The following is a 66,785-nucleotide window of genomic DNA, read 5'->3' as shown; positions in this document are numbered from 1 at the left end:
TGTAAAATGATGTAGCCGCTATGGGAAGAAGCATGAAGTTTCCTAAAAAAATAAAATAAAATAGAACAGGATGCGGTGGCTCATTCCTATAATTGTAGCACTTTGAGAGGATTACTTGAGGCCAGGAGTTTGAGACCAGCCTGAGTAACAAAGTGAGAACTTATGTCTATTTAAACTTTTAAAATGCAAAAACAAACAAAAAACAAAAATTAAAATAGAGCTACCATGTGATTCAGTAACACCACTTTTGCGTATATATACAAAAGAACCGGAAACAAGGGCTCGAAGAGATGTTTGTACACCCATGTCGATAGCAGCATTATTCACAAGAGCCCAAAGGTGTCCACAGATGGATGAATGGATTTTTTAAATGTGGTATATACAATACATACAATGAAATATTTTTCAGCCTTTAATAGGAAGGATGTTCTGACACATGCTACAACATGGGTGAACCTTGAAGACCTTACGCTAAGTGAAAGAAGCCAGTCACAAAAAGACACATACTATATGATACACTTACGGGAGGTACTTACAGTAGTCAGTTTCATAGAGACAGAAAGTAAAATAGTGGTTGTCAGGGGCTGGAGAAAGGAGAAATGGAGAGGTGTTTAATGGGTTTCAGCTTTAATGTTTAATGAGTTTCAGCTCTGCAAGATGAAAAAGTTCTAGAGATTGATTGCACAACAGTGTAAATGTGCCTAACATGACTATACACTTGAAAAATGTTTAAGGTTGTAAATTTAATGTTAAGTGTTTATTACCACAATTTTTTAAAAATCTTGGGAAACATTTTTGATGAACACCCCCAGGATCAGGAGATCCATCCTGAAGCAACCAATTGTGGCCAACAAGCAGTAAGCTCAGAACACAGGAGCCCCCATTAGTGTGGAGGGAAGAGCATTGAATGTTCACTACTGCTGACCTTCATATAATTTGAAACTAGTCAGATGTGAGGAAGCTCGAATCCTGTGGCTGAAAAATATCTGTAACAATGCAATTCATAAATGGAAGTGAAGATTCATTGAGATTTCTGCAGAAGTAACAATTCTGTAGTTTCCTAACAAAAGAAAGAGGTGAAATATTTATTATTTTTGAGTTGTCCTAGTCAGAGATATAAAACTAATAAATCTCAGTAGTTCAATCTGAGATGACAGGACAGGGAGTGCAGCAAAGATGGGCTTTTTGCTAAAGCTCTTGGATAGATAAAGAATTCTTGCATGGCAAGTATTTCTCAATGAGGTATGGTCTTCTGAGTTCAGTCATTTGAGGTCGTGTGCAATTCAGAGCAATAAGGATTCAGTGATTTTAAAATAAAAACTTCTTGCTTTTGTAATATTACCTGGCACTTTGGTTTGGGATAAAATGTTAACTATTGATTTTTCTGTTGAAACTCAGATTTCTGCTGGGCTCGTAACTCATTCTAAGTAGTCTACTTGTGTGGATGATGAACTGGACTCTCTGGGAGACAGCATACATCAGCAAAACACCTTAGGATTCAGATCATTGATGAAAATTGAGATGGAGTCACTGGGCAGAGCTGTGTAAAGGAGGAGGGAAGGGGAGGTGCATATAGCGTTTGCCTTCCCAGCCATCTGTGGTTCTTCTGCCAAGAGCATCCCCTTTTAGGGTTGAACTGTTTCCACCTCACTTCAGTATTGTGGTTCAGTGGGTGCCAATCTGATTGCTCTGCTTTCTTGGGTACAGGATGGGTGTGTGACTCAAAGGCATTGAAGTCCTTGAGAGATGATGTTTAACCTGGAAACAAGGGAAGAGAGTTCCTTCTTCTCTCACAGCAAAGATGATACAATCACTGGCCATGGTTATAGGCTTGAGGAGAATGCCAGTTTGAGTGGATAAAATGATGTGAAGAGAGAAGCACAGTTAGAAAGGAAAGACATAGGCTGGGTGCGGTGGCTTAAGCCTATAATCCCAGCACTCTGGGAGGCCGAGGCAGGCAGATCACCTGAGGTCAGGAGTTCAAGACTAGCCTGGCCAACATAGTGAAACCCTGTCTCTACTAAAAATACAAAAATTAGCCTGGCACAGTGATGGGCGCCTGTAATCCCAGCTACTAGGGAGGATGTGGCAGAAGAATTGCTTGAACCCAGGAGACAGAGGTTGCATTGAGCTGAGATCATGCCACTCTGTACTCCACTCCAGCCTGAGCAACAGAGTAAGACCCTATTTCAAAAAAAAAAAAAAAAAGAGAGAGAAAATCAAACCAAACCAAAGAAAGACATACACAGATGGTCAGGTGCGGTGGCATGTGCCTGTAATCTTTGCCACTTGGAAGGCTGAGGTGGGAGGATCGCTTGAGTCCAGTAGTTCAAGGTTTCATTGAGCTGTGGTGATGCTACTGGACTCCAGCCTGAGCAACAGAGCAATAGCCTGTCTCTAAACAAACAAACAAAACAGAAATAAAGCATACAGAGATGCATACCTCACAGCATTTTGGTTTTCTGTTTGGATTGACCCAGAAGTGCAGCCTTACCCTTGTCTGCTCACCCTGAGGTTTGGTTTCAGGTTCCATGCATGGATACATTTCTCTTCTGCCTAGGCTGGTTGGAGTTGGATATCTGTCACTTTCAATTAAAAGAGTCCAGGGATACAGCTCAGGGCATTAGACATAGGCCACCCAGCATTCCTATAGGGTGGAGGAGACTTTCCTCTGAAGATGGACTAGGCTATTGCCTGCCTTTCATGAGAAAACAAGGAGTAGCAGGAAAAGTATCTTGAACCCTAGACTAAGAGCAAAGGAAAAAGATCTGCTTTCTACTCCCACCATTAATGTGTGGTTAATCTTGGGTGAATTACTTTCTGGTTCTTCCCTTTCTACACTCCAACTTTCTGTAGTATTTGAACATTTAAAAGTGATCATGTGGCCAGACGTGGTGGCTCTTGCCTGTAATCCCAGCATTTTGAGAGGCAGAGGTGGGTGGATTACGAGATCAGTAGTTTGAGACCAGCCTGGCCAAGACGGTGAAACCCTGTCTCTACTAAAAATACAAAAATTAGCCAGGCGTGGTGGCACGCGCCTGTAATCACAGCTACTCGGGAGGCTGAGGCAGGAGAATCGTTTGAGCCTGGGAGGCGGAGCTTGCAGTGAGCCGAGATGGCGCCACTGCACTCCAGCCTGGGTGACAGAGCAAGACTCTGTCTCAAAAAAAAAAAAAAAAAGTGATCATGTGTCACAGTTGCCTCAGGAAACCTTAAAAGGGATAAAACCGTTATGGAACAACAAATGCTATTAACATTTTTCCTACAGAAGGAGATCTAGAAAAACAAAGGCAAAGTATCAGATGTTTCTTCAGGTACTAAACAGTATATAAACATGTCAAGTTCAACCAGTAGAGAAGGAGAGAGACTCTTCTGTTCACTGGGTCTTCTACATAAACACATCTCAAGATTTTTATTGCAAACCAATAGCTTCTCCTCTGAGCCATATCCCTAGGATGGTTAGACATTTCCCTATGGCACTCAGCAGTCACAGAAACATCGAAGTCCAGGACAATGGCCACAACTAACTTGATATTAAACAGACAATGAGAGGTAAGAATTAGCTGAGTATGAAAAGAGGAAATGTACAGAGAAAAATGGAAAACCGTAACCCAGGCTGCTTAAGAGACTCTGGATAAAATCTGGGGGTGGCAGGATAGGGGGGCATCACGAATAAAAAGCCACAGGAGCACTCTTTGAGGCCCTTGTCTCCCATTTGGAAAGGATGCAGCATTTTATTGAGGGAGCGGCAGCATCCCCAGGCAGCAGGGCAAGGCAGGACATGTCATACACTTATGCAACAGCTTCCTTGGCTCACACCCTTGACTTCTTAGATCCCATCTGATTGCTCAGGTTCAGTTTGTATTACTCAGAGCTTGCTCTCTTCTGGGACAATTTCAATGACTTTACTGACAACTTTAAGTGATTTTTTTTTTTTTTTTTTTTTGAGACGGAGTCTCGCTCTGTCGCCCAGCCCAGGCTGGAGTGCAGTGGCGCGATCTCGGCTCACTGCAAGCTCCGCCTCCCGGGTTCACGCCATTCTCCTGCCTCAGCCTCCCGAGTAGCTGGGACTACAGGCGCCCACAACCGCGCCCGGCTAATTTTTTATATTTTTAGTAGAGACGGGGTTTCACCGTGGTCTCGATCTCCTGACCTTGTGATCCGCCCGCCTCGGCCTCCCAAAGTGCTGGGATTACAGGCGTGAGCCACCGCGCCCGGCCACTTTAAGTGATTTTTAAAACAGGGCAGTGTGCCTAACAAAAAGGGTTGTATTCTTTGGAATAGAAATGCAGTGATTTGATGTTCTCTCCATGGTTCAAAGCCCAGAACAGACTCCTGGTGATCCTGGACAAATCCTTGATTTGAGTTTCAGCTTTTCCTTCTATGAAATGGAAAAATATGTTGTCAGTAGGTTCCAGGACGTCCATGTGTGAAGCCACAGGTGGAAGAATTGGCCCAGCCTCGCAGCATCACTTTACCTCCTTGCATCATTTTTCTTACCAGAAATTGAAGGAGTTGGCCTAAATTCCTGAGATTTGTGAGTCAAATTGGATAATTCAATAACAAACACCCCAAAATATATGTAAGACACACTGGAAATACTTTATATTTTGATACATGAAAATGACCCTGTGTTGTCTGAAAGAGAGTAGGTGCTCTTGACATTATTTGTCGTAAGCACACTTGGTGAATTTCTTCCATCTCTAACCTTACAGTTGAGAGTGCTTGCAGAGTTCCTTTTGGTTCCTAAATTCTACATGGTCAGTATACCTGATTAGGATTCATTAATCATCTTCAGCTGTCCAAGGAGGTTTATGCATGTTTAGTGACTGGAGACATTGGAGCCAGCCTGGGGACACCAAGTCATTCTATGTTACCTAAGAGTTCCATTTTGTTGATGAAAGTTAAAGTATGCTGGGATATACAGAATCAACATAAATGTTATTACTTTAAAAATTCTTTCATCTCACTCCTCAGTTCTGCAAGCCTCCACCCAAATCCTTGGGCAGTCGTCTGGGAATGGCTTTGTACTGATTTACAGGGCAATGTAATTTTTCCTCCCCACTGCCTCTGGACAATGCTGGGAGACACTGGCTCTCAGAATGCATGGGTAGATGATTCTAGATGACACTCCAAGATTCCTTCCAGTTCTGTGAGTTTGAGAAACAAACATATGCTACCCTGTGGGCCTGGATCTCTAATTAACTCTTCTCCCTCCACAAAATACATCCCTTCAACAACCTGCAACTTGCCACGGTTTGCCATGAACTTTGAGTTGCTGTGCAAATTCAGGCAAGTGTGACTGGATCCAGTGCAAGCTGAATGGAGGTGAATTATATGGTGTATTCATCCATTCTCGCACTGCTGAGAACTACCTGAGACTGGGTAATTTATAAAGAAAAGAGTTTTAGTGGATGCACAGTTCCATCGGCTGTACAGGAAGCACGGCTGGGAGGCCTCAGGAAACTTATAATCATGGCAGAAGGCAAGGGGAAAACAAGCACGTCTTAATATGGCAAAGTGTTGGGTGTTGGGGGGAAGTGCCACACACTTTTAAACCATCGATCTCATGAGAACTTACTCACTAGCATGAGAACAGCATGGGGGAAATCTGCCCCCATGATCCAATCACCTCCCACCAGGCCCCTCGCCCAATATTGGGAATTACAAATCAGCATGAGATTTAAGTGGGGACACAGAGCCAAACCATAAAGCTCCCACATGCAGCTTCACTCAGCATTGAAGACACTGACCTAGAATCCTAATTGCACGGCGACATGTTAGGACTCGATGAGGCCTTCAGCCTCAGCAGAACTGACTTGTGGGAGGATGGGCCTGGGGAACCATAGGCTCTCAAAGGGTGCAGAGTGGCATCCCAGGATCTTCAGGGGTTTTTGGTGGTCTTATGCCTATCCTCACCTCACTCTTTTAGAATTAACCCAGCAACAGACTGTTATCATTTTCATTAATTTCCTTCTTCCTGCCCTGTACATTCACTCGAGAAATATTTATCAAGCACCTAATATGCTTGATGCTGGGGATACAGCAGTGAAAAGGGCAGGTGCAGTCTCAGCTTCTCTGGGAAGTTACGTTCTAGTGTGGAAATGGACAACAAACAAGTACTATTGCAGAGGCTGGTGAGTTTCCAGAGAAATAAGCAAGGGCTGAGCCAAGAGAAGACCAAGAACCAGGCTAAGTAGGGTCTTGTGGGCCCATTAGGAGTCTGACGGTTGTTCTAAATGTAACGGGAAGTTGTTAGAGGGCTTTGAGCAGAGGAGCTACATGATCTACCTAATGTATGTTTTCAAAAGTTGACTGTGGTTGCAGTTTGGAGAATGGATTCTAAGGTGGTGATGTCAATGCAAGGAGTCCAGGCCCAAGAGTCTGGAAGAGATCCTGGGAGCTTGGACGAGGCAGGCAGCATGGAGATAGAAGTTGATGGAGCGGAGAAAAGTGGGGAAGCAGAACAGATTGAATTTGAGGATGAGGAAGGATGAAATCTCCTTTGAAACCTTGCTGAAAGGGGTGCATGATAATTCATAACAGTAAGCAGTTTTCTGTCTCTGGGGTGAAGACATCAACTTTGGAACAGACCTCTCTTTGTTTTAGCAGAATTATCACAACAGGTATAGTATATGTAACCTCATTCTTTCATTCAGTAAATCTTCACTGTATTCAGTACAGTAACATGCTGTATAGGCTTGTAGTCTAGGAGCAATAGGCTGTATCATATAGCCTAGGTGTGTGCAGGCTGTGCCATCTAGGTTTGTGTAAGTGCACTCTATGATGTTCACACAACGATGAAATCGCCCAAGGATGCATTTCTCAAAACATATCCCTGTTGTTAAGCGACGCATGACAGTATTTGTTGAATGAATGAATCTGAATGCATTTGTTGATGTTCTCACTTGGGACCATAATTTATTGTCTAAGTTTGAGTAGAATTTGTGACTCCAAGGATGGGGGCTTAAAAAAATTGTTTTTGGAGATAGTTAATTGTTGTGCTGATGAGAAGCAGCTTTTTCTTTCATTTCGATATTTCATACGAAGTGTATTCCTACGTCATTAAAAAGTCTTCACACACACACCTGCTTGGATGTGCCTCAGATGCACACACCACAACATGCTGAGCCAGTCTTCCCTCCCCTCCAGCTCCCTCCCCTCTGGCCAGCTGCTCCCCTTGCCCCTGCCCAGTTCGTTTTGATGGTTACAGAGATGCCTTTCACCCCTAGCAGTTTTGAATTCTTGTTATTTTTAATTAATCTTTGCTGCCTTTCTGTACAAAACATAAGCCAAACAATACAATTAAGTGACAGGTCCCTGCTTATCTCAGAGGGTGTGTGTGTGGTTCTTTGGAGTTGGCACTCAGTTTGAAGCATGAGAAAAACAAGAGGAAGAAGCAAGACTTTTCACATCCTGAACTGGCTTCCGCTCCCGTCATCCCTGGATTTTCTCTCTCTCTCTGTTTTGCCTTAGTATTTCCTCTGTCCTCATAAAGAAAAGGAAAGAACAAAACAACCCACAGATTATCAACTCTACAAAAGTCGTTCTCAAACAGCCTGGATGGTTGTCTGAAATAGGCACGTATTGACTTTGCACAGGTGGTGAAACGAGTGATCTGTGGCTTGTTTTCAGGCTTCCACGTGGAACCCTTCTGTGAGGCAGCCCTCATGAAGAGTGCTGATCCCAAAAATGCACTCGCGTACGAGCAGAGCCAGCGGGGCTAAGAGTGGAGAATACCAGTGTGTAAACACATTACAGGGATGGTGCCAGGAGTTGTGCTCCTTTCTCTTAAAAAAAAAAAAAAAAAAAAAAAAAAGTAAAATAAATTCTGATGCTTTTTCCACTTTGGAATCTTTTTAGGATGTAAGAAGTAGAAGCAGTGTGCATCCCCCGTATAATTCTGCCCACTAGTCCACAGACAGCATGCCTCTTAAGTAACCTCTTTAGGGATTTCACTTGTGCAAAGCTTGCAGATCTTTTAAAGATCTATAATAATCTTTAAAAATAAAGCAAAATGCGGCGAGAGGCGATGGCTCATGCCTGTAATCCCAGGACTTTGTTGGACCAAGATGGGAGGATCACTTGAGGGCAGGAATTCGAGACCATCCTGGGCAACATAGTGAGACCCCTATCTCTACCAAAAAAAATGTGAAGCACGATGGATAAACCTTGAAGACATTATGCTAAGTGAAATAAACCAGTCACACATGATTCCGCTTACAGGTGGTACTTAGAGTGGTCAATTTCATAGAGGCAGGAAGTAGAAGGGTAGTTGCTGGAGCTGGGGAGTGGAGGGAGTTATAGCTTAATGTGTACAGAGTTTCAGTGTGGGAGGATGAAAAGGTTCTGGTGGTGGATGGTGGTGACGATTGCACAAAAATGTAACTGTACTTACTGCCCCTTAACTGTAGACTTGAAAATGGTAAATTTTATGTTATGCATGTTTTATCACAATAAAAAAATGAAGCAAAGTAGGTAAGGAAATAAATTGAGGTAAAGAGAGTAGGATGGATATCTTCTCCTATCTGTTGGGGTCAGAATAAAGAAAGTAATAGGATTTTGGATTTTGGTTTCTTTTTGCTACATAAACTATGATTACTGCCTCTCTCCCACTTTTTAAAATTGTTGTTTGTTTTTGAGACAGGGTCTCACTCTGTCACCCAGGCTGGAGTGCAGTGGTGCAATCTCGGCTCATTGCAACCTCCGCCTCCCAGGATCAATCATTCTGTATGATTCCGCATACAAGAGGTACTTAGAGTGGTCAGATTCATAGAGACAGGAAGTAGAATGGTGGTTGCTGGAACTGGGGGCAGCGATTCTCCTCCCTTAGCCTCTTGAGTGCTGGTACTACGGGTGCGAGACACCATGCAAGGCTAATTTTTAATTTTTTTTTTTTAATAGACATGTGGTTTCACCATGTTGGCCAGGCTGGTCTCAAACTCCGGACCTCAAGTGACCCGCCTGCCTAGGCTTCCCAAAGTGCTGGGATTATAGGCGTCAGCCACCGTGCCCAGCTTTCCTTCCTCATGTTCTCTGGAAATAATGATAAGGGAAAAGGATCTTTAGTTCCAACTACAAAAAGGGCGGCAGGAATAATCTTGTCTCATTCCAAATAGATTTTCTCCCCTGCGCAACAATGTTGCCTGCTTCTCTTCTCACTCCCCTCTAAACAGGATGGCTGGATCTGACTGGGAGTCGCAGCAGAGCCCAGCATCTTTCACATATAGAAGTACTCAATGAATAATACTTGTGAAAATTGAATTTCTGCCTTTTTACAAAATATGTATTTCATAAAGAAGCTTCTTTGTACCTGCTAAATGAGAATCTTCTAAGAGGGGAGGATCCCTCCTGCAATGCAGGGGTTCCTCTGGACTGTCTTTACAGATCAGTGCAAAATAGGCAAGAAGGACAAAATAATATTTTGAGATTAAATTATGTTTCCTCCTTTGCTGCTGCTTTATTCAAGCACTTAGCTGAGAGTGTTCCTTGTTGAACCAGAGGAAATTTGGGGGCAGAACACTATAAACAGTCCTTTGGAGAACTTGTTACCTGTAAGCTAAAGAAGGCCTCAGATAAGCTGGAGTTTGCCCCTGAAAATATTGATTTGTACAGTGTTTTGCTGAAATTTACATTTGTAGATGTTTAAAAATGAGATGTCACATAAAAATCTGGGTTCCTGGGTTTTATTTCAAAATGTGAAGATAGCTCAAGCAACTTCATTTGCCTACTTGGCAACAACCAGCTGGATCTGAACTTCAGCTGTTGCATTTAGGATGGCATATTAATTAGGATAAAATGAGTGCCATAACAAATCGCCTCTCATATTTCAGTGACATAGCACAAAAGAAGTCGATTTCTCACTTACATATGACAAGTCTGGTGCAGGTGATTCAGGGACCTGGGGCTCCCTCTTTGCTGTGTCTCCACTGTCCTTAGGGGCCAGGGAGTTTTTTGTTTTCAGCCTGTGGAATGGGAAAAAGGAAGTGGAGAAGCAGAAGCACACCCATTTCTTAACCGCACTGGTCTGAAAGTGACACACATCCACTTGGCCCACATTCCACTGGGGGGACCCAGTCATGTGGCTCACCTAGATGCAAGGGGAGCTGGGAAACATGAAGCCGGTCTGAGCAGCCACTTCCTGCCACCAACCCTATCCCACGGATGGGGGAATCACAAATGTGCAGTGGCCGCGTGCACCTGTGCTGCAAATGGACAAATGAACTCAATTTGCCACAGTTCCCACTACTTGTTTCACATCCCTGAGTGGCCCCTGAAGGCATTTGAGTTTGTGGCTCTGGTTTAATTTGTGTTTGGGGGCACAGTGTGAGGAAAAAACATGGAAAAGACAGATTTTCCCTAGACTGAAAAGGAGATTGCCCCCGGGGCAGGAGGAAGACAAACAGAGATCAGTGGGTCCTGAGGCTGAGGGTATGTTTGACTTGTGTCCCTGAAATACCATCTTGGAAACTGCAGGACCCCTGGGAGGAACAGCTGCAGGGACTGTCTTAGCACATGAGGCAATAGCCACAGCCACCCCACCCCAAATTCCTGTGCCCCTAGTGGGATACAGAAGTAGCAGGGAGCCCATCAGCCCAAGCAGCCACATGAGCCTGGGCAGTGGAAACAACTCAGCCATATTTTTTGGGAACAGAGGACCAAATGGATGTGCCATCCCTTCTCCCAACCCACTACATGGGACTGTGTAAATCCCTGGTGTTAGGAACTAACTCCAGGAAGGATGAAGGCTGACTCCCTTACTCCCCAGTAGATTAGCTGCTAGGGGCAGCTACTAATATATAATGTAAAAATATTTTCTAATATATAATGTAAAAATAACTGAGTTATTTACATAAAAGAATGGATATGTGACGCTTCTTGCATGCCTGAGTTTCTGGGCCGAGACTTATTCTCCCTTCACTGTTGCAGTTTTCTTAATGAAGTTGCTGAGAAACGCAGGGGCCTTGTTCATTTTGCCTTTTTCTGGAAACTTTGTGCTCCAATTCCAGATCCAGAGCAGTGCCTCTGCTCTCAGCCCCATACTGCCCACATTCTCATCAGGAAAAGCAAACAAAAGCCAAAGCCCTGACCAATTACAAGGCTTCTCTAAACGGGGCAGTTGCACTGTGTATATTCCTGGCGCATCAATTTTACTCAGACTGGGAAAATATTTTTACATTAGAAGAAACTAGGTTAAATTATGGCACAGAATGCAAAATTCGTAGTTTAAAAATGATGAAATTCCAGACTTCAAAGGAACTTCTCTCTTGCAGGGTAGGGGGAGGGTTTTGTGTTTCTGAACCCCATGGGGTCTCCACTGGAGTTCTTTTGAGAAGGTCACTTCTGTGGAAAAGTTTGAGCAGCTCTGGCCGTGCGCCTGGCCTGGCTAGGGGCCACCTTCCTCTGGTTTGGGCTGCAGCGCCCTAGGGGTATCGCGTTCTTGTTGTTATCTCCTCACGTTTCTCAACTCACAGCTTGTCAGCGCGGGCGCAACCTGAGAGCTGTCGCAGGGTTCCAGCTCACTCGTTTCACAAAGGAGGAAATGGAGAATCAGCGACTTTAAAGGGCTTGCCTGGCAGACATCCACGCTTCCCAGGCTATCGCTCCTCCCTGCGTCCTTGGCCACCTCTGTTCTTTAATCCTGCAGGAACTCGGGACCCACGTGCAAATACAAAGAACCTTATCCACCCACCCCCGGCCCTTCTTCATCCTGCGCTTCCAACCTTGGGGGGTCCTCTCTCTTCACTAGGGTATCTGACGCCCGTGGGGGTGCTTAGAAAAGTTCGGTAGATTAGTGACTTCTGGTTCTGGAACAAATACATCACAGCCCAAACTGGGGGCTGGTGGTGGAGAGGTGGGTGGATGGGGGCGACAAATCTGCTCGGCCAAGAGAGAGGAGCTGGAGTCCTTTGGGGTTGGAGGACTGAACCCTTGAGGCCTGATTGAGGGCTCAAGGGGCGAAGGCAGGTTGGCAGGGGCAGCCTCTTCCCGCCGCCCACAATCCTCGGGCGGGCGCGCAGCCGAGCCGGCTCTGCTGGCTGGCGCAATCTCGCGCGCTCCTTGCATTGATCAAAAATGGGGGTTGAAACAGTAAACGCGAGGAGGAGCAACTGTCGGACTCGGTTCAGAAGCACGACCAATGGGGATGCGAGCTCCTTCGCGCGAACCAATCAGCGCAGGGCCTGCGACAGCGCGGGCCAATGGGGCGCCGACTCGGCCCTGGAACGGGCAGGGGTGCGGAGCCGGCTGCAGACTCTCACCGCGGCGGTCGTGAACGCTAGCCGTTCACGCGTTCGGTCCTCCTTGGCTGACTCGCCGCCCTAGCCGCCGCACCATGGATGCCCCAAGGCAGGTGGTCAACTTTGGGCCTGGTCCCGCCAAGCTGCCGCACTCAGTAAGTCCCCGCGAGCGGGCGCCGTGAGTGAGGTTCAGGCGGGAGCACGCGCGCGGGTGGGTTTGCATCCCTGTGTGTGGCACTCGGATTCTCGCTCCCCGCCTTGAGTCCCCTAGGCGCTTTGCATCAGCATGCACGGCGGGATCAGCAGCTCTGGCAGGCGGGCTTCGGCAAGAATGCAGTTGGTGAGGAAGCTCGGCGAGGCGTGCCGGTGCAGCTGCCCCTGGCCGTGACTGCTGATGCGAGGCAGTGCACGACTCAGCTGGCCGGGGCCTGCTGCCCCGCCGGTGCCGCGCACCTGCAGACTCCCAGGCTGTGCCATCTCCCGGGCAGGGCCGGGCCGGGGGTTGGGGCGGGGCGGAAGAGAAAAGCTCTGATCTCTGCGTTCGCCTCGCGCAGCTGTGCGGCGAGCCCGGGCAGTGTGATGCCCGAGCGGATGCATGAATGGACATAGTGTGAATGAGTGATGAATGGGAATGAACCGATGACAGGTTTTGCGTATTGCAGTGGATCACCTTAGCTGAAAGGGATTGCAAACTTAAAGGTCCGCGTGTGGGTGCCCCCCTACCCCCTACACCAGTGTTTGCTTTAGCCAGCACTTAGGAGCACTGCTTTTCAGAAATGTAAATTTGAAAACCTTCAGTCCAACTTTCCCCTCCTTGTCCCCCATAGAACCTACCCTTTCCTAAAGCCTTTCTCCCCACCCCTCTCCTTTTTTTAACATGCTTGTCCCCTAAAGGCGTTCGAGTATTCGAACTCTGGTGGGCTTTGGGCTGCTTAACCCAATTATCTGTTCATTTGGTTCTGGAGTAAACCGAATGATTGAATTCTCCCCCGGGCCACAATCAGATCTTGCTAGTGGAACTCACTCTCTGCCTTCCCAGGCCCCAGCCTGGCTCCTCCCCTCCCCCGCCAAACCCACCGTCCCCAGCTCCACCCGCAGTGAAGAAGGCAAAGTCTCTGATGTGCCTTGAGCTCATTGTCAGGCGGCTGCCGCTGCTGTTAGATTTTTATTTTGCTAACCAGGGTAGAGCTGATAATATGTTGGAGCAGCATGGGGCATAGCCAAGTATTTTACAATTATCAATTGTTGAGCAGAGTAGAAATCTCCCTGGGACAGAGCCTCCTCTGTGTTGTGGTAAGAACAGAGAATCCAATTTTAAAGGGGAAAGGACGTCTTGCTTTTCTAGGGGCAGCGCTCACAGTAGCTGAGAGGACAGGGCTTATTTTTTCTCAGTGATTACAGTTCATTTTAGGCGAGATTCCCTGCTCCAGCTGTAGAAATGTTTCCTGTAGCCTCCTCCTTCAACCCTCCCCGCCATGCTTTGGAGTGTTCCCAGTATTTGTTCCGTAGGTAATTCGTTATTAATTTATTGCTATAATTGTAATGGCAGTTGTCATCAGTAATACAATTATTTATTATTAATTTTTCTGGGAGGATTTTTGTCCTTGGATTGCATGTAACCTGGGAGGTAGGAGGGCCAAGGGCGGGCAGATGTTGCTTTTTATGTGTTTCCTTGATTTAGTTGAATTGCAAAGATTAGAGAAGCTTTCAAACTTTTTTGACTGTAAACTACAGTGAAAAACGTGCTTACAAAATGACAAAGTATACACAAAACTGAATTGTAACAAAAATAAATGCCTTATGAGATGATGAGTAGCCTAATTACCTGTGACATACACTATTTTGTATTCTATCCTGCTCTAGTCTGTTCTGTTTCATTAAAAAAGTTAGTCGTGAGCTGAGTGTGGTGGCACACGCCTGTAATCCAAGCAACTCAGGAGGCTAAGGTGGGAGGATCTCTTGAGCCCAGGAGTTTGAGGCTGTAGTGAACTGTGATTGTCCCACTGCATTCCAGGCTGGGTGACAGAGCAAAACCCTGTCTCTTAACAACAGCAAAAGAAAAATTGGTTGTGATCCACAAGAGCAATGCATTCTTCAACTGGGAAAAAAAAAACAAAACAAAACAACGATTGGATTAGGAAGGTGTAATTTTTGAGTAGGAGTCTTTAAAACTCTTTGTAATTATTTTGGTTATAAACTTTTATAGAACTATTGTCAACAAATGCTGTCTATAAGAAAGATACAGCCTCAGAGCAAGTTCAGAGATTATTCACAGAAGAATGTTTCTCTTTACTAAGAGAAAAGATTCACTCTGATTTATTTGATCAGCTAGTGTTAACAAGCATCCAGCATTTCAGAAAACAATAACACATTCTTAGACCCAGTCGTCAAGGCAGTCTTTTTTTAAATCTAACTCTTTTTTTTTTTTTTTGGAGACAGAGTCTCGCTGTGTCATGAGGCTGGAGTGCAGTGGCGTGATCTCAGCTCACTGAAACCTCCACCTCCCAGGTTCCAGTGATTCTTCTGCCTCAGTAGTAGCTGGGATTACATGCGCCCACCACCATGCCCAGCTAATTTTTGTATTTTTAGTAGAGACGGGGTTTCACCATGTTGGCCAGGATGGTCTCAATCTCTTGACCTGGTGCCCGCCTTGGCCTCCCAAAGGGCTAGGATTACAGGTGTGAGCCACCACACCCGGCCTTGTCTAATTCTTTATTGTTAAAATACTGTTTTTTGAGTCAAGTTGCAATCCAGTTTAAGTTATAGCTGTGTTTTAATGATGCCCTCTTTAGCAAGCATCTTAAAAAAAAAGTGCCTCGTATTTGTAGACCTTCTCTGTCTGGTTGCTTTTGCACTTATTTTATGTTCATTTTTAAAGCTTTTCTTTTTCTCTTTATTTTTTATTATGGGATTCCTCACATACACAAAGATAAAAGTAGTGTAATGAACCTCCAAGGACTCATCTCTGAGACTCAATGACTATCAACATTGTGCCAGTCTTGTTGCAGCACCCTGGGACAATTCTTATTCACAGCAGGCTCTTCCTTCTTCCTGCCCACCCCACGCTTCCCAGTCTAGCACCTTAGACCAAAAGACATCGGAAAATTGAGTTACCTGTATAATCTGGACATAATTGTTTTTATTGTTGTCCCTTTAACCCAGAACTTTATGCATTCTGTACTTTAGCTTTAGGAGAGTGGTGAATGAGATTTGCGAAGGGGACATTTTCTAGGGGATTGGTAAATTCAGGACTTTGGAAAAAGTGTATCAACATCAGTCACATTGCCTAATTTCATGCTTACCTTGTGTGTAAGTTGCATCATCGCTGGCTTTGTGGACATGGGGAGGAAGGGGACTGGCTGTGGGTGGGGATGGATGCCTGGGGACCTCCCTGTAGACCCTTCCTCGTCCCCTTCTCAAGTTTGTATGTGTGGAGGGAAAGCCGTGTAGAGCATATCGAAATAACCTTATTTTCCTTTTTGTTTTCTAGGTGTTGTTAGAGATGCAAAAGGAGTTATTAGACTACAAAGGAATTGGCATTAGTGTTCTTGGTAAGATTTACTTTTGAATTATGTGAATGTCCAGGTTTCAAAGGAAACTTTTTTTTTTTTTTTTAAGAGGCATAGTCCTCCTCTGTCACCCAGGCTGGAGTACAATGGCGTGATCATAGTTCACTGCAGCCTTCAACTCCTGGGCTCAAGTGACCCTCCTGCCTCAGCTTCCTGAGTAGCTAGGACTATAGGTACATGTCACCATACCGGGCTAATTTTTAAAAAATGTTTAAGATATTTTTTAAAGATCCCATGAGATGGGATCTCACTTTGTGGCCCAGGCTGATCTCAAACTCATGGCCTCAAGCAATTCTCCCACATTGGCCTCCCAAAGTTTTGAAATTACAGGCTTGAGCCACTGAGCCCTGGCCCAAAGGGAACTAATTTAAATGCATCAAATATAGAATTACAGGGCCTATAGAGTCTTCCTATAGGCCTTTATAGATACATTTTTAAACTTTAATAGCTTGGGTTGCATGTTTGATAGAAACCATTTTGAAAATAGCATAAATGCTGGTGAGAGGCTCTGACATCTCAGTTTACCCTGTCATAATTGGTTTTTGCTAAATCATAGGATCTAGGATCAGAAGATACTGTATATTTGCATAATATTGCCTCCAAACATTTATAATATTGCTTTACATTCAATTTACAGTTTTTATTGTACTTAAATACAACCTCATTAAAGTTTAAAAGTACACAAGCCTTTTATGAGGACCTCGCACATTGATAATCTTATTAAGTTTCCCCTATATTTTTGGGGAAGAGGACTTCCGCATTCCAAAACTTATTTTCTTTTATTTTTGGTAGTTCTGAAGACTGCATGGTATTAAGAGACCATAGGGTTAACTGTATTGCTTATTTCTGTTAAATTTTGTTCCTGTTGGTTTGGGACATATACTTAGATTTCTGTGAAGTGAGATCACAGCGTGGAGTTTTGTGCTCTAGACCTAAAGGGCAACTGTTGGACATGGATTCCTGTTTGTGAGAAAGAGATTGTAAGAAGAATCACAGACAGCATCATGGAGTGATGAATTAACAAATAGCTTGCTCAATGAATGTACCACTTGAAAAATCCTTCTGCCATGACGATGAAGCTAAATGTTTGCAATTTGAAAATCAGTGTGGATGGTCCCCTAAACTAAGTGAGCCTTGGCCCACAATTTGAATGCAGAATAACTGAAATTTCCCGGTATTGTTGTTTACTTGCAAATATCATAGGTATTTCTGTTCACTTGGTTTTAAACTGGCATTTTTGTTGTTGTTTATCTTTCCTTTCACAGAAATGAGTCACAGGTCATCAGATTTTGCCAAGATTATTAACAATACAGAGACTCTTGTGCGGGAATTGCTGTAAGTTTAAAAAAGACCAAATTCTGTTACTTTTGTTAGATACTTCCTAAACCCGGATGTCTTCCATTATCTTCTACACTCTATTGTTTGTTCAGAATATTTCACAATTTAAAATAATCCTTTTAAGATTCTCTCCAACTCACTATTAGTACATAATGCTTTTTACTTGTTCCCCATCCTGTGTTTGTATGTTTTTGTTTTTATTTTATGTGATATTTCCAAAGATTTGAAGTCACTGTATCTAGGAAAGATTTTTCAGCACTGTGGCAGTTAAACTGGCATGAAAGAGATAAAAATGACGAAGAAATGGTCATCTTTGTCAGCATAATTGACTATAAACTAGTTCAGTTGTTCTCAAAGTTTGAGTTTCATACCATCTGTCAGAGTCACCTGGTTAGGGTGGAGTATTAAAAAATTCAAGTGGGGCCAGGCACGGTGGCTCACGCCTGTAATCCCAGCACTTTGGGAGGCTGAGGCGGGTGGATCACGAGGTCAGGAGACCAAGACCATCCTGGCTACCACGGTGAAACCCCATCTACTAAAAAAAAAAAAAAAAATTAGCTGGGCATGGTGGCACACACGTGTAATCCCAGCTATTCAGGAGGCTGAGGCAGGAGAATTGCTTGAACCAGGGAGGCGGAGGTTGCAGTGAGCTGAGACCGCGTCACTGCCCTCCAGCTTGGGTGACAAAACGAGACTCCATCTCAAAAATAAATAAATAAATAAATAAATAAATAAATAAATAAAGTGATGGGCACCACTTAGTCCTGCCGAATCAGAATCTCCGGAGAGACTTTCTTTTTAACTTTTATTTTTAACTTTAATTTTAATTGTAAGAGTTCTGAACTCTAGGAACTGCTGCTTAGACGAAATCTCCTGGGTTAGCTGCACTGTCTTTCCTATCAGAGGACACCTTATTCTTAAATAGATTGCTATTTAAAGGAGAGATTTTTATATATTATATAAACATGTTCACATAAACCCACAAATATAGCAAGTTTGAAAGCATACCATTTTTTTTTCCTGTTCACAAAAATAATGAAAGTTTAGGAAAAACATTGTAGCTCACAACTCAACTGGAATAACTTTAACCCCAACTAATCAGGGATAATCACTAATATGTTAGGACCCATTCTTGCATTATTACATTAACAAAATTTGAATTATGCTGATTATTTCAAGTTTTCAAATTGCTTGATAAAGTGATTCAGATAGGGCAGGCTGGGTGGGATTTCTGTGAGGAGGAGCAGACGCTGATTGCAGTGTGAATGTTCAGAGCTGGTAGCCATCTGCTTGGCCTCTCCCATCCGTTGGCCTGCTGAGTATCATGTCACATTCATAGGACAATCCTGTCCTTCATGGAGTGGGTATTTGGAACATTAGCCTGAAGAGAGATGGCATTTGACCACATGGCTACGAACTTCCTCTGACTGGGGTCCCAGTTCAATTTAAGGGCCTATCTTTTCTTCTCCTAACCTGGTTCCTACCTTGGACACCTGTACCTAGACCTCGGCCTGGTTTCCTTCCATCTAATTCTTGGCCTTGTTAACCGCCCTGCATCTGAATAATGTGAACCTGGATCTCTGTCTTGGGTTATCAGTCTTCCCAGCTGCTGAGAACCTCGTGGCTAGACTCTCCTAAGACCTGCTGGTTGCTTGCTATCCTACTAAGCCCTGAATGTAGGTCATGTATCTTTCAGGACAAGATATTTACGCACCTACCACCCCATTCCCCAAGACCCTACCACGTTGCCTTGCCCTTTATTAATTTACCTCTGTATCTTTGCTGGAGCTCTGTTCCCTGGCCATCTGGCTTCTGTACACCTATTCCCAGGCTCTGACCTTACTCAAAGGCTTGGGTCCAGTTTCCATGGCCTTGTCCTTTTGGAGCTGGGCTTGTTTCTACTGCCTGTAGCCATTCTCATCGTTATCTTAATTTTTCATCCTGGAGTCAAAGAATTTTGCTTTTTATTTTGATGTGTAATAGATACATGATTTCATGGCCAGGCCTAAAACATTATCAAAACCTCCTGCCCAACATCTACCTAGTTCATAGCACGGTGCATGGCACAGGATTATTGGTTGTAAGTTATAGGACCCCCAACTCACTGGCTTAAGTAAAAAAGCAATGTATTATCTCACCTAACAGATAAATGCAGGAGGATTTAGGTGCTTCTAAATGATTGCAGGAAGCTGATTTTCCCACATCTTCTGGCTCTGCTTTCTTATGTGTTCTCTTCACTGTGTGGCCACCACTGGTTGCAGGATCAGCTCCTACAAGTTTCTTCTTTCCCTCAGCAGAAACAGCTTTCCTTACCAAGAAGTTTGAGTAAAGGTCTCAGTACCAAATTCCATTGGCCAGCCTGGGGCAGGTGCTCATCCCCTTGAGCCAGGGTTGACCACAGTTGAACCATGTGGACTGAGAGTGGCAGAGGGGTAATTTCCTAAAGGAACATCAGGCTGTTGTCACTAGGAAGAGGAGGAAGACCTGCAGGTCCAACAGTCACCCTAGGCTTTCAACACAGTCTCCAGTAAATAGTTGTTCAAGGATTGCATAAATAAATGAGTGAATTAGGGAAGACACAGTAGTATTGGAACATTACCATATTTCTTGTAGTAAATCCACCCAAGGTAAAGCACTTGGTAGAGCATCACTTGTTCTTAATCTTTGACCACATGAGTTTATGTATTTACTGTTACCTGTGCTTCTGCCCAGAGCCGTTCCAGACAACTATAAGGTGATTTTTTTGCAAGGAGGTGGGTCTGGCCAGTTTGGTGCTGTCCCCTTAAACCTGATTGGCTTGAAAGCAGGAAGATGTGCGGACTATGTGGTGACAGGAGCTTGGTCAGCTAAGGCCGCAGAAGAAGCCAAGAAGTTTGGGACTATAAATATCGTTCACCCTAAACTTGGGAGTTATACAAGTAAGTTCTGGGAGCTGAGCTGGGTGGTGAAATGCTGACTGGTGGGTTACCCCAACCCAGGGCAATCTGTAGTTTTCAGTTCTTTTCTGCCCTTGTCAGTTGTTAGTTCATTCCCATTTAGATTGGGTGGCTGTACTAGCTAAAACTAGAGCCTATGCATACTCTTATTTTATTTTTTTTTCTAGACAGAGTTTTGCTCTGTCACCCAGGCTAGAGTGCAGTGGCATAATCTCAGCTCACTGCAACCTCTGCCTCCCAGGTTCAGGCAATTCTCCTGCCTCAGCCTCCCGAGTAGCTGGAATTACAGGTGCCCGCCACCATGCCTGGCTAATTTTTGTATTTTTAGTATAGACGGAGTTTAACCATGTTGGCCAGGCTGCTCTTGAACTCCTGACCTCAGGTGATCCGCCTGCCTCAGCCTCCCAAAGTGCTGGGATTACAGGCTTGAGCCACTGCGCCTGGCCTATGCATACTCTTATTGCAGAAGCCAGTGAGTAGTTAGTAGTAGCTTTTCAGCTAATTAGCTGAAAAAGTCCAGGGGCTGGTTTGGCTTTAGATGTGGCCTGATCAGGGGCCCCAACAATGTCTCCAGGACCTGGTGGCTCCACAGGCAGAAAAAGCTGTCACTTTCTTGAAAGGTGGCTGCAGCTGCTCCTGACCTTATATTCTCCCAAGTTTCAATGCCTTTGCAGAGCATTGCCAGTAACAGTCTCATGTCTCCTGTGCCCCATTCTGAATCAGTCCCTGTGGCCGTGCCTGAGTTGTATTCTACCTCTGGGCTGTGGGTTTCACTGGCTCCCCTGGAACTACATGGGCTGAGAGCGGGTGAGGGCTGGGGTCCCAATAAGAAGCTACTAGTCCATCAATGGATGTAGGGTAGATGGATACTGGGTGACAAGTAAAAACTCAGATATCTCCCAGGCCTTTTGAAAAAATTTACTTTATTTTGCTGAGACACAGTCTTTGTATGTTGCCCAGGTTGGAGTATAGTGGCTCTTCACAGGCATGGTCATAGCACACTGTAGCCTGCAGCTCCTGGGCTCAAGTGATCCTCCTGCCTTAGCCTCCTAAGTAGCCGGGACTATAGGCACATACTACCATGCCCACCCTTCCATGCCATTTTTGAAGATGATTTGTTCCCAGTAGAAGTCAAAAGGTTGGATCGCTCGTCCTCTCAGGATGCTGGTGACGATGGTAACAAAAGATGAGGCTGGGAGGGTGCTTTCACTTGTGCAGTGCTTTGAAGTCAGTTGATCTTTCCCTGCTAGGGGAGGCCTGTCAGTCTCCCGGTTGACTCCCATCTGTGTAAGAAAAGAGGAGAGTGAAAAGTGCAAAGTCTCAAACTTGTCTTCTATGATAGAAATTCCAGATCCAAGCACCTGGAACCTCAACCCGGATGCCTCCTATGTGTATTATTGCGCAAATGAGACAGTGCATGGTGTGGAGTTTGACTTTATACCCGATGTCAAGGGAGCAGTACTGGTTTGTGACATGTCCTCAAACTTCCTGTCCAAGCCAGTGGATGTTTCCAAGGTAGAGTATAAAAGGCAGGGTCGGGGGAACGCACTGACTCGGTTTCTGCAGGGACATTTTAATATACACAACAGCGGGAAGAACCATGGGTGTTTGGGGCCTGCAGAACCCCTGAGCTAGGGGCAGCTGCCAGTGAGCAGGCTGCCAGGTGTGAATCCCCAGCTGGTGCAGTGCCTGAGGCCTGCTGTTCCCAGCCTCATGATGATGATTGCCTCACAGGATCCCACTTGAGTCCTTGGGGAACTACCTGCTTTTGAGAGTGGTTCTTAGAAACTTGTTTGGTCAACAGACGGGGAGTGACTTGTCTTCAAGAGCAGATGCAGATTATCCCGAGCCCAGGGGACCTGTGTGAGAGAGCTTCCCCTTGCCTGGTACCCACCTCCAGAAGCGTCAACAGGATACCGTTTTCTGAGTGGCTCACCAAGGCAGGGCAGTGGGACCCGTGCTCTAGGTACATGCCCCAGGGGGCGATGCGGGTAAAGAATCTAAGAACAACCGTTGAACTGACTGAGTGGTATTCTGCCTTTTTACTTGGGAAAATATATACTTATAATAAATTTTACCATTTAATATAAAATGTACCATCTTAACCATTTTTAAGTGTACGGTTCAGTGGCAGTAAGAGCATTCACATTGTTGTGCAGACATCACCACCATCCGTCTCCAGAACTTTCATATCTTACCAAATGAAAGTCTGTACGTTAAACACTAACCCCCTCTCTCCCTGCCCTCCAGCCCCTGGCAGCCTCCATTCTAGTTTCTGTCTCTGTAAATTTGACTACTGTAGGTACCTCCTAGAAGTGAATCATGTACTATTTGTCCTTTTGTGTCTGGCTTATTGCACTTAGCAGAATGTCTTCAAGGTTCATCCATGTTGTACTGTGTGTCAGAACTTCCTTTCTTTTTTAAGGCTGAATAATAATTGTTTAGATATACTATATTTGGTTTATGGTCTGCTTTTCATTATCGCCAGGCACTGGCAATTTTAAATAACTATAAATTACTTTCCCCCACCCCCAACTTCCTGCCAACGCTCATTTTTCCTAAAGGTTTCATGGAGAGAGTCATGGGAGTGGGTTTTGTATCTTGCACAACAGAATTACCTAAAGTACCTTTAAACATCTGTTTTCTATAATTTCTTCTCCCTCAGGCAGCTTGTCCCATCCCTTCTCTTTGTCATAGCAGTCCCTTGTCCCTTTCTCAGCACCTTCTGACTGTCCTTTTATACAGATGTAAATAGATTAAAAAATCTGTTTCAGCCAGGCGTGGTGGCTCACGCCTGTAATCCCAACAATTTGAGAGACAGAGGAGGGTGGATCACGAGATCAGGAGTTCAAGACCACCCTGACCAATGTGATAAAACCCCGTCTCTACTAAAAATACAAAAATTCACTGGGCATGGTGGCACATGCTGTAATCCCAGCTACTTGGCAGGATGAGGCAGGAGAATCGCTTGAACCCGGGAGGTGGAGGTTGCAGTGAGCTGAGATCGTGCCACTGCACTCCAGCCTGGGTGCCAGAGCAAGACTCTGTCTCAAAAAAAAAAAAAAAAAATCTGTTTCTTCTCTTGGTTACTAGGGAGGGTTAGAGGCCCCACTTTAAAGACTGATTTGGGGGTAGAAAGGAGGTATGCAGAGCAAATGTGAGTATGTGCCAGGACCTTGCAGTGGTGGGCTTGGGTTAGCCCCATCCAGGGGAGGACCAGACCGACAGATCATCCTCAGGCTTTGGAACCCTGAGTATGGGTTTGCCACCCAGATGGAGATTGCTTTAGAGCATCAACTCCTCCCTACACAGCATACAGTCATTTCCTTAAAGAAATTGTGCTTTGGGAAGAGTTGGGAGGTTTGCATACATGTATGAAAAATGGCCAAATCCTTCTTAAACAGCATGTCTTTCTCTTTTTAAGTTTGGTGTGATTTTTGCTGGTGCCCAGAAGAATGTTGGCTCTGCTGGGGTCACCGTGGTGATTGTCCGTGATGACCTGCTGGGGTTTGCCCTCCGAGAGTGCCCTTCGGTCCTGGAATACAAGGTGCAGGCTGGAAACAGCTCCTTGTACAACACGCCTCCGTGTTTCAGGTAACTCTGGGAGTCAGTCTTGTGGACCCGGGGAGGGTCTCACTATTTTTCATCAAAGCAGAGGTTGTATTTTAAAGTAAAGCATGTAAGGCTGGGCGGGGTGGCTCACGCCTATAATCCTAGCAATTTGGGAGGCCAAGACGGGTGGACCACTTGAGGTCAGGAGCTAGAGACCAGCCTGACCAACATGGTGAAACCCTGTTTCTACCAAAAATACAAAATTATCCAGGCGTGGTAGCACACACCTATAATCCCAGCTACTCAGGAGGCTGAGGCAGGAGAATCGCTTGAGCTGGGGAGGCACAGGTTGCGGTGAGCCGACATGGCACCATTGCACTCCAGCCTGGGTGACAGAGGGAGACTCCATCTCTAAATAAATAAGTAAAATAAAGTAAAGCATGTTTCCAGGAGCCGGTGACCAAATGCCCCAGATGTCTTATCAGATTCTCTGCCCAGCTCACCTCTCCCTCTGTACCCCCTCTTTACTATTTGATCAGCTTTTCCTCTTGCTCTTTTTTGGGGATGTTGGTTTTTGTTTGGTCTTGGTAATCCAGGACCTGGTGGTTCACCGTTAACCCAAAAGCTCTCTATACATGAGGTGCTGTGGCCTGCATCTCAAACAGCCAGTGCAGCTTTGGAGAAGAATTTTCAAAGGCTGTGCCTCCCCTGCTTTCATTTCTTTCTCTGCTGGGCCTGCGGGAAGCTGGCTGCCTGACAGAGAACATACTGGCTTAAATACCTTTCAGGGATTTTTGTTTTTGTTTTTTTTTGAGATGGAGTCTCGCTCTGTCGCCAGGCTGGAGTGCAGTGGCGTGATCTCGGCTCACTGCAACCTCTGCCTCCCAGGTTCAAGCGATTCTCCTGCCTCAGCCTCCCGAGTAGCTGGGATTACAGGTGCATGCCACCACGCCAAGCTAATTTTTGTACTTTTAGTAGAGACGGGGTTTCACCATGTTGGCCAGGCTGCTCTTGAACTCCTGACCTCAGGTGATCTGCTGGCTTTGACCTCCTAAACCATTGGGATTACAGGCGTGCACCACCGTGCCCGGCCAACATCTTTCTATTTTTCAGCCTAATCTGGAGGGATCCTCTTAGCCTGGCTCTCATTCGCTGAGTGGGGGCTGCGTTGCGGCACTTCAGGGAGAGCAAGGTTGCCCTGCCTCAGGATCCTGTAACTCCCAAACTTGGGTATTTTGAGACAATCTTCATGACTCTTAAGATTTACAATTGCCTAAGAGAGTCTAGTATTTACTAGCTGTGTGACCTTAGGCAAGTCACTTAACATGTCTGTGTAGTAGGTTCCAGAAGTAATAATAGTACCCCTTTCATTGGGTTGCTGTGAAGATTAAATGAGTTGGGATATACATATATTTTATTTATATATATACACACATTTATTTATATGCATGTGTGTGTGTATATATATACATATATATATATATGGCCAACTGGGACACAAGAACTGGGCGGGAACTTGAGGTGCAGTTGGGAACCTCAAGTGCTGGCCTCCTGGAGAAGGGGCCGAGGTGCCAGGCTGCACATGGCAGGTGGAGGGAGAGGAGGCCGTCCTTACTTGTTTAGAGATGGGGCCAGGGCCTGCCTTGCAGCTAGAGGAGGCTTTCAGAGGAGCCCAAACCATCACCCATTTCAGAAGTGAGACGGTGGGAGGGGGCAGGGAAAGAGTGCTGTCCCTGAACTGTCCCACAGCCTGTAGGCCAGCAAGTTGTGATCAGGGTACAGCTTGGGGCAGGGCAGACAGTCACCCCGTGGTACCTTCTCCAAGGGTTACCTTGAAGAGCATTTTTTAAAAAAGGAATGAACATGGCTGGGCGCGGTGGCTCACGCCTGTAATCCCAGCACTTTGGGAAACCGAGGCAGGTGGATCATGAGGTCAGGAGATCCAGACCATTCTGGCTAACACGGTAAAACCCCATCTCTACTAAAAGATACAAAAAGTTAGCCAGCTGTGGTGGTGGGCGCCTGTAGTCCCAGCTACTCGGGAGGCTGAGGCAGGAGAATGGCGTGAACCCGGGAGGTGGAGCTTGCAGTGAGCCGAGATCGCGCCACTGCACTCCAGCCTGGGCAACAGAGTGAGACTCCGTCTCAAAAAAAAAAAAAAAAAGAAAGGAATGAGCACATTAGCACATGCTGTTTGTTAATATTAGGGGGAGAAACCATTAGTGGGAACAGTGGGAAAGCAGGCCAGTCTTTCTAATGGGAGTTGAAGATGGCTGGAGTCAGACCTGGAGACACAGAAAGTTGTCCTGGAAGAGAGTTTCTCATATGGTGACTCCCCTACCGCCCCCTGTGCTTGACCAGTGGTTGGGCTCCTCTGGCCCACTGTGGGTGGGGATGCGGGGTAGGGGGAGGGGAGGAACTCCCTTTCCAGAGCTTTCCTGCCGGAGGAAGGACAGAGGCAGAAACAAGGGCAGAAAAGGGGCCGAGTTTCTCCCCTAGACAGATCAGAACAGTGATCATTGAGACCATCTCAGGGCCAGTCAGGATTGTTAATAATATGATGAGAATTTGTAAATAGAGAAGATAAAAGATACTTAAGTAATGGATTCTGACTCCAAGATACTCCCTGGAAGTTGCTTTCTTTCTTTTTACCCCATAAGAAAAAAAAAAAAAAAATTCTGTCTAATTCTGTATGTTTGAAGATTAACCGTAAATCCATGACTTTAAATGGAGTTCATTTGCAGTACTTAAAAATGCAAGGTTAGGCCGGGCACGGTGGCTCATGCCTGTAATCCCAGCACTTTGGGAGGCCGAGGTGGGTGGATCATGAGGTCAGGAGTTCGAGACCAGCTGGAACAACATGGTGAAACCCCGTCTCTACCAAAAATACAAAAATTAGCTGGGCATGGTGACAGGCACCTGTAGTCCCAGCTACTCAGGAGGCTAAGGCAGGAGAATCCCTTGGACCCGGGAGGCAGAGGTTGCAGTGAACCGAGATCATGCCACTGCCCTCCAGCCTGGGTGACAGAGCGAGACTCCATCTCAAAACAACAACAACAAAACAAACAAACAAAAAAACATGCAAGTTAGAAAATCCTAGCTCACCCAATGAGAACAAGCTACAAATGGAGACATCAAGATGTGTGCAAAATGCCCTCCTCAGTCCGTGATGTGAGGCTGATGGGGTACCTGGAACCCTTCAGAACTTTGTATCACATAGTAGAGTTCTTGAAACGGCCTTACTTTTGAAAAGAAGCCATGTTTTTTTTCCCCCCACCCGAGTCTAATGACCATAGGCCCTGGGAACTTTGATTTAATTGTGCTGGATAAAACTGCCTTCAAATCGTTGCTCTGTAGCCCTGAGCGATGAACTGGAGTGGAATAAAGAACACGCTGGTGTTCTCTTTAACCCTTCAGTAGAACACACTAACCCCAATTAGTGGATAGAAGAAAAGATCCCTAAACTTCCCTGCTGACCACACAAAATACTTTTTACTTACCATGACTAATTGAATACACAAGCGTACATTTGTTTTAGCTGCAATATGAGGTGAAGTAACTAATAAAAATACAAAACAAATAGACCATTAATTTTAGGCCACCTCTTAAAAGAATGGGAACAAGCCAGGCGCAGTGGCTCACCTCTGTAATCCCAGCACTTTGGGAAGCCGAGGCAGGTGGATCACCTGAGATCGGGAGTTCAAGATCACCCTGACCAACATGGACAAACCCCGTCTCTACTAAAAATACAAAAATTAGCCAGGCATGGTGGCACATGCCTGTAATCCAAGCTACTCAGGACGCTGAGGCAGGAGAATAGCTTGAATCCAGGAGGCAGAAGTCGCGGTGAGCTGAGATTGTGCCATCGCACTCCAGCCTGGGCAACAAGAGCACAACTCCATCTCAAAAATAATAATAATAAATAAATAAAAGAATGGGAGCATGCAAATTAAGTCTGTGAGCCTGTTTGGAGGACTTCACTGGTCCCAGACTACCTTCTCCCAGTGGGATGGAGACGCCTGGAATCCTGGAATCCACAGTGGGGTGTGTAGTGGAGACAGCTTTGGGAGCTTTCCTCTGGGAAAAGTGCTCAACTCAGTGGTTACATTCACCGAATCCTGAGAAAACTGTGCCATAACATCAACTTCAGAAGCTCATCTGCAGAGCTGGAGTCTTAGAACAGCCAGGGAGAGTTTTCCGGGGGACTTTCTGGTGTCCTTTTCTAAGCCCTGGTGCACAGGGACTATTTCGTATTGCTTAAAAAAATTTATAACAGTAACATACTCTTAGGCTGGGTGCAGTGGCTCATGCCTGTAATCCCAGCACTTTAGGAGGCTGAGGTGGGCAGATTACCTGAGGTCAGGAGTTTGAGACCAGCCTGGCCAACATGGTGAAACCCTGTCTCTACTAAAAATACAAAAATTAGCCAGGGGTGGTGGTGTGCATCTGTAGACCTAGCTATTCTGGAGGCTGAGGCAGGAGAATCGCTTGAACCTGGTAGGCGGAGGTTGTGTGAGCCGAGATCCTGTCACTGCACTCCGGCCCGGGTGACAACAAAACTCCGCCTCAAAAAACAAACAAACAAACAAACAGTAACATACTCTCAGCAAAGAATTGCAAGTGGGCAGAGTCATCAGGGTAGCCACTATTCACTGCTTGCTTTGCATCCTAACAGACCCTTAACTGGGCATATGCAAATATGCAGTCATATATTTAATCATGCAAATGGAACTTGAACTTTACCATACAAATTGTTCTGTGAATTCTATTTTTCCACTCCACAATAGACATTGGCATTCTGCTATGTCAGCTGAAATGCCTATTTTTATTTTTTACTTTAAAATTTTATTTTTGTTAGAGACAGGGCCTTGCTCTGGTGCCCAGGCTGGAGTGCAGCAGTGTGATCATAGCTCTCATAACCGCAAACTCCTGGGCTCAAGTGATCCTCCCACCTCAGCCTCCTGAGTAGCTAGGACTACAGGCAAGTGCCACCATGCCTGGCTACATTAAAAAAAAAACTTATGGTGACGGGGTCTCAATATGTTGTCCAGGCTGGTCTCAAACTCCTGGCCTCAAGCTATTTTCCCACACTGACCTCCCAAAGTGTTGGGATTACAGGCATGAGCCACCACACCTGGCCCTTTTTTTGTTTTAAAATATATATGGTGTCCTGTAGAATGGACATACCTCGATTTATTTAATCATTTAATAGGCAGAGTTAGGAACCCTATCCTGTGTGTTTACAGGTGGCATTTTAGAAATGAAGGCATAAATCTGTTAAATATGTCACACTGGTAGTGAGAAGAATTGAGACCATGCTGTAAGCTGCATAAGCATTTTATTTTATTTTATTTTATTTTATTTTATTTATTTATTTTTTGAGACGGACTCTTGCTCTGTCGCCCAGGCTGGAGTGCAGTGGCCAGATCTGAGCTCACTGCAAGCTCTGCCTCCCGCGTTTACGCCATTCTCCTGCCTCAGCCTCCCAAGTAGCTGGGACTACAGGCGCCCACCACCTTGCCCGGCTAGTTTTTTGTATTTTTTTTTTTAGTAGAGACGGGGTTTCACCATGTTAGCCAGGATGGTCTCGATCTCCTGACCTCGTGATCCACCCGTCTCAGCCTCCCAAAGTGCTGGGATTACAGGCTTGAGCCACCGTGCCTGGCCTGTATAAGCATTTTAGAGCCCTTGTATTTTCAAGATTTTAGATTGTATGGGAGTTGAACATGGGTTAATAAAGAACTGGAAGCCACAAGGGTCTTGTGTTAAGTAGAGTCACAGGGGCTAGACATCAGTGCTGTGCAGAGGACTGGGTGGGAGAAGAGGGCAGGACCTCCTACCCCAGGGATGTCTTCAGTCTTCAGGGCAGCCTGCTTGCTTCTGAATTGTCTGCCTCTTGTTGAGGCTTCATAGAGCCGGGTTACGGGTACTGGCTCCAGGCAGCCCCTAAAAGTGGGTGAGCTTTCTGCTAGACTTGCCTGCTCAGATTCATTAAGAAAGCCAGAGAGCATGGGCGGCGAGTGTGAGCGCAGCAGCCAGCTAGGGGTTCAGGCGTCAGTACTGAGGTCTGGCTAGGACGGTGAACCTGACGTGGGCCCTTGCTGCACTTTGGATTAGAGAAACGAAATCCACAGTGCAGCAAGGGCCCATGTCAGCTCTGAAACCCTGGGATAACACAGAGCTGCAGGCAAAAGCGAAGCTTGGTCACCTGAAAGTATTGTTGGTGACGTGGCACAGGGTGACGCGGCTTGGATTCAGTCACATGGCAGGGTGTGTTTCTGTGCTTCTGTGTGGAGGTAGGGGGTGAGCAGGCTGCAGGTGTGGGAGAGGAGCAGTTGGAAGTGAAGTGGGAATTGTAGAGCATCTGCTGAACAGAGAGGGCTGGGCGGCCTCGTGTCGGGAATGCACACCCACATGCATGTGTGCTGTGTGCTGGACTTGGCCACTGTGACTGGTGCGTGGTGATAGCCCTGCAGTCCCACTTGCAGGGGAGCTAGCGGCTGGGGCCCTGCAGCCCCTGGCAAAGCAGAGGGCCTGGATACTTGTGGAAAGAGCTTGCACTCTTGGAGTCAGACAGCCTGGAGTTGGAGTCCTGGCTTTAAGCTGCTCGCCAGATGAGTTGAGGCCAAGTTAAGCTCTCTGAGCCTCAGTTTCCTCATCTGGAAAATGGGATGATGGTGTCTCTAACTGGAGGATTATTGTGATCAATGAAAATAGGCTGAGGCCACAGTAGACTTCAGGAAGTACTCATTCCCTTCTCTTATTTTCTCTCTTCTTTCTCTTTTGTCCCTCTGACTTCTTGGACGTTTAGCCAGAGAGCTAGCGCTGAGGCTGTGGATTTCTCAGGCGCTGTTTTCTCTTCCTCTCTGCCTTCCCTTTCTGCCAGCAGCCACTCCTGCTCTTTCTTCCCAGGGCTGTGGGGAGGTAGGCTGGGGAAGCTTCAGGAGAGGTTGTTGGATGTTTGTGGATGCTGTCTGCTCCATGCCTAAGGCCCCTCTGGGCAGCCCGGTGTTGGCTTTTGCCAACATGAGCTGGCATGAGCCACCGCACCCAGGCCTTGGGTCCCACTTGAGACAGTGAATGAGCCAGTTGGTATAGGGGGCTTCCCTGTGACAAGCTGCTGGCTGTTAGAGCATTTTCCAGGCCCCATCATCTCCCCTCCTGTTAATAAAGGAGGAAGCAGCTGGGTATCCCCACCCCAGATCTTAGCTGAGCATTGACTCCCAATACATTTTTGCACAATTCCCATAGAGGACCTTTGATTCACACCTCTGGAGAGGGCATGGTTGGCCGCTGACCTCCAGACTCTCTGCTCAAGGGAGATGGTATCTTCCCTGGGCAGCCTCTGCTCCTGTGCCCTCGGCTTTTACTGAGTACACGTGGAGCCTTTAGCACCTTCTCAAGGAGAGGGGCTTTCAGACTGTGGAAAACCACGCACCGCTCCTCAGTGTTTCATATTTTCAGCTTAAGTTTGAAGGGACTACTGACTACCATTTGTGTGGCCCACCTGCCACGTGCCAGGCCCTGTGCTAAGCACTGGTCTGGCAGGAAAAATTTGAAACACTTGGTTCAGAAAGGGACGGTCCTGAGCTGCGGGAAGGGCTGAGGTGCAGCTGGACTTCCTGGAACCAGGGACACGAATCCTCCTCCATCTGCTCTCCACTTCTGATCCTGGTTTCTCTCAGCGGGAATGTTGGTTTCATTTTCAGATGGGTCTTCTTCAGATGTTTCCTAGAAACATGATTCCCTAGGGCTCTCATATCCTGTCTCGCAGTTGCACTAATATTCTGCCTCTTTCTCTGCTCTCCCCACTCTTTCTCCCCACTCCCAATTGAGAAAATCTCAGGGAAGGCCCTGATTGGCCCAGTTAGGTCCCATGCCCAACTCTGAGACCAGGGAGTCAGGGGCCTTGCTGAACCTGCATACTGGCTGGAGGGTGGAGTTGGGAAGAGCAGGGTGGATAAAATGCCACGTGTCCACCACAGGTAGGTGAATCTCCTGGTTCCAGATGGGAAAGCTGAGGTGACTAATCCTGGGTAGTCTGTTAGTGAGTGGCTGCCCTGCGACGGGAGTCAGGACTGGGATGGGGAACCCATCCTTTTAACCACTCTGCCACAGTGGTCTCTGCTGGCTGGAAGGCACTGTGCTAAGGCTGTGGGTAGAAAAGATGAACAGTGTGGGCTTCTAGCCTTCCAAGACCACAGATGCCAAACCACAGGCACACAGAAACTTAAAATAAAGGAGCAAGTGGAAAAACACGATGCAGGAAATATGGGCAAGGTGCTCTGGGAGTTCAGGAAGTGAAGAGCTTGCTCTGGGTCGGGGCAGGATTGGGGTCTGCTGATGCCTTCTGGTGGAGATAAGGAAGTGTGTTCTGGTGTCAAGAAGAGTTTACATTAGGGCTTGAGCTGGACAAGGAGGGATTGATACGACGTTTAGTGAAAAATCTCATTAAACCTTTTTCTGACTGGCCCTCAGGGGTCTAGAATTGGATTGACTCTAGTCCTTGCTTGATGACATGCTCTTGTTCACACAAGCCCTGCTTTTGTCTTGTGTATTTTCTTTATTTTTTTTTTTTGGAGACAGGGTCTCACTCTGTCACCCAGGCTAGAGTGCATTGGTGTGATCATAGCTCACTGCAACCTCGAACCCCTGGGCTCAAGCATTCCTCCCTGCTCTGCCTCCCAAGTAGCTGGGACTATAGGCACATGCTATCACGCCCAAATAATTTTTCATTTTTTACGGAGATGGATCTTGCTATGTTGCCTAGGCCGGTTTCCAACTCCTGGCTTCAAGCGATCCCTCCGCCTCAGTCTTCCAAAGTGCTGGGATTATGGGCGTGAGCCACTGCACCTGACTGTGTTGTCTGTTTCAAATAATGCCTTTAAGTCTGTTTTAATGGAACTTAAACAGCAGTTTGCTTGAATATACTCCTACTTTTGCAAAGATGAGCTAAACGGATTTTTAAAAAATCTTCATTTTAGCATCTACGTCATGGGCTTGGTCCTGGAGTGGATTAAAAACAATGGAGGTGCGGCGGCCATGGAGAAGCTTAGCTCCATCAAATCTCAAATGATTTATGAGATTATTGATAATTCTCAAGGATTCTACGTGTAAGTCAATGGATTTTATCTGCTATTTTACCTCTTGTGAATTTAAAACCATATATATACTGTGTGCCTTTGAAAAGTGGACATATTCACCTTTCTCTGAGACATTAAAATGCTGGTGAGTGTGGGTGGTCCTGGGCTCCATGAACAAGGGAATGGGTGGTGAGTTCTTCCCTCCTGTGCCCCATCCCGGGGCTCTCAGGCTTTGGGACCTGTGTTCCAGTGGGTAGTGATGTTTCTCACACCAAAGACATCACCCTGGGGAAGAATCTCAGTTCACCCCCTGGGGTAGGTCCTGTCTACTCCCTGCTTGCTTCGTACATTTTCCGGGAAAAAACACGTGTACTTTCTGGAATGTGTCAATTGAAGGATTCCCGTTAGAGATCTTTGGGATAAATACTCACTCCTGGCCTCCTCTTCTGCGTTATTTCCCTTTTTAAGAAAGTTCACTCCTTTGCTTATTATAAGACAGATGCTGTTATCCCAGAGTCTGTGAATGGAATTGGCTTTGGCATGGGGTTGACTCCGGTTTAAATATTTCCATGACCAAATGATTAATGAGTATGTCTTACCCACTAGCCCTGCACCTGGGAATTCCGCAGAAAATGTATGGGTCTTGTATTAGTGTCCTGGGGTTGGCGTAATAAAGTGCTACAGACTTAGTGGCTCAAAACATCAGAAGACTTATTCTCACTCTTCAGGGGCCAGAAGTTCAAAATCAAAGTGTCAGCAGAGTTTTGTTCCCTCCAGAGAGCCATGCCTCGCCTCCTTCAGCATCTAGTGGCTCCAGGTGGTCCTTGATTTGTGGCTGCATCACTCCAGCCTCCACATCTGTCTTCACGTGGCCTTCTCCTTTCTGCCGTGTCTTCCCTTCTGTCTCTTAAAAAGAGAGGTCTTTGGATTTAGGGCCTATCCAGATAATCCAGGATCATCTCAACGTCGAGATCCTTCACGTAATGACATCTGCAAAGGCCATTTTTTCCAAATAGGTCATATTCACAGATAGATTCTGGGGGTTCGGACATGGGCATACCTTTTCAGGGTCACCATTCAATCCACAGCATTAGGCCCTTCACCAAAATGCCAGATGGGAAGCACCTGGTGCAGTGCCTTGGATGCAGAGAAGTGTAACAGGTGGTATCTTCATTTGCTTTTCCCTTTCCCTTGAGGTGGGTACAGGTATACAAAGACCAGACTTTCCGCTGTGTGCATGTATGTGCACCTACACATATACATAAATGCTTAAACCCACCAAACTGAGAACCCCCTTCTTAGTGGTCATTGCTCTTTGGGTTCAGTCTATTGTAACAAAAATATCTGCTTGATGGTAAGTTGGAAATTTGTCCTCTCTCAGATAATTCAGTGGCCACATGGGACAGACAAAATGATGCCTCAATCCTAACTTAGAATTGTACTTTTTAGCCGAGATTTAACTAACACATCTCCATAACCACCCATGGGTGGGCAGTGCTGGTGTACTTTTTGGATGGCATGCTGCTGCCACCTTTGTTCTTGCAATGCTTGTTGCCTGCTTTTGTGAGCTCTTGGCATGCAGTGGTCCTCCTCCAGCTGCAAGCCCAGGGGGAGATAGGCTTGGCAGGATGCCTTGGCCTTTGGGCTCCTCTCCCAGGTACCATCTTGGGGAAGGGATACACACTCTGCATTACTGCCTGTTCTCTGGTTCTGTGCAACAGAGAAGCAAGTGCAGGCTGGGGGCTCGGTGCTGGGGAAACTTCCACCCTGTACCTTGATGTGTGAGTCGGGAGGGCCAGGATACCCTGCCTGTGCTCACTGAAGCCATTTAACGTGCACAATTAGCAGTAGGTATCCAAGGATTTCATAGCCAAGGGCTAAAGAATGTGGCGTGAGCCTGGAAAAGGGGATACTGTTTGGTTGGAGGTGAAGAGAGGGCTTTTGCATCAGCTTATTATGAGCCCTGGTCATGAGTAGAATTAGGCAGAGAAGAGGGCAGAAAGGTTTAGAGTTCTAACCTTTAGAGAGGTTAGAATCATCCCTGCAAAGGCACTGAGGGAAGAGTGTACAATGTGTTTGGGGAGCAGAGCATGGGCTGCTTGAAGGGGATGGCTTATGCTGGGATTGGAAGGAAGGTCTGTGGAAGCGTGTGAGGATGTGTTTAGTCCACCTATTTATTCATTCATTCATCTACTCACCCACCCATCCACCTACCTACCCATCTATCCATCCACTCATTCACTCATTCATTCATTCATTTATTCATCCATCTGTCCACTCATTCACCTATACATTCATCCTGTCATCCACTCATCCTTCCACCACTGACCCACCTATCCATCTATTCATCCACCACCCACCTACCTATCCATCCATTCACCCACTCACTCATCCATCTACCATCCATTACCCATCCATCCTTCCACCTACCTATTCACCCATCTCCCCATTCACCCATCCACCCATCTATCCACCTGCCCATTCATTCACCCATCCACTCATCCATACATCCATCTGTCCACCCATTCATCTATCCATTCATTCATCCATCCACTCATCTACCCATTCACTCATCCATCAATCATCCATCCATCCATCCATCCATCCATCCATCCATCCCTCCATCCCTCCATCTGCCCACCCATCCATCCATTCACCTACCCATTCACCCACCCACCTATCCATCCATCTACCTACCCATCCACCCTTCCATCTATCCATCCACCCTTCCACTTATCTACCCGTCTATCTATCTATCTATCCATCCATCCATCCATCCATCCATCCATCCATCTACTCATTCATCCACCCATCTACCCACCCACTCATCTGTCCATTCACCCTTTTACCTATCCATCCGTCTACCCACTTGTCCATCCATCCATCCATCCATCCATCCATCCACTCATCCATTCTCCCACCTACCCACCCATCCATCCGTCCATCCATCCATCCATCCATCCATAAAATGACTCCTGAGCACCCACTCTGTAGACTAGTCTTGTTCTAGGCTCCTGGAAGACCGAGAAGAATAAATCATCTTCCCTGGCTCCCTAAAAAAAAAAAATCCCTGAATGTGAGTAAAAGCACTTGGTGGTTATAGTGGATGGGAGACCAGTTTTTCTATTAGCTTTTAGCTCTACATATTTCTCAGGAGATGTGTAGACATGATATTAGAGGACAGAAAGAACGGTGATACCACTGGGAAAAAAAATTAAGGGCATCAGGAACAAAATAAGAAAGCATAGAAGGAATTCTGGGAAGCTCCTGAATCCCCCCCGCCGCCCCTAGGTCCTTTAACTCCAAGCACTCAACCTGGGCCTCTCCCAGCAGGCAGGCTGCCAAACTAATGTTGCAGGCGGGTCATCTCCTGGGGAATCTGGTCACCCTTCACACCCAGAGCTCTTCACTCATTTATGAACTGCCTTGACCCAGGACTTCCGGTCCTTTTTCAGAATAAACCTCTTTCTGGGAACTCCCAGCACCCCCTCAGCTGCCTGCCTGGAAAGCGTCATCCCAGGCGCTTGGTGTCCTGTGGAACCTTGTTACTGGAGTAGAAAGGAGGCTCTACTCTGTCTCTCCTCTGTTTACAGCTGGAGACTCCCAGGCTGTGCCTGAACTCACTTAGGTTTTCAGGAAAGTCTTCTTTTCTTTGGAACTGTGGAAATAGTGGAGCAACATGGCCCCATGGGAGGCGTGCATTTTAAAGAGGAATACCTAGAATTAGAATTTGCAATTTACCACCACCTTTGCTCCTCATTTTTGTCTCTGAGAAGATGCATCCCTCCCCACTTCCATGCCCCCTGACTCGTAAGCCAGCTCCTTTACTTAACATGGTTCCAGGTTGTTTGCTGGGTGTTTCACCGGCCCTGCTGGTGACCTTGGCAGGGAATTCTGGGACTAGATAAGACAACCTTCAAAGCCTCCGAGTTGATTCCATAGCCCAGTCACCCACACTGTGCTGACTGACTCCATATTGAGCCCACGTGGGCTGTTTAGCATCTTGGGCTTAGAAGCCTCACTTTGCCACTGCAGTGCATGTGACCTCGCGCAAGTGACCTAACTGCTCTAAGCCACAGTTTTCTCATCTGTACCATGGAGGTAATGATACGTACTTCTTAAAATTGTCAAGAGAATGAAAAGGAAATGCTTCTGAATCAAGAGTACATAATATAAGGATTGAGAGCATTTTTACATTAAGGATTGAGGACTCTTGTGCTGGTTAATTTGTATAAAGTGCTAGAAACAGTGCTTGGCACATAGGAAGCATTCCTTGCATGTTAGCTCTTAATAGCATTATTTGTGGTTATTGTTATGTAAAGCAATTATGATATTCCTGACACACAGTGCTTATATAATACAAGCTTTTGTAATATAATTAATTATATAAGTATATAATAGATATTTATTTTATTATGTAAGGATGTGCAAGTGACAGATTCCATGTCTGGATCTGAGGTCACCTTTATCACCTTATGTGGCTACCAGGCCTTAGGAAAGAGAAGGAGGCACGTGATGGGTCTAGTGAAGACCCTAAAATAAAATGAAGCAGGCAGAGTCCTAGGCACCTTACACTTGTGAATGCCTTTTGTTGTCATCACAACCCTGTGAAGTAGACACTGAGCCTATGCAGCAGAAGCACAGATAGGACAAGGATGCAGCTGGGAAGTGGGAGCAGCCAGGCTATGAACATGGGGTTGGAAGGCTCGTTCCAGAACCTCTGCTGCTATCTAAGTCCAGGAGTGCAGAAGGCCTTAAAGAGGCCATACAACTTAAGCCATAAAGTAAAAGAATGACATATTTAATGACATGAACATTTTAAAATTTTATATGGCTTAAGACATCATAAACAGACTTAAAAATGACAGAATGAGAAAGATTTTGCAGTATATAACACATAAAGGTTACTATCCTTAATATAGGCAAGAACCCACAGATGAATGAAAAAGGATAAGGAAATAAAAGTGGGGGCGTGGTGGTTGCTAACAGTATGAGGAAACAACTCAGAAGAAATGCAAGCTGCCTCATAGACAAATGGAAAGATGCCACCTTCATTAGTTCCTTAGGACATGCAGATTAAAACCGTGAGATATGTTTTGCCTTTGATCTGCAGACATTAAAAGGATTGATAACATCTGGTGCCAGTGAGGGGATGCACTTTTGCTGAGAGTATAAATCTGGACAAATTTGGAGTATAAATCTGGACAAATTTGAATTATAATGAGATTGCAGCACTCATTATAATTCAAAACTTACATGCGCTTTGACCAAGGATTTTTATGTCTACACATTTACCCTTCTGGCAGAATTCCTTCTATGCTTTCTTATTTTGTTCCTGATGCCCTTAATTATTTTCCCAGGCACTCTGCCTGGGTACAGTGGTGTGCACAAAATTAGGAACCAGCAAGTCCAATGTAGGATGTAATGGTGAAAATATGGAGACATGCCCATCAGTAGGGGTCTGATGAAATAAATTAGGATCTGTGGGTAATATGGAATAACTGCATTGAGAAGGATGAAGCGAGTCTCTTAACAGACATGGGAAGATGACTGTGTTATGTCATCAGACCAAAAGGAGCAAGAGCAAATATAGAAAAAGACAAATCTATGAGTCTTTAAAAACTACAACAAGGCCAGGTACAGTGGCTGATGCTTGTAATCCTAGCACTTTGGGAGTCCAAGGTGGGAAAATTGTTTGACCTCCAAGGAGTTCGAGACCAGCCTGGGCAACATAGTGAGATCTCGTCTCTACAAATAATAATAATAATAAAAAATCAGCCGGGTGTGGTGGTGCGTGCCTATAGTCCCAGCTACTTGGGAAGCTGAGGCGGGAGGATCGCTTGATCCCAGGAGGTCGAGGCTGCAGGAGGCTGAGATTGGACCACCACACTCCAACCTGGGTGACAGAGTGAGACCCTGTCTCAAACAAAAACAAAAACAAAAAATCTACAACAGTTATATATCAATACGTATATACACATAGACACACATAGATGTATACTCGCATATACACACAGATGTACATGTGTGTATCTAAAACGATCCTGAGGAATGCACAGCAGACCGTTAGGGTAGCCACCTCTGTGGGAAGAAGGGTGGCAGATCTTCATATTTTTATTCTAAATTTTCATAATCGTGTACAAATTTAAAATTAATTTTTTGTTGACAAAACCAGGCAGTAAGGAGAGGCCTACATAGGGTTACATTTGGTGGGCTTCTCTTCACGTACTCTTCTTTCGCATTGCCTGTGTATCTGACACATCCTTTCAGAGGGGCCTGACGGTGGAGTGATGTTTCTTCATCGCCTTCTCATCTCCTGTGACTTTCTTGCGTTCCCTTCTGAGCCTTGCCACCTTTGTGTACCTCCGCCATGGTGTACCTCCGCCATGTTCCCCTCCTCCAGTACCTTGGGAAGTCTTGGTGTGTCTCTGAGCAGCATGTCTCCTTGGGGACTGTCTGGAACTCTCATCCCCGCAATAGGAAGCGTTTTTCAGTCATGGGGGATCACTGCATTCCTGTCTGACCTCCTGGAGGTTCCTCATTTATGTGGTCGCTGAGCCCTTGAGAGGCTTCAGGAAGTCAGGAATGAGGAGGTCTGCCTAGCTCTGTGAATGCAGCTTTCCTAAGTTTCTCTGGCCATGAAACCGCTTTCCCAGAACGCCTGTTGACATCTTCTCTGTGCTCCACCTAGACGTTGGGAAGCGTGGCTCTTTCCTTGGCTCCCACTTGGACTTTCTCCTTAAATCTTTACAGCCCTGGGATTACCAGCTGGTTCCATGCCCATCCATAGCCCACATAGCCTCTCAGTCTACCTTGGCCCCTTCTCCTACCTCACCCCTCAACCCATTCAAACAACAGACTTGGTCACCTCTGAAATTTGGTGTAAACTCCCGGGACTGCTCACTGGGGAGCAGGAGCTAGATCCAGCCCACAGTGGTGCTTGACAGGGGTCACCCGTGTTTAAAAACACAATTGGAGCCAAGATTAGGCTCTTGGAAGATACTTAGAGATCTGGTTTCTTATTCCGTAATCCATGTGCCTCTGAAATGGGGAAAAAGAAACTTTGACAGAGACAGCCATATGTTTCAGGAAAAAAAAAGGGAGAGCCTCTTTTTCAGACTAGTTCTCCACGTTTAAAATGTGCGAGCTCGTTTGCACCTTCCACACCGGCCCGTCCTACTCATTCATGTGAGTAGTGTGGGGACCTGCTGGCTTTGAGTTTGCCGCCCATGCTTGAAGCTCCTCAGTGCTGGCACCTTGGTACAGGCCCTAGCTCTTTTGACCTAGAAAGTTTTTTTTTTTTTTTTTTTCCAGCCATTTCCTTTTTTTAGTTTGCAGTTTGCGTTCAGTGCAAACCCATAACATGAGACATTACTATGAATCAAAGCGTAAATACACAAACACAATATACAATCCAAAATAGACGTGCAGCCTTCAGGAATGAAGCAGAAAACAGGTTCATTCACATGCACAGTAGCATCAGGGCTGTGTGATCTGGTTGTTCCATGTAGCTTCCTAAAGGTGGAAAAAAATGACTTTGGTCATTTTAGACTACTGTGGCCATATTAGATACTGGAACCCTAGAAAGTTCTTCATAAAAGCTTTCCAGCAGCTCTGTGGGTTCCCAGTTTCTTCACCCCCCAGTCTCTCCTCTGTGTGCTATAATTGTTTTTCTAAAACACAGACCACATTTTGTTATACAAACTGGATTACTCCTCATTGCTGAAGGATCCAGTCCAGTTCCCAGCAGGGCACTCCACAGCCCTGGCCCTGTGGGTCTTCCCAGCCACCCCAGCCAGGAAGCCAGTGCTTCAGTTAAGTCAGCGGACTTGCTGGAAGCCTTTGTGCCTTTGCAGATGCAGCTGTCTGCCAGATGCCCTTCCTTCTCATCTGTTGTAACCACGCTGTGTCCCCTCCCCTGAAAGCTGTCAACCTTGCCTCTGCGTAATTCCTTATCTGGCATCTCTGCCTTTGCAGCCCTTGGCTGTTACAGCACTTCTTACATATAATTGTGATTCCCTCCGGAGCTATCTGTCTGTAGATTGGGAGCAGTTAATTTCCTTTCATCTTTTTTTCTACCCCCAGCCCCATACTAGAGACATTCTCCCATGGGTAGTGCATAAATATTTGTTGCATGACAATTTAGTCTTTAATTTCTCGCTTTTATGACATTATTGCTTTGTGATATCTTCTACTTTCATGATAGGATGGGTAAGTTGGAGGGAGAGGAACTGTAAATACAGATGCTTAATTCTTCCTGCTTTCAATTTTTTTTTCTCTTAAGTTAAATGTGCTTTTTGTTGCTCCACCTCTCTGATTGGAGCCTCACATTGGGAGCCTGAGGCAGTGGAATATCAAAAGAGGGTAGCCGCTGAATGTTTAATTTCAACATCAGCCATGAAACCTACCACTTCGAATAGTGGGGCCTGGAATTCAGGCTCAAAATCTTTTCCACATATTTGGTTTCCCCTTTGGCCTCTCTTTTGCTCAAAGGTATGTTCTAGACTCTCATTAACTTTAATAAGAATTACGGATGTGCCCTTAGGGGGCCTCTCACACTGCCTTTATTTGCTGTAATTTTAATGAATTCTACCCGTAGAAGTGTAAGAATAAAATAGGATATACTTGAGCAAAGGGAAAGAGAGAAAGAGAGGATTATTACACATTGTGCCTTTTTTTTTTTTTTAATTGCAGAGTAATGTCAGCTACTCTTCCATTTGTCTCCTTTGGTTGCCAGTGAAAAATAATTTTGGCTGCTTATTTTCCAAAGCAGAAACTGAAGTCAAACACGAACCTTTCCTAGACAAAAATTCACTCATAATTATTTTTGAGAGTTGATATGTACCTTATGCAAGGTGCTGGGAATAAAAAGATGAATTTATTCCCATAAAGACATACACCTACTATGTACCCAGAAAAATTAAAAATAAAAAATTTTTAAAAGATAAATGTATTAACAGGTACTTATATAGCATTTAGTGTGTTGCAGACACAGTTTTAAATTGTGTCAGTTATTTATTTCTGCATCATAGAACACCTTAAAAACTTAAGTGACTGAAAACAACCACCATTCTCTTGCTTGTAGTTTTTTGGGTCAGCAGGTTGGGCTGAGCTCAGCTAGGGGGTTCTTCTGCTGGTCTTGGGATGTCTCATTCTACTGAAGTCATCATCTAGTTATTGGTTTGAGCCAGATGGTCTACAGTGGTTTCACATAATCTGGCAGTTGGTGCTGGCTGTTGGCTGGGACACTTATTTCCAGCACGCTAGCTCAGACATGCTTAAGTGACAGCAATACAGCAATACATATACATATATATATATATTTTTTTTTTTTTGAGACAGAGTCTTGCTCTGTCACCCAGGCTGGAGTACTCTGGCGCAATCTTGGCTCACAGCAATCTCTGCCTCCCGAGTTCAAGCAATTCTCCTGCCTTAGCCTCCTGAGTAGCTGGGATTACAGGCATGCGCCACTATGCCCAGCTAATTTTTTTTATTTTTTTATTTTTTTAGTAGAGACAGGGGTTTCACCATGTTGGTCAGGCTGGTCTCAGACTCCTGACCTCATGATCCACCCGCCTCTGCCTCCCAAAGTGCTGGGATTACAGGTGTGAGCCACCATGACAGTGGGGCAGATTTTTTGTTTTTTGTTTTTAAAAAAATCTTCTGCTTGCATCTAGGAAGTGTTTTTAAAAATCTGTTGATTTGTTTATGACAACCCATACATTTCAGAAAAGTAGCTGGAATAAAGAACATGTTTTTCAGATGTCCAGTGGAGCCCCAAAATAGAAGCAAGATGAATATTCCATTCCGCATTGGCAATGCCAAAGGAGATGATGCTTTAGAAAAAAGATTTCTTGATAAAGCTCTTGAACTCAATATGTTGTCCTTGAAAGGGCATAGGTGAGTACATCTGCAATCCACAAGCTTGGCAAAGAATTAGCTTTGTTTTTCAAATGCAGAATAAAACAAATCTCTAGGAGCCTGCTTAGCTTGGAGTAGCAGTTATGTAGTTTGTTGGGCCAACCCAGCTGTTAATAAGGATGTGCCTTCTTCCTATTGTTTATGGAACCCTTTGTGTAATTCCCCAGCTGAGAGTATAATGGTGCTCCATCTTCCATGGGGGTTTTGGCAAAATTACCTTTGAAAAATCTCTTACACTGCTCGTATAGCACAGAGGTTGCCATTCCATCTCTGATGAGGCCAGCACCACTGTGTTCCGAAGGTAGAGCATCATTATTATTCCAACTGAACATCAAATTAGTAGCTAGTCTTGCATGCTCTATGAGAAATAAATGTCCTCACATGAGAAGAGCAGCAGGGAGATGCCTGGCCCCCATCTTGCTGGCACTGTCACGGCAGGCTCATGAATGGTGAACAGAATCGCTATCTTCTTCCAGCTTATCTTCTCTTCCTCCCATCTTGTTTTCTTTCTTTGCTAAGAGTGAATAGTTCGAATGACTCTCAGTTAGATGTGAGCATGGTGAACCTTCACAGCTTAAGGGAGAATTTTCTGATGACTGAGACGCGTGAAGCTCTGTGCCAGGTGTTGGGAGTTTTTAGGTCGGAGACTGGAAACGATGGTCTCAGGTGCTGCAACTCTCAGGAGACAGTGGCTAGAAAAAGTCGTTTTGGTGCTAAATTAGACGTTTTTGTTCTCAATGCCTGGATCTTTGGTCATTCTAGGTCCGTGGGAGGCATCCGGGCCTCTCTGTATAATGCTGTCACGATTGAAGATGTTCAGAAGCTGGCCGCCTTCATGAAAAATTTTTTGGAGATGCATCAGCTATGAACACATCGTAACCAGGATATACTCTGCTCCTGAACAACATACAAAGTTTAAAGTAACTTGTGGATGGCTACAAAGAGTTAACAAACACAGTATTTTTCTTAAATGAACATGTTTATTGTAGATTCTTCTTTTTTGAAAGAACAGCAAAACATCTACGGCTCTGTAAAGCTGGTGGGACCTAATGTTCACCTTAATTCTGACTTGAACTGGAAACATTTTAAGAAACCTTCTTGTTGCTTTTCTAACAAATTCCTGCTTATTTTGCCTTTGCTGCTACTTTTTCTAGTTAGCTTTCAAACTTGCCTGTGGACTTAATAATGCAAGTTGCAATTAATTATTTCTGGAGTCATGGGAACACACAGCATAGAGGGTAGGTGGGGCCTTCTAGGTGCTGAATCTAGACATCTGTGGGGTCTCCTGGGTTCAGCGGCTGTTGATTCAAGGTCAACATTGACCACTGAAGGAGCGGTTTAAGAGTACCAGGCAAAGGGCAAACTGTAGATCGATCTTTATACTGTTATCACAAGAGAAGTGACATACTTTATATATGTTTCTATTAGCAAGGTCTGTTTCTAATACCATATACTTTATATCTCTATACATTTATATTTCTAATAATATGGTTATCACTGATACATGTAGACACTTTTAGAATTTATTAAATCCTTGACCTTGTGCATTATTCCATTAGCAACAGTTGCACCCCCTCCTCAGCCCTCCCCTTCCTCTTTTTAAGCTGTTTTATGAAAAAGATCTAGAAGTTCTTGATTCATTTTTACTGTTCTTTCCAGAGGTAAAAGAGAAAGTTGATTGGTTAGTTGTTTTTCAATTATGCCATTAAACTAAACATTTCTGTTAAATTACCCTATCCTTTGTTCTCTTGACTGTTTTCTTTGTAATGTTTGATGACAAGAGTGATACTTTGCTGAAAAGTCTTTCCCCTATTGTTTATCTATTGTCAGTATTTTATGTTGAATATGTAAAGAACATTAAAATCCTAAAACATCTAAGCCCTTGTCAATGAATATCTCTACCTGCTTTTTAGACAAATCGTTCTTTTTTAAACTTTATGATGGGAAAGCTTGAGGTCTGAAAATAGCACCTGCTAAGGGTAATTTAGTTCAACCAAAGATCTAAGATTTAACTCTTGCGCATCCATTTAAAAAAATTCAACACAGTGTGGGAGCTTTCCATTTGCTTTTGGAATGGGCGTTATCAGCAAACCACCTTCCATTGCAGCTGAAGGTGTAGAGTTCTATGAGCTCTGTCCCATTTGCCCCAGAAACATGCCACTAGGACTGTTTTGAGCTATCTTCCTGTTTCATTTGATTGTATGGTGAGGACTCCGCCAGGGTCCTGTCCCATCTCTGTTGGCTCCCCTGTTCAGGTCACAGCCTCCAAGGCTTGGTTCTGTTATCTGTAAAAGGAGGGTTGAAATAACTCCCCCACTTACCTTAAGGATGTTTAAAAGTTTAAAACAAGGGCTCGATGCAAGATGTGAATAATAACCACAATGAAGTCTTAAGTAGCAAAAACCAGGCAGTCCATGGATTGCAACTAAGTGTTCACACATAAAATTCACGCTCAGAGTCAGCCTCCCCTCCTTCCTCACCCTTTCCTATGTGGTTGCACATCCCTGTCATCTGTACCAGACCTGTGCTTCTCAAATATCTGCTTATTTTCCTTCCATTGCCACGTTAGCTCTGCTGTGTCAGCCCTCAGTGGATCATTCAGCAGCCTCTTCTCCGCCCCCCTATTCCCGTCCCACCAAAGCCAGTTGGACTATGACTTCCCCTTGTGCTCCTTGTTGATGCATACAAAGTCCAGTTCACCTAGCCTGGCAGTCAGTCAAGACTTTGTAGCATGGGACCTGGCCTCTTGCACCTCTCCTGTGTTTGTGATTGTTGGAAAGTGGCATGCATTTGCCCACACTATGACATAAGCCTGGAGTTTCTGTGCCCACTCGGGAAGACCAGATGACAACCGCCAACCTCTTCCTAAACTCATTTGTGTCCTTTCCATTGGGACTATGTCCTTTTCCTTTGTTCTCACCAGGGGGATCCTTTTCTCTCATCATACCATTTTGTTTTGTTCTTTACTGTGCCGAGGTGGCTGCATATGTGCCTTCCCCCATACAGCAGCATGGAAAGAAGCATGGTTCTCTACCTCCGGCACCTAGTGTCCTGCCTTCCCTTCAAGGTGCTCAGTAAAGCTTACTTACCCAGTGAAGTCTTTTTTTTTTTTTATTTTATTTTATTTTTTTTTGAGACAGGGTCTTGCTTTGTCACCTAGGCTGGAGTGCAGTGGCATGATACTAGCTCACTGCAGCTTCGACCTCCTAGGCTCAAGTGATCCTCCTGCCTCAGCCTCCCCAGTAGCTAGGACTACAGGTTTATGTCACTATGCCCGGCTAACTTTTTAAATTTTTTGTAGGACAGGGTCTCACTATGTTGCCCAGACTGGTCTTGAATTCCTGGCTGCAAGTGATCCTTTAGTCTTGGCCTCCCAAAGTGCTGGGATTACAGGCAAGAGCCACTGCGTCTGGCTGAATGAAAAATCTTAATGTAGGTCACGTTGGTCTTCCTAAGTACTGTAAACTGAACTTGGAGTAAAGGCAGAGAGGTATGATCTTTCACATAACACAGACATTTTTTTTTTTTTTTTTAAAGATGGAGTCTGGCTCTGTTGCCCAGGCTAGAGTATAGTGGTGTGATCTTGGCTCACTGCAACCTCTGCTTCCTGGGCTCAAGTGATTCTCCTGCCTCAGCCTCCAGAGTAGGTAGGAGTACAGGCACTTGCCACCACATCTGGCTAACTTTTATATTTCTAGTAGAGACAGGGTTTTACCATGTTGGCCAGGTTGGTCTCAAACTCCTGACCTCAAGTGATCCACCTGCCTTGTCCTCCCAAAGTGCTGTGATTACAGGCATGAGCCATCACCACATACATGGACTTTTAATATATATATATTTTCAAGAGCTTAGTATCCAATTTCATTTTCTACTAAAGCGGTCAAATATGATTCTGTGGTTGAATGAGGAAATTTAGTATCTTGTGAGTTCCCCCAGAACCATCTTTATAAATCTGAAAGCTTTTGGAAAATGGTTAACTACCACATACGGACAAGGGGTAATCTCTGGTGTCTGACCAAACAGGGAGGTTCTGGAATAGATATTGCTGGAAAATACTCATCAGAGCAAAAAACTTGACCTTTGTATGTCTCGAGGGAATGAACTGATGCCAACCTGCTGACCACGCAGAGAGGGATGAAAAGGGGAGATAAAGATAAAGGCCTCTGGGTCAGCAAGCTGCAGGAGCCAGAACTGGTTGGTCTTTCCTTGAAGATTAAAACGGAAAGCAAAGTAGATTGACAGGTGTCTTTGCAGCCTTGCAGAGGCTGGGAGAGGGGCTGCCTTGTGTTCCTTTGGAGCCTCTAGAGTATACTTCTTCCCCAAATGGAACTTGGAACTTTTTTTTTTCTTTTAAAATTAGTTAAGACTGGGTGCAGTGGCCCACGTCTGTAATCCCAGCACTTTGGGAGGCTGAGGTGGGTGGATCATCTGAGGTCGGGAGTTCGAGGCCAGCCTCACCAACATGTGAAACCCCATCTCTACTAAAAATACAAAATCAGCTGGGCGTGGTGGCACATGCCTATAATCCCAGCTAGTCAGGAGGCTGAGACAGGAGAATTGCTTGAACTTGGGAGGCAGCGGTTGCAGTGAGCCAAGATTGTGCCATTGCACTCTAGCCTGGGCAACAAGAGTGAAACTCTATCTCAAAAAATAAATAAATAAATAAATAAATAAATAAATAAAATAAAATGATTTGCAACTTGTAATCATTCTAATGCCATACAACCAAGAAAAAACAATTTTTTTTCTTGTGTTCCTTGTGTTTACCTCTATGCACTGCTTTGTCTCCAATACTGCAGTTCTGTTCTTTGCACCAGAAACAAAATCGTGTTCTGTCCCTACGGTCTGAATCCCCTGCTAGAGCCTGTTGATTGAAATGCCTAACGCTGTCTCATCATAACTTACCTGAAGCTGGCAGGTTTGGCATGCACTTAAGCGAATTAGGTGAGGTAACAAAGAAGTAGTCCCTCCTCCCTCCTTTTAGAGCTGAAGGGGCTCTACAAGCTGAAGACACATAAAACATTAGATGTTGTCCAATTCTTCCAAAGGCATTACCAGGTCTGGCCTTGCCTTCCATGATTAATGTTTGTTGTATCACGTTCTTTGGAAGGAAAATAAAATGAGGAAGAATTTTTTCACATTTGAGGGGAATGAATATAATTAAAAAGTGAAATGCTACCGAGTCTGCAAAGAAATCAATCATTTTAATTGGAAGGAAGATTCCTGGTTTCTGTCAGTAATTGGACTCTTGGTAATTTAAAGATGGAATCCCTGACAGTTTGTGATAAATTGGTTTCTTTTGGACTAAAGAAGGTAAGAAGTTCTAATTACCCCTGGATTATTATTCCGGAGTGGACAGAATCTTGATCTTGATCCTGATCAAAGAGATTGGAAGAGAGATAGAAAAGCTAGCAATGAGCAAAGGCTTATTGAATTTATTTTAAGCAGCTAAAGAATAAAATTGTTCATTTGATGTGACAGAAATAAGAGCTTGTAGTATCTGAAATCCTAGAGATGTTGATTGGATTTTCTAAGAAAATAGGAAATAGGGCATATTAGAAGAAGTTTATGTTTGTAAAAGTTAGGTTATGCAGAAAGCTCTGCTTATTTGTTAGCACACACAAGAATATTAACAAACTTAGACCTCACTTGGGGACAAGTATGGAATTTGTACTTTGAGTGTTTAAACATATAAGAAATCTGCATTAGGTTTAAGGAGGTGTAAAATGTTTTAGTCTAGTGAAACAATAAATTAATAGGAATATAGATTCCTATTAATGTATCCACTGACCCTGTCTCTGTGGATAGCCTGCCTTTGTTTCTATTGCCTAAGAATACCTGAACCTGGGGGGTGTTTCAAGATGGACTAATAGGAACAGCTCTGGTCTGCAGCTCCCACGTTATTGATGCAGAAGACAGGTGATTTCTGCATTTCCAACTGAGGTACCTGGTTCATCTCACTGGGACTGGTTGGACAGTGGGTGCAGCCCATGGAGGGCAAGCTGAAGCAGGGCGGGACATCGCCTCACTGGGGAAGTGCAAGAGGTTGGGGGATTTCCATTTCCTTAGCCAAGGGAAGCCGTGACAGACTACCTGGGAAAACGAGACACTCTGCACCCAAATACTGCACTTTTCCCAAGGTCTTAGCAACCAGCAGACAAGGCAATTCTCTCCCATGCCTGGCTCGGTGGGTCCCACGCCCACAGAGCCTTGCTCACCACTAGCACAGCAGTCTGAGATCAATCTGCGAGGCAGCAGCCTGGTTAGGGGAGGGGCGTCTGCCATTGCTGAGGCTTGAGTAGGTAAACAAAGTGGCCAGGAACCTCGAACTGGTCAGAGCCCACCACAGCTCAACAAGGCCTACTGCCTCTAGACTCCACCTCTGTGGTCAAAGTATGGCTGAACAAAAGGCAGCAGACAACTTCTGCAGACTTAAACATCCCTGTCTGACAGCTCTGAAGAGAGCAGTGGTTCTCCCAGCATGGCGTTTGAGCTCTGGGAATGGACGGACTGCCTCAAGTGGGTCCCTGACCCCTGTGTAGCCTAACTGGGAGACACTTCCCAGTAAGGGCTGACAGATACCTCACATAGGCGGCTGCCCCTCTGGGACGAAGCTTCCAGAGGAAGGATCAGGCAGCAATATTTGCTGTTCTGCAATATTTGCTGTTCTGCAGCCTCTGCTGGTCCAGGCAAACAGGGTCTGGAGTGGACTCGAGCAAACTCCAACAGACCTGCAGCTGAGGGACCTGACTGTTAGAAGGAAAACTAACAAACAGAAAGGAACAGCATCAACATCAACAAAAAGGTCATCTACACCAAAAACCCATCTGTGGGTTATCAACATCAAAGACCAAAGGTAGATAAAATCACAAAGATGGGGAGAAATAGAGCAGAAAAGCTGAAAATTCTAAAAATCAGAGTGCCTCTTCTCCTCCAAAGGATTACAGCTCCTCGCCAGCAACGGAACGAAGCTGGATGGAGAATGACTTTGACAAGTTGACAGAAGTAGGCTTCAGAAGGTCGGTAATTACAAACTTCTCTGAGCTAAGGGAGGATGTTTGAACCCATCGCAAGGAAGCTAAAGACCTTGAAGAAAGATTAGATGAATGTCTAACTAGAATAAACAGTGTAGAGAAGACCTTAAATGATCTGATGGAGCTGAAAACCATGGCATGAGAACTTTGTGACACAAGCACAATAACTGATTGGATCAGGTGGAAGAAAGGATATCAGTGATTGAAGATCAAATTAATGAAATAAAGCAAGAAGACAAGGTTAGAGAAAAAAGAGTAAAAAGAAATGAACAAAGCCTCCAAGAAATATGGGACTATGTGAAAAGACCAAATCTATGTTTGATTGGTGTACCTGAAATTGATGGGGAGAATGGAACCAAGTTGGAAAACACTCCTCAGGATATTATCCAGGAGAACTTCCCCAACCTAGCAAGGCAGGCCAGCATTCAAATTCAGGAAATACAGAGATCACCACAAAGATACTCCTCAAGAAGAGCAACCCCAAGACACATAATTGTCAGATTCACCAAGGTTGAAATGAAGGAAAAAGTGTCAAGGGCAGCCAGAGAGAAAGGTCGAGTTGAGTTACCCACAAAGGGAAGCCCATCAGACTAACAGCAGATCTCTCAGGAGAAACCCTACCAGCCAGAAGAGAGTGGGTACCAATATTCAGCATTTTTTTTTTTGAGACAGAGTCTCGCTCTGTTGCCCAGGCTGGAGTGTGGTGGCGTGATCTCTGCTCGCTGCAAGCTCTGCCTCCTGGGTTCACACCATTCTCCTGCCTCAGCCTCCCAAGTAGCTGGGACTACAGGCACCTGCTACCATGCCCAGCTAATTTTTTTTTGTGTGTGTATTTTTTAGTAGAGACGGGGTTTCACTGTGTTTGCCAGGATGGTTTCGATCTCCTGACCTTGTGATCTGCCCACCTCGGCCTCCCAAAGTGCTGGGATTACAGGCGTGAGCCACCGTGCCCAGCTCAACATTCTTAAAGAAAATAATTTTCAACCCAGAATTTCATATCCAGCCAAACTAAGCTGGAGAAATAAAACCCTTTATAGACAAGCAAATGTTGAGAGATTCTGTCACCACTAGGCTTGCCTTACAAGAGCTCCTGAAGGAAGCACTAAACATGGAAAGAAACAACCGGTACCAGCCACTGCAAAACCATGCCAAATTGTAAAGACCATCAATGCTAGGAAGAAACCTCATCAATTAATGGGCAAAATAACCAGCGAACATCATAATGACAGGATCAAATTCACAAATAAAAATATTAACTTTAAATGTAAATGGGCTAAATGTCCCAGTTAAAAGACACAGACTGGCAAATTGGATAGAGTCAAGACCCATCAGTGTGCTGTATTCAGGAGACCCATCTCATGTGCAAAGATGCACATAGGCTCAAAATAAAGGGATGGAGGAAGATGTACCAAGCAAATGGAAAGCAAAAAGAAGCAGGGGTTGTAATCCTAGTCTCTGATAAAACAGACTTTAAACCAACAAAGATCAAACGAGGCAAAGAAGGCCATTACATAATGGTAAAGGGATCAATTCAACAAGAAGAGCTAACTATCCTAAATATATATGTAACCAATACAGGAGCACCCAGATTCACAAAGCAAGTCCTTAGAGAACTATACAAAGACTTAGACTCCCACACAATGACAACGGGAGACTTTAACACCCCACTGTCAATATTAGACAAATCAATGAGACAGAAGGTTAACAAAGATATTCAGGACCTGAACTCAGCTCTGCAACAAGGAGACCTGATAGACATCTACAGAGCTCTCCACTCCAAATCAATAGAATATACATTCTTCTCAGCACCACATTGCACTTATTCTAAAATTGACCCCATAATTGTAAGTAAAGCACTCATCAACAAATGTAAAAGAACAGAAATTACAACAAACTGTCTCTCAGACCACAGTGCAATCAAATTAGAACTCAGGATTAAGAAACTCACTCAAAACCACACAACTACATGGAAACTGAACAACTTGCTCCTGAATGACTACTGAGTACATAATGAAATGAAGGCAGAAATAAAGATGTTCTTTGAAACCAGTGAGAACCAAGACACAATGTACCAGAATCTCTGGGACACATTTAAAGCAGTGTGTAGAGGGAAATTTATAGCACTAAATGCCCACAAGAGAAAGCAGGAAAGATCTAAAATCGACACCCTAACATCACAATTAAAAGAACTAGAGAAGCAAGAGCAAATACATTCAAAAGCCAGCAGAAGGCAAGAAATAACTAAGATCAGAGCAGAACTGAAGGAGATAGAGACACAAAAAACCCTTCAAAAAATCAGTGAATCCAGGAGCTGGTTTTTTGAAAAGATCAACAAAATTGATAGACAACTAGCAAGATTAATAAAGAAGAAAAGAAAGAAGAATCAAATGGATGCAATAAAAAAATGATAAAGGGGATATCACCACCGACTCCACAGAAATACAAACCACCATCAGAGAATACTATAAACATCTCTATGCAAATAAACTAGAAAATCTAGAAGAAATGGATAAATTCCTGGACACATATATTCTCCCAAGACTAAACCAGGAAGAAGTTGATCTCTGAATAGATCAATAACAGGCTCTGAAATGGAGGCAATAATTAATAGCCTACCAACCAAAACAAGTCCAAGACCAGATGGATTCACAACCGAATTCTACCAGAGGTACAAGGAGGAGCTGGAACCATTCCTTCTGAAACTATTCCAATCAATAGTAAAAGAGGGAATCCTCCCTAACTAATTTTATGAGGCCAACATCATCCTGATACCAAAGCCTACCTAGAGACATAACCAAAAAAAAAAAAAAAGAGAGAGAGAGAGAATTTTAGACCAATATCCCTGATGAACATCGATGCAAAAATCCTCAATAAAATACTGGTAAACTGCTTCCAGCAGCACATCAAAAAGCTTATCCACCACGATCAAGTCAGCTTCATCCCTGGGATGCAAGGCTGGTTCAACATACGCAAATCAATAAATGTAATCAATCACATAAACAGAACCAATGACAAAAACCACATGATTATCTCACTAGAGTCGAAAAAGGCCTTTGCCAAAATTCAACAGCCTTTCATGCTAAAAACTCTCAATAAACTAGGTATTGATGGAACGTATCTCAAAATAATAAGAGCTGTTTATGACAAGCCCACAGCCAATACCATACTGAATGGGCAAAAACTGGAAGCATTCCCTTTGAAAACTGGCACAAGACAAGTATGCCCTCTCTCACCACTCTTATTCAATATAGTGTTGGAAGTTCTGGCCAGGGCAATCAGGCAAGAGAAAGAAATAAAGAATATTCAATTAGGAAATGAAGAAGTCAAATTGTCCCTGTTTGCAGATGACATGATTGTATATTTAGAAAACCTCATCATCTCAGCCCAAAATCTCCTTAAGCTGATAAGCAACTTCAGCAGTCTCAGGATATAAAATCAATGTGCAAAAATCACAAGCACCTATACACCAGTAACAGACAGAGAGCCAAATCGTGAGTGAACTCCCATTCACAATTACTACAAAGAGAATAAAATACCTAGGAATCTAACTTACAAAGGATGTGAAGGACCTCTTCAAGGAGAACTACAAACCACTGCTCAATGAAATAAAAGAGGACACAAACATATGGAAGAATATTCCATGCTCATGGATAGGAAGAATCAATATCGTGAAAATGGCCATACCGCCCAAAGTAATTTATAGATTCAATGCCATCGCCATCAAGCTGCCAATGACTTTCTTCACAGAATTGGAAAAAACTACTTTAAAGTTCATATGGAATGCAAAAAGAGCTCGCATTGCCAAGACAATCCTAAGCAAAAAGAACAAAGCTGGAGGCATCACACCACCTGACTTCAAACTATACTACAAGGCTACAGTAACCAAAACAGTATGGTACTGGTACCAAAACAGATATATAGACCGATGGAACAGAACAGAGGTCTCAGAAATAATGCCACACATCTACAATCATCTGATCTTTGACAAACCTGACAAAAACAAGAGATGGGGAAAGGATTCCCTATTTAATAAATGGTGCTGGGAAAACTGGCTAGCCATATATAGAAAGCTGAAACTGGATCCCTTCCTTACACCTTATACAAAAATTAATTCAAGATGGATTAAAGACTTAAATGTTAGATCTAAAACCATAAAAACCCTAGAAGAAAACCTAGGAAATACCATTCAGGACATAGGCTTGGGCAAGGACTTCATGACTAAAACACCAAAAGCAATGGTAACAAAAACCAAAATAGACAAATGGGATCTAATTAAACTAAAGAGCTTCTGCACAGCAAAAGAAACTACCATCACAGTGAACAGGCAACCTACAGAATGGGAGAAAATTTTTGCAATATACCCATCTGACAAAAGGCTAATATCCAGAATCTACAAAGAACCCAGACAAATTTACAAGAAAAAAGTGAAACAACCCCATCCAAAATAGGCAAAGGATATGAACAGACAGTTTTCAAAAGAAGACATCTATGCAGCCAACAGACTCATGAAAAAATGCTCATCATCACTGGTCATCAGAGAAATGCAAATTAAAACCACAATGAGATACCATCTCACAACAGTTAGAATGGCAATCATTAAAAAGTCAGGAAACAACAGATGTTGGAGAGGATGGAGAAATAAGAACGCTTTTACACTATTGGTGGGTGTGTAAATTAGTTCAACCATTGTGGAAGACAGTGTGGCAATTCCTCAGGGATCTAGAACTAGAATTACCATTTGACCCAGCCATCCCATTACTGGGTATATACCCAAAGTATTATAAATCATGCTACTATAAAGACACATGCACATGTATCTTTATTGCAGCACTATTCACAATAGCAAAGACTTGGAACCAACCCAAATGTCCATCAATGGTAGACTGGATAAAGAAAATGTGACACTTATACACCATGGAATACTATGCAGCCATAAAAAAGGATGAGTTCATGTCCTTTGCAGGGATGTGGATGAAGCTGGAAACCATCATTCTCAGCAAACTATCACAAGGACAGAAAACCAAACACCACATGTTCTCACTCATAGGTGGGAATTGAACAATGAGATCACTTGGACACAGGGTGGGGAACATCACACACCAGGGCCTGTGGTGGAGTGGGGGGCTGGGGGAGGGAGGGATAGCATTAGGAGAAATACCTAATGGCAATGATGAGTTGATGGGTGCAGCAAACCAACATGGCACATGTGTACCTATGTATCAAACCTGCACGTTGTGCACATGTACCCTAGAACTTAAAGTATAATAATTTAAAAAAAAAATAATAAAAAAAAAAGAATACCTGAACCTGAGGAATAGTTTGGATTTTAGGTTGATGCACTGGATTATCAACTTATTTTGAATGGTGTATATATTATATATTTGCAGCTATCTATCTATATCTCTATATTATATAGATATCGTTTCAAACTTAGAGAAAATTTGCAAGGTTAGTATACATACCTCTTATTCTTTACTTCACCCATATTCACCAATTATTAACATTTAGCTTCATTGCCTTTGGCATTTACCCTTTTCGTATATACATATTATTTTCCTGAACTGTTTAAGGATAAATTGAAGACATTGTGCCCTTTTGTCTGTAAATCATGTTTATTTCCTAAGAACAAGGACATTCTCCTACATAATTACAGCACAATTATCTAAATCAGAAATTTAACAATGATACATTTAACTAATCTATAGTCCATATTCAAAATTTGCCAATTATCCCAGTAACATCTTTTGTACCTATTTTTTTCAGCTCAGTATGCAGTTCACAGTCATGCATTGCACTTACCTCTCATGTCTCTTAGTCTAAATATGAATTAGTTCATCAGCTTCTTCACACTTCATTTAATTGATGATTTTTGAAAAGTATAGGCCAGGCTGGGCACAGTGACTCATGCCTGTAATCCCAGCACTTTGGGGGGCCAAGGTGGGAGGATTCCTAGAGCCCAGGAGTTTGAGACTGGCTTGGGCAACATAATGAGATCCCATCTCTCCAAAAAAAAAAAAAAAAAAAAATTAACTGGGCTTAGGGGTGCCATGTGCCCATAGTCCCAGCTACTTTGGAAGCTGAGGTTGGAGGATCACTTGAACCCAGGAGGTTGGAGCTGCATATTGGTCTGCTGCACTCCAGCCTGGGTGACAGAGTAGGACTCTGTAAAAGAAAAAAAAAGAAAGAAAGAAAGAAAAGGAAAGGAAAGGAGAGGAGAGGAGAGGAGAGGAGAGGAGAGGAGAGGAGAAGAGAGGAGAGGAGAGGAAAGGAAAGGAAGTATAGGCAAGTTTTGGCATCTCTCAGTTTAGTTTTGTTCAAATTTAGTTCTTCATGACTGTTTCAGGGTAAGCATTTTTGGCAAGGTTACCACGGAATCGATACTGTGTCCTCCTCAGTGCATCCTGGCAGGAGGCACCTGATGTTGGTTCATCTTATTGGTGATATAATTGCTGGTGTCTTCGATCATGTGGTGTCCATGAGGTTTCTCCACTGTCAAGCTATTACTTGTCTCTTTGTAATTAATAAGTGACTATAAGGAGATGTTTTAAGACTCTAAATATCCTGATATTCACCAAAGAAATTGTATAAATGTTCCCTAAAAAGGATAATACAAGAGGAATTATTTGACGGGAAAGGTGAAGTGATTTATTACTGCTTTTCTACCAGTATTTTTTGCAACCTATTCTTCCTTCTCCCCCTCCAAGAAAAACCACCCTAAAATATAAGCAAAAGTGTGCAAAAAATACATTGGGAAGTCAAAAATCAGTAGTTGTAGGATATATATTCCAGAATATATATATTCTCAGTTACTCTGAGAGTAACAAATACATTTTGAGAATGTAAGTAGTCTGGGAAAGTGTGCTTTTTGGTGAACCAGGAAAGGAGGAAAAGAATTTCCTGATCAAAATATAGGTACTCAACTTGTAGAATTTTCATTCCCTGTCTGGTCAAGTTTGTTTATCTCTCAGTATTTTCAGAAGTGCAGCCCTTTGGCAACACATTCCTTTAATCGAATAGCCAGATCATGAACCACACAACCTGATTATACTTTGAAAGATACCATATAACAACCTAAAGTTAAAGTTGCCTCTGATGGCCCTAGCTTAGCAGAATAGTCCCCAAGAGAATAATAAAATCTTGGCTTCCATCTAGCTCGGTAAAAAGCCTAAGGCATCTTAAATGCCTGAGAAATGAGACTTGAAGTTGAAATCTAAGAAATTACAGGTCATTTGGGGGGAGAAAAAAAAAAGATTACCTTATCCAGCAGAGTGAATGGCAGCTAGAACTGAATCATTCCTTTCTGCTCCCTTCTCCCAGTTTAAAACCCTGTTTTTTTGAGATTGAAAGTCCAGGGTTGAAGCAGAAATATTCAGGAGTTACTGGGAAATGACAGGTGAGCAGGTTAATAATCTCAGGTAGCAAACATTCTGCTATAAAGTACACAGGGAAACACTTTAGATTTCAGATGCATTTAAATCTAGGGCAATGTTACACATTTTATAAGGAAATAGGTTCAAATTAAGGCTTCAGCTGTCACCTCCTCTATTAAGCCACCCCAAATTCTCCCGGCTGCACATTATACAACAGATATGGTAGTTACTCAGCATCTTCCATGAGCAGGGTTCTTGTGGATACAGGGACAAGCAAAACAATGAAGGTTTTGTAACAATTAGGATTTGATGTTCACAATAAATAGAAAACTTGATCCAAACTACCTAAAGCCAAAAAAAGAAGAAGAAAAATTGTTGATTGACATAATCTGCTCTTGCAGTCAACGATCCAGTCCCACAAGAGCAAGAACGCACTCTCTCTGGAGAGACTGAATTAATCCCTCATGACGGTGGATCCTTCAACACTCAAACACCTCTTTTCCAGTTTGTCCCTGGATCTAAACAAACAAACAAACAAACAAACCAAAAACATCCCACCACCTCTCAACACATTTACACTGGCAATTAAATTTCAACAAGAATTTTGCAAAGACACACCATATCTAAATCAGAACTCAGGGCCAGCTCCAGGTCTGCTTTGCTCCAAAGGGCCCGCCTTTTTAGGGCTCACTGACTTTTCCCTTCTTAATGTCTTGTTTTGTTCTAACCACAGGGCACAGACATTCCTGACATTGCCTCTTCATATGAGGTTGCCCAGGTGATAAAAACGGGTATCTCAGCCTCCCCAATGATGGTGTTGAGGCTCGTTCCAACTGGACCAGCTTAGGTCAAGTTCTCATTCCTAAACCAATGAGGAAGGGCTATGCTAATTGGCAGGAATAAAAATCAGGGCCCACCTTGGAGCTGGGTGTGGAGTCAAGTACACCTAAGCCATGTGGAAGCCTGGGTAGTTTGCCAAGTAAACTCTGCTTCATTTTACCCTCTTGGAGCTTACAGCCTAGTTGGGGAGCCAGACATTAACAAGTAAACAATTGGATGTAAAATATGAAGTAGATAACACAGAGCTGTGAGACTATATGTCAGCGGGGCACCATCCAAACTGGGAGGTGGGAGGTAACATTTGAGCTAAGATCTGAACGGTAGAGCAGGAGTTAATTTTTTTGAAAAATGATTACCGAGAGATGAGCAATTTGGGCATCTTTGAAGGGACATTTTTCATTTGACTTTCTCTTAAGAGAGATCATATGTGATACTCAAAATATACAAGTGATATGGTACCCTCCAGAGGCTGCCATTCTTACAAGTGGCCACAGGAACAAGCACCCTCATATATTGTTGATGGGAATACAAAAAGGTATAACTGATGAAAGGCAATTTGGCCATATATTAACAAATATATGTGTATTTAACATTTGACCTGGCAACCCCATGTCTAGGAATTTATCCTGAAGACATAATTCTAACAATATGAAAATACATATGCACAAAAAGTTATTTGATTGCAGCATTATTTATAGTTGCCACACATTAGAAACTACCCAAAACGCTCGAACAGAGGAAATGGGTTCAACAAGCTATGGTACATTCACAAAATGAGATAACACCATGCAACTGTAAGATGGTCCATTCACGGGGATAGGGGACAAAGGAAGAAGTGGGTATTGTACATCATTCACCTGTTTGACTCAGATGCGCTCCCTGGCTTTCCACTGCTCTGCTCAGTGTCACAGGGAGCTGACCCTGAAAATGCCACCTCCCAGAGCTCTTTGTTAACTCTTCCAGGTAGGTTCCGCCAATGGAAAGCATTGGCAGGAGGCTGGAGCACGGGAGCAAGAGAGAAGCCAGCGTGTTACTTCCTCTCTGTCTACTCAGGCTGTTCCAGCAGCTGCAGCTGTGGCAGGGCTACTGGCTGCTCTGTCTCCGGAGTCCCCACCCTCACCGGGCAGCTCTGTGCTAGGGCTGTGGCCACACCATCTCCTTCATTCCCCGCGAGCCATGGGATGGCTGTGGCTTCCAGCTGTTGTGACTCTTTGGGCTGTCTTAACCTCCCATTTGGCCTTTTGAGTTTTCCATCATCAGATGAAATATGTTTCGTTGAATGACCTTTCATGGGCTGTTTTTCTGACCAAACATCGACTAATATGGGTGAGTTGAGTTTCAAGTGTCCATATGAGACATCTAAAGGGAGATATTTCACAGGACGTCATATATAGAGATCTAAAGCTGTGGAGAGTGTTCTTGGAGCGAGACAGATTTCAGCCAGGGGAGTGGAGGAGATCCTCCAGGGAGACAGCTGAGGAAGAGAGCAGTCAGAGGACCTGACACAGAACCTGAGAAACACCAACAGGAAAGAGAAGCTCAGAAGAAGACTGAGAGGGCATCATGGTGTGAGGGAGAAAACCATCAGGAGGGTGGCAGCACAGAAACCCAGGAAAGAGCTGTTTTCAAGCTAGAGACATCATTTAAGAGGTTCAACTCTGCTTGGAGGTCACAAAAGATAAGGATTGAGACATGGTGCTTTGGATATGTCAACAAACAAATCATCATGGGCTTCAAGGAGAGCAGTTCCTGTAGAATACTGGAGCAGAAACCAGACTGCAGTGGACTGAAGAGGAGGGGAGAGGAGCAACAGGAGGCAGGTGGAGAAACCCAGTGGTGGAGGGAAATACTAGAGGACTGGACAGAGGGACGCCAAAGACAGAGGAGAGGGAGGGCGTTTTCCTCTGGAGAGAGCCTGTGGCTATTTCAACATGGGCGGGAAGGAGTCGGCAGACGAGGAAATTGTAGGATGTAGGAAGAGAAGATGGCCTGCTGAGTCCACAGGACACTGGGCTCATGTCTTCTCTAGGATGTCACTAACTAGATGGTCCCTTTCTGAAGCTTTCCACAGACTCTCTGGAGGGTGCTCCTTGACTCCTTGGGTTGGCAGTCCTTGATTCATTTGCCTTTCTTTCTCTTCTCTTTCAGTACATCTAAGTCATATGCTATGGGAAGATTAGATTCTTTTGCAAAAAATTGATTAGTAGTATTATATTTTTTCAGAAACAGGGTCTTGCTATATTGTCCAAGCTGGTCTTGAACTTGTGAGCTCAAGAGACCCTCTCGCTTTGGCTTCCAGAGTAGCTGGGACTATAGGCACGTGCCACAGTGCCCAGTGATGAATTTTAGTTTTTTAATTGACAAATAATAATTGTACATATTCATGGGGTACATGGTGATATTTTGGTACATATAATGTACAGTGATCAGATCAGGGTAATTAGCATATCCATCATCTCAAACATTTATCATTTCTTTGTGTTGGGACCGTTCAATATTCTTCTGGCTATTTGAAACTATATATCATCGTTAACTATAGTCATCCTACAGTAGTATTGAACATTAGGACTTATGTTTCCCATCTAGCTGTAATTTTTTAGCCTTTAACAAATCTCTCCCTATCCTTCCCTTCCCACTATGGGAAGGTTAGGCTCTTGAATCAGTACATCAGACCAAAAAAAATTCCATTGATGATGGTTAACTATTTTTGAAAAATTCCCTAGGCCTATACCATTTGGGAGATATACATGATTGTTTCTCAAAGAGCCGAAGAAGTCCATTTTTTCTCTAGCATTAGGAGAGATTGCTGTTTCTTTGAGAACTAGACGAAGGGGTTGCTTGCCCTTAGGAATAATTTTGTTTGTGTAGAGCAGGCAAAACTCTACCTGTACCCTCTTAGGGTCATGGCTGGGCTTGAGAACTAAATTGACGTAAGATAGATGAACAGGAGAAAAGCATTTCAGTTTTTTTGTGACATGGGAGCCCTTACAAAGAAATGAGGCCCCAAAGAAGTGGCAAAACCCACATGCTTTTATATTATGTTGAACAAAGGGAGGCAGTTGTGGAAAAGTAACTAAATTATATGGGGAGGCCTAAAGAAGTTAAGAATTATTTGAACAAGGTCTGTGTGTACAGAAATCTCCTGGCCATGGCTCCCCATCGAAGAATGTTTCTTTTCCCCTGGCGAATCTTTCATGTGGGAGTTTTTATCTTCTGCTTTTAGGAAGAAACGGGAAGATTAGGATGTTCTTCTTGCATCTGCTATTTTTAAAGTGCCCTTTGCTCAAAATAATTCTTATACCAAAGTGGCATATTTTGGGATGCATATGCTGTCAACTTTCACTTGAAAAATGCAAAAAGCAAGATGCTTCTGGAATGAGAGGCTTCTGAGGATTGGGACTTCTTGAGTGAACAGCAGATTGACACTTCCCATTTCCCTCTGACTCTAGGCTCTGAGCTCATTGAGCGGATGGGTGAGTGAAATCACGGGCATGGTTTCAATGATCATTTTTTCTCTTTTTAATTCAGAACAAATTTAATTGAGTTTATATAAGATACATAAATTAAATAACAGTATTATGGGGCTTGGCTGTATCCTCATGATCGCCCTTCCCTTGTTCTTTTCCTACATCCGCCTCCTTTGGGCCTTCAGAACTCAACCCCATGTCATCGGTCCACCCAGCTGCTCCACTGAACATGTCTTCCTCCTTCTCATCTGCTTGTTGGTGACAACCTGTGTTTCTCACCGACTTGTGGTGGTCTCATCCCTCACTGGTGGCTGTAAGCCCAGGGAGATGGACTTACTTTGAGCAAGTGGCTATCAACTCCATGGATAGGTGGAAGTGATGAGGCCACCCGAGTGAGCCAACCCTGAGTTATTTATAGTGATGGGCATCACGGAGGATGGAGGAAATAGCAGCCACACAGAGCCTCAGAAGTGTAGAGACACACCTGCTGGGATCCACATGTTACACACCTAGCCTTGCCCTTTGCAGTTCTCTGTTTTGACTCCAGTCAGGTTTCTGTCCTTTTCGTTTCTTCGGAAGGTGAGTACCAGCCCCGGATAGTCCCCTGATTCTTCCTACTGCCAAGTCCTAATTCAGCTTCATATCCACCTCCTTGGGTTGCCTTGTCAATCATTTTAACATGGGGAGTGACTTCCTGCCCTAGGCTACCTTTCTGGCATCCTTCTTTATTGATTATCTTAATGCTTTGTTTTCTTCCCTATATGTACAACTCATACAATGCATTTGTAATCAAAATTATACGAAGAACCAAACATATACTTCCCATTATACCCTAGAGGCACCAGTTGGTGTTAAATTCACTTTTTCTTCCCTGCTCTTATTCTTTGGACTGTTTTTTCATCCAAGTCTGTTTTTCTTCAGATGATTGCCTGAAGAAAATTTATATATATTTATATAAAAACATATATTTATATATATATATATATATATATATATATAAAAAACATTTTGTGAGTTTGGGTAGATGATTATATTTTACCCTCAAATTCGATTTATATCATTTACTCTCTAATAATCATTGAAGTGCTATTTCGATATGTTCACACAGGGATTCATAATAACAAAAATGCTTTTGAAAAATAATATGTTTGCAGAGGAGCTCATACAGCATATTCACATACAAGAGTGAATTCTTAATTCTTTCCCAAAACGTAGCTGGAATTGCTTCTGCACCTGTGGGGTCAGTTAGGGGTTGGCTGTCAGCGCAGCTCATAGGGCTGATGAGCCACATGTCTCTCATCATCCAGCAGGTCGCAGGCGCTGGTGCTTGTGGCTGCAGCAGGGCTCCAGGGGGGAGAGTAGAAGATGCAAGTCTTTCAGAGGCCTGGGCTCCCAAGTGGCCCACCATCATTTCTGCTACATTCTTTTTTTTGAGACAGGATCTCACTATCACCCAGGCTAGAGTGAACTGGTGTGATCTCAGCTCACTGCAGCCTCAACCTCCCTGGCTCAAGTGATCCTTCCACCTCAGCATCCCAAGTAGCTGGGACTACAGGTGTGTGCCACCATGCCCTGTTATTTATTTATTTTTTTTTTGTATTTTTTCTAGATATGGGGTTTTGTCATGTTGCCCAGGCTGGTCTTGGACTCTCGAGCTCAAGCCAGCTGCCCGCCTCAGCCTCCCAAAATGCTGGGACTACAGGTGTAAGCCATTGTGCCTAGCCATTTCTGCTGCATTATATTGGCCAAAGCAAGTCAGAGTCAACCCAGATTCACAGGATGGGGAAACAGACTCCATCTCTTGATGGGAGAAGCTGTGAAGTCACATTGCTAAAGGGGAGGATATAAAGAGGAGACTAGTTGTAACCATTTTTGCAATTTTGGAAGATAACTGCTATCTTATTCAAGGAGGTCACACAACCTCTCACTTTTCAAACATCCCAGATTTCTATAAATCTTCATCTCTGGCTTGGTGGTCCCTAAGAATTCTCAATCCATTTTGGTGAGGGGACATTTAGTGATGAGTGTTGTCTTGTTACATGAGTAGTTCTATTATTGGCATTCCCTTGCTACTCATCCATTATTTATAATGCTTTCCTGTATGTATGTGCAATTATATTTCTGTGTACATTTTGGGAAATTAATTGCACAGGTTGCCTTTCTTTCTTACCCCCTAGCGATGTTATAGAGGCAGTAAAAGTGTCCAAATTTGTGAGAAATTGGAATAATCAAGAGTTACCTGGATGGAATGCTATTAATGATAGCAATTCATGCTAGAGTCCCTTTCATCTGAGACACTCAGGGTCTGTTAACAGATTAAAAGTACTAAAAGACACCGATCTAGAGAATTTTCATTATCTTGTGCTCTGAAAACTCAGAATTTCATTGGTTTGAATGGGCCTGAAAATACATTTTTATTACTAGGGGCATAGAAGCCTCTAGCAGCATTCTTAATAAAGCAAGGTGAGTTATAAGCAATCCTTGGATGAAGGGTAAATGTACCATACTCCATTTTAAGAAAAATACAATATAAAAGCCTTAGCATGGAAGAAAATCTTTATATGATCTTTTAGGAAAACTCAAGAAAAATAAAGACATGACACAATATTAAATTTAAAGCCAGGGACTTAGAAGCAAAGAAAAGCAAAGACAGTCTGATTAAGGTTGTTGCATTGTTCTGGCATTTTTTTTTATGTCTCCCCTGTTTCTCTGGCCTTTTTAGATCATAAGCTTTTAGGGCACATAGAACAACTCCATCTTGATGTAATACTGAGCAAATGCACCAAGAGGTTCTCAATAAATGGGCATTAAATCCTAAGTCCAGAAGGGACCTTGAGATGCCCTCTGTTCACTCCCTACTACACCTGGTGGTACTGTTTTAAGCAACCCAGAAAAACAGATTCCTTTTTCTTTAAGTCTCCAAATTCAGAGACTCCACAATATGAATTTGATTCTCACCTTTGCCTTCTGATCTTTTTCAATGTCAGTGTTTTGTATTGTGTTAAAAAACACATAACAAAATTTACCATCTTAACTATTTTTAAGTGTCTAGAATAGTAGGTTAACCATACACACAGTGCTGTACTACAGATCTCTAGAACTTTTTCATCTTGCTAAACTGAAACTCTATGCCCATTGAACAACCACCATCCTCCTTCCCTTCCCTCCCAATCCCTGGCAACCACCACCTTACTTCCTGTTTCTAAGAGTTTGACTGTGTTAGATATTTGATATGCGGTATTTGTTTTTTTATGATCTGCGTATTTCACTTAGCAAAATGTCCTCAAGGTTCATCCATGTTGTTGCATGTGATAGAATTTTCTTCCTTTTAAAGGCAAAATAATATTCCATTGTATGTATAGACCCCATTTTGTTTATCCATTCATCCATCAATAACATTTGGGCTGCTTCCACCTCTTGGCTATTATGAATAATGCTGCTGTGAACATGGGTGTACAATGTCTCTTCGAAACCCTGTTTTTAACTCTTTTGGATATATTCCAGAAGTGGGATTGTTGGATCATATAGTAATTCTATTTTTAATTTTTTGAAGGAACGTTCATCCTGTTTTCTTTATCAGCTGCACCATTTTACATTCCCACTAATGGTTCACAAGGGTTCCAGTTTTTGTACATCCTCTCCAACACTTGTTATTTTCTGTTTTTTGTTTTTTTTTGTTTTTTCTTGTAGTGGTTTTCCTAATTGGTGTGAAGTTATATCTCATTGTGGTTTAGATTTGCATTTCCTGGATGGTTAGGGATATTTAGCATTTTTTCATATGCTTGCTGTTCATTCGTATATCTTATTTGGAAAAGTATCTATGTAAGTTGTTTGTTCGTTGTTAAATCGGTTTATTTTTATTTTTATTTTTGAGACAGAGTTTCATTCTTGTCACCCAGGCTGGAGTGCGGTGGCATGATCTCAGCTCACTGCAACATCCGCCTCCCAGGTTCAAGCAATTCTCCTGCCTCAGCCTCCCGAGTAGCTGGGATTAGAGGCATGTGCCACCATGCCCGGCTAAGTTTTGTGTTTTTAGTAGACATGGGGTTTCACCGTGTTGGCCAGGCTGGTCTCGAACTCCTGACCTCAGGTGATCTGCCCGCCTTGGCCTCCCAAAGTGTTGGGATTACAGGCGTGAGCCACCACACCCGGCCAGGTTATTTTTGTTGTTGTTGCTCAGTTATAGTTTAAATAATCTGGTTATTAATCCAGTTATTTACCATATTATATCGTTTGCAAATATTTCTTACCATTCTGTACTGCCTTTTTGCTGACTGTTTATTTTGATGAGCAGAAGGTTTAAAGCTTATGTAATCACATTTATCTATTTTGCTTTTGTTGCCTGTGCTTTTGGTGCTATATACAAAAAATTATGCCAAACCAAATCCAATGTCATGAATCCTTTCCCCTGTTTTCTTCTAGAAGCTTTATAGTCTCACATCTTATACTTAGGACTTTAATTTTTTTTTTTTTTTTTTTTTGAGATGGAGTCTTATTCTGTCACCCAGGCTGGAGTGCAGTGGCATGATCTCAGCTCGCTGCAACTTCTGCCTCCCACGTTCAAGCGATTCTCCTACCTCATCCTCCTGAGTAGCTGGGATTACAGGTACTCGCCACCGTGCCTGGCTAATTTTTATATTTTTAGTAGAGACAGGGTTTCACCATATTGGCCAGGCTGGTCTCGAACTCCTGACCTTGTGATCTGCCCGCTTCGACATACCAAAGTGCTAGGATTACAGGCGTGAGCCACCGTGCCCGGTCAGGACTTTAATTTTGAGTTAATTTTTGCATATGGTATAAGATAAGGGTCCACTTTCATTCTTTTGTATGGGAATATTCCATTTTTACAACACCATTTGTTAAAGAGACTATCCTTTCTGCATTATGTAATTTGGCACCATTGTGGAAGATCATTTCACCATATATGTGAGGGCTTATTTTTGGATTCTTTATTCTGTTCCATTGGTCTATGTGTTTGTCCTTAATCCAGTACAATATTGTTTTGATTACTGTAGATTTGTAATACGTTTTGAAATCATGAAATGTCTGGCCTCTAGGTTGTTTTTCTTTCTCAAGATTGTTTTGGTAATTCAGGGTTCTTTGGGATTCCATACGAATTTTTAAAATATCCCCATTTCTGCCAAAAAAAAAAATGCCATTGAGGTTTTCATAGGAGTTGTGTTAGATCTATAGATTGCTTTGGGTAATATGGATATTTTAACAATATTAAGTCTTTCAATCCATGAGCATGGGATGTCTTTCCACTTATTTGTGTCTTCTTTAATTTCTTTCAGCTTTGTTTTGTAGTTTTTAGAATACAAGTGTTTTGTCTCCTTGGTTAATCCTAGGTATTTTGTTCCTTTGGATGTAATTATAGATGGCTTTATTTTCTAAATTTCCTGTTTCAGATTGTTCATTGTTAGTGTGTAGAAATGC

The 66,785-nt window shown here is 43.9% G+C and overlaps 1 protein-coding gene across 3 annotated transcripts; it reads left to right on the top strand.

Moving 5' to 3' along the window:
* Positions 1-12,238: 12,238 nt before the first annotated feature.
* Positions 12,239-44,374, top strand: LOC105498720 (phosphoserine aminotransferase 1). Of its 3 annotated transcripts, none has more exons than XM_011771003.2 (9): positions 12,239-12,394; positions 15,730-15,790; positions 17,074-17,143; positions 19,859-20,064; positions 21,425-21,597; positions 23,507-23,676; positions 32,619-32,747; positions 42,480-42,617; positions 43,401-44,374. In XM_011771003.2, the coding sequence occupies exons 1-9, from the start codon at positions 12,335-12,337 to the stop codon at positions 43,504-43,506; spliced, it is 1,113 nt and encodes a 370-aa protein (XP_011769305.1). In that variant the 5' UTR covers positions 12,239-12,334; the 3' UTR covers positions 43,507-44,374. The 3 variants fall into 3 exon arrangements, with proteins under 3 accessions (XP_011769305.1, XP_011769304.1, XP_011769306.1); XM_011771002.2 differs by lacking the exon at positions 12,239-12,394 and adding an exon at positions 13,403-13,532; XM_011771004.3 differs by lacking the exon at positions 12,239-12,394 and adding an exon at positions 13,630-13,748.
* The last annotated feature ends 22,411 nt before the right edge of the window (positions 44,375-66,785 follow it).

This window comes from Macaca nemestrina, chromosome 14, assembly GCF_043159975.1.
Source record: "Macaca nemestrina isolate mMacNem1 chromosome 14, mMacNem.hap1, whole genome shotgun sequence".
Lineage (NCBI taxonomy): Eukaryota > Metazoa > Chordata > Mammalia > Primates > Cercopithecidae > Macaca > Macaca nemestrina.
This window is presented reverse-complemented; position numbering and strand designations above follow the sequence as displayed.

Excerpts from the sequence above, each read along its gene's own strand:
- LOC105498720 (XM_011771002.2), top strand. The coding sequence starts at position 13,449 with ATGGGGCATAGCCAAGTATTTTACAATTATCAATTGTTGAGCAGAGTA. Across the intron at positions 17,144-19,858 it reads ACTCTTGTGCGGGAATTGCT|AGCCGTTCCAGACAACTATA; the intron begins GTAAGTTTAAAA and ends GCTTCTGCCCAG. Across the intron at positions 42,618-43,400 it reads TTGTCCTTGAAAGGGCATAG|GTCCGTGGGAGGCATCCGGG; the intron begins GTGAGTACATCT and ends TGGTCATTCTAG.